The sequence below is a fragment of the Neopsephotus bourkii genome, unplaced genomic scaffold, assembly GCF_033783945.1.
Source record: "Neopsephotus bourkii isolate Nb327-2 ecotype Australia unplaced genomic scaffold, CSIRO-AGI_Nbou_v1 NB_936, whole genome shotgun sequence".
In the NCBI taxonomy this organism is placed as follows: domain Eukaryota; kingdom Metazoa; phylum Chordata; class Aves; order Psittaciformes; family Psittacidae; genus Neopsephotus; species Neopsephotus bourkii.
The window spans coordinates 3,941,251-3,998,066 of NW_026901430.1; the positions used below are offsets into that span (position 1 = coordinate 3,941,251).

Sequence of the window (56,816 nt, forward strand, 5' to 3'; positions counted from 1 at the left end):
GGCACGCGGCCGCACCGCGCCGTTTCCCGGCCCGCGGGGCGGGGGTGAGGGGGCAGCGGCAGCAGCGGGGCGGGCACGCGGGGCGGCGCGTGGGGCGGGCGCGCCGGTCACCTGACGCCGCCGCCGCCACCGCGGCCGCCGCCATTTTGTCTGGTAGTGTGAATGTGAAAGGGAAAGCCGGGGCGCAGCCCGCGGGACGAGCAGGGCCGGGCCGGCGGCGGGAGTAAGGAGCGCCGCTGCGTCGGGGAGGCAGTGCGGGCTCTGCGGGTAGGGCCCTCGTTAGCCGTCAGCGGCGGGTGAGAGGAGCCAGTGAGGCGGAGCCCGGCCAGGACTCCCCGGTCGCCGGCCTCACATCTGAGGGAGCTGCCGGTTCCCGTCCCCCGGGCGGCTGCGCTCGCCTCTCCTCTCCCCGGCTGCGGGGGAGCCGCTGTCCCGGCCTTGCTGCCCGCCGCGGCGGGTCCGCGCCAATGATGTCGGGGCAGTCGATCACGGACCGCATCACGGCGGCGCAGCACAGTGTCACCGGCTCGGCCGTGGCCAAAGCTGTCTGCAAGGCGACGACCCACGAGGTGATGGGCCCCAAGAAGAAGCACCTGGACTGTAAGTAGGACCCTGCGGTCGCCGCCTGCGGCCTGGGCCGGGGAGGCCTGGCCGGGCCCGCGGCTCGCCAGGCGGGAGCCGCTTGGAGCCCCGAGGCAGCCGGTGTGGCCCCTCCTGCTTGCAGCAGGGAGGAGGGAATGTGGCGTAAGGCCGGGTGAACCTGGCTGGTTTGCTCTTCAGAACTTGCTTTACACGTGGAGGGAGCGAGCTTTGTAATGCCAGGGAACGAAATTAGTGCAACCTTGTGAACTCTTCCCGGTGAGAGCTTCTTAGCCTGGGTGCTCTAGGTTTATTAATCCGGCACCGGGGCAAAAAGTGGGTTAAGTTGTGTGGGTTTACTGTTGTGAGCGAGAAGTTAAATTTTTAAGCACTCTTGTGTCGTTCTGTGCATGAGGCGGACTGCAGAATGCAATGTTTCCCTGAATACCGTAGCTTTATATCTTACGGCTCTTGAAACGAGGTAAAAAGTGAGGTAAAGGGGAGGGTAAAGGTGGGCCAATGCACCTTTCCAGAATGAGAGTACGTTGTCACTGTTCTATTTAAACTTAATGCGTTAAAACATCTTTCTGCGTACCAAAAGAGGCAGAAAGCTGGTAACTAGAACCCGTGATAACTAGAAAAGTATCGGTGGTGTTGCTTTGTTTCACGTTTTAGTAACAGGATAGCAATAGAAGTTACTGTTTAACCGCTCAAAAGTGCAGCCAGTGCTCCAAACCTTCCGCGTTGTGCGGTACTATTAGAAGTAAGTGCGTGTGTGTGTTTCCACTGGTGAGAGGAAAGAAGATACGAACCTTTATACTGGGTTCTTCAAAATCAGTGGAGCAGGCTGGTAGTTTTGCAGGACTTGCACAAATTGGTGGTGCTAAGGGGACTCTGCTGTTCCAGCCTTTGGAAGATGTATAATCAGTTGTATGGTTTGAGGGTAGTTTGGTGCTCTGACACTGTGACATTCTTCTGTTAAGACAGACTTGTTGTGTGAGAGTTTTTGTTGTGTATCAAATAGTTAAACACAAACAAATATGTGTCTCATTTGGTTTTGATCTGAATGAGTAAAATCTGGCTACAGCAGTGACTATTGCAGCTGCTGCGTTGAAATTAAAAGCCTTAAATCTGGGTAACTGTCAATTTATTTTTTTAAAGACGCCTTTTTGAAGTTACCTTACTTTATCTCGCCTTGTGTTCTGCCTGTGGTAGAGTAACTGCAGGAGGTAAGCCTTGAGTCCAGAAATGGTAACATAACAGGAAGCCAGAAAGTGGTGAGTTTGCTCAATAGTTTGAAAGCTTCTGAATCTTGAAAGATGTAGTGCATTGATTGAAAATATCCTTAAAATCATGACATCTACTGTAAATTACCCTCACAAAATAAGAACATTGAAACCTGGAAAAACTCTTGAGAAGGGCATAAATTGAGATTGCATTTTGACTATCAAATTCCTTTGGATATCTTTTGATACAAACCTGTCCTGAGCTGTCAGTCTCTGAAAGGTCCCCTTCTGTGTCAGAGGAGTTCTATGTTCTGATGTAATTGACTTCCTTAGACTTTGATCTAAGACAAACAAAAAGCTTGTTCTGATTTGGCATCTGAAATAGAGGAATACTTTGGTGGGGTAGGAGAGGAAAAAAAAGAGGTGAAATATGGTACTGCAAATATCTCTGCAAGGGGTTAAAAAGAAATCCCAGTGCACATTCTCCACTATTCACTGGGCATACCCAGGCACTGCTGTACAAACATCTGCAAGCCTTTGTGTGGCACTTCATCCGTACTACAACAAAACTTACTTGCATTAAACACAGGTAGGTAAAATACTAGTTTAAATAATGTAATCTCTGGGGGGAAAAAAGATCACACAGTGTATTTTCAAAGATACAGTGTGAGTAAATTATGAAGGAAAACATAGTGTGGATTTAATGCAATTCACTGCTAGTTGCACCTTGGTCGCTACGTGTGTGTGGCATTCAAAAAAGCTTCACCATCTGGTATGACTTGTAATTGCTGCTAAAGAAAAAGCTTCAAGAAGATGTTTTTGAGAGTTGCTGTGTTGTGTCAGGGATTGTGGAGGAGTATCAGTTTGTGCACTCTATCCAGATTAATTCTTAAACACACACACACCCCCTTGGCTGTTTCCTCAGCAAGAAACACTATATTACAATATGGGGTTTTACAGGAAGATGTTACACTTGCAGTGTTTAAACTAGTATTTAGGAGTCTTGGGTTTTGTCTGGCTACTAACTGCTGAGTAGTATAGTCTTATTTTTCTTGAAAAGAAAAAAAACAAACCAACCCCAAAACAACAAAAACAACGAACCCACACAAAAACCAAATCCAAACTCCAAACCTAAGCAATGTCAATGGGAATACTTGATGGGCTCTTTTTTTTTTTTTCTTTTAAAGTAGGTCACAGTGGCCTAAATAAGTGAGCAGATCTATTTCTGTAGTATTTTGTAATATTTTAGAGTAACATAAAGTATTATACAGAGGATGGTATTTTCTTAGTGACGCACCTGAAGGTCTTTGTCTCTTTTTCCCCAGTGTGGGTTTCCTCACTTCCCCTCTTTCTGAGTTTGGGTTGCAGTAGAGTGGGGCTAGATTATGCTTTTTGTGACATTACTCTTCCTGGCTAACTACTGAAAAGCCATAATAAAAAAGGGAACAAACTAGAGCTGTAGCCAAGTTGGTAACTGGCTGAGTAGACCTGTGTGTAGGCCAAAATTTGGAAAGATACAACCCCCTAAGTTAAGTGGATATAGTAATAAAGGAAAAAGCTACTTCTGTTTAACTTGCATATGGCTTTCTTAAGCACAGGGGAGGAGAAAGCAGTTAATGTTATTCGTCAAAGCTTAAGACTTTTACACGGGCTTTAGAAATCTTGTAAAAAGTGATAATTCAGGTGCTGTAGAATTGTACTATGCAACAGGAGAAAGTTGCATAGGTCTTCACCAAATCATTCTAAACTTTTGCCAATAATACCACATTATGACTGTCACACTTTGGGGTTGGTTTTCTATCTGCCTATTCTTACTTTCGTTACCTAGAGCTCATGAATTCTGATGCAGTATGGCTCTTGTACGGGATACTTAATTTATGATACAGTACCAAGAAATACCCCTAAACTCTTCCACAGGAAGTAAGGTGCCTTTCTTTAGTTTGAAACTCTTTTGTAATCTGTGAAGTAATTGAGGAAATTTAACTTGAAAAACAACAGCAACGTAGTTGTTTGCATCTATAAATGTGAATTTTACCTAACAATTGCTCTAAGCTTTAAAAAAACCCAACAAACTATGGGCTGTCATTTAGCCTTGTTCAGTGGGGGAGTGCGACAGAGTAGTTGAATTGCTTTGCTTCTGGTAAAGTAACTCTAAGTTCAGATTTAGCTATTATATAAATGAAACTTAAAGTTTGTTGGCAAATCTGCTCTGTAAGGGTTCATAAAAATATTTGTGTCTGGTGCTTTTTTAAGTCTTCCAGCAAGAACTGTTGCATTCCTTAGGCTATGCTGAGAAAGTTTGCTGAAGTGGATCGTCTGTTTTATGTTTCTGTAAACTTATAATTTATGGTGTAACTTTCAAAAACAAAATACAATTTTTTTTCCGAGACTGTTGGGGTTAAGGCAAGTGGTCTTAATTCTTCTATTTCTCTAGAGCAGTTTCAGTCCTGTGACAAAATGGAAGAAATACAGGCATATTAAACACCTGTAGTTGTCTTTAACTCATGTATTTGCAGCTCTCTTGAGACAGATATTCCTGACTCAAGAAAAGGATTACTTTCTTGTTACTTGAAAGTTGAAAAGTGTGTCTCTTTTTGTCAGTGCCTGGCTGAGAATTTTCCAAAAACCTGAGATATATATATAATTAAAATAGCTGGTTTGTGCATTCTGTTTTCCAAAGAGTTGTATGGTTTCATAGATGATTGCGCCAATATTTGATGAGCTGTGGAAGAGGAATACCTAGTATTCTTCTGGCAGTAAGATTTCCACATCTCTTCCAGGCTGCTTGAAGACCCCTGTGGTACTCTTCTGGTTTAAAGCAGTTTATTTTTCTTACACACACACACACACACACACACACACACACACACACACACACACACCCTTCCCGGTGATGTTAAAATGTTTCTGAATTCCATTCTAGAAATAGCACCACAGTTTCGCTTGCAGTTGAAATGATTCCTCTGGGTAATTGGCAAAATGCTTTGAGTTGTAAAGTGTTGATATAAGTAGTGTGATAAGAAAATGAGCATCACTTGCCCTACAAATTCCAGTTTTTGTTGCCAGCATCCCTATTAGTGTTGCTCATCAGTCTCAGGTGCATGTGTTCCTTTATATATCCACATGTATGGTGGTAATAGACTTCTCTTTGCCACCAGCTGTAACAGATCCATAGTTTGTGTGTAGGCTTGTTTGATGTAGATATTCCTGTTGCAGACTCAGAAGAGCATATTAGAGAAACAACACTTGCCTTTTCTGTTACGTATCTCAAGAGCTGGAATTCAAACACAATGCTAGTTTTATTTATACTAGATGTAAAATAAGGAAAAAATTGCCCTGAGTATCCTTATTAAAGAGTCTTTTTAAACTTAGGTTTTGCAATTCACTCTTAGGAAACACCAGTTTTGGCCTATAAAATACACTGAGGTTTATTTTATTTTTTTCATTCTTAGTTTACTATTTTAGAGATGCTTTGTTTAAGTATGTGTTCTTTGGTGTTGGCAACTGTGGCTTATGAGTTTGTGCATTCAAGGAGACTAAAGACCTGAATTGTGCTAAGTGCCCTCAATAAAAATTGTCTTCAGGGAAGCCAGTCTTCAGCACACGTCTAAAGTGCATGGCACTTGCAGCTCATTCAAGTCCTCTAACCTCAAACACAGCTTGAATTAAACTCTGAGTAGCCTTACTGTGTGAAATCTCATTTTGGTTGCCTTTTAAAATGGTCAGGCTCACATCTTACAGGAACAAGTAGAATGTGCTGAAAACCCTTACTAGCACTTTATTGGAATTACTAGAACTGCACTTCTAAATCACGTGGAGCTACATTTGTGGAATAAAACAGTACCGCATGAGTTCTCAAATGCACCTGAGGTCTATCAACTTCCACTCTGTTAATGTCACTTGACAGAAAACTTCTTTTAGTCTTGTGTACCAAAGCCAGTTGCTCCCTTCTAAAGGTAGACAGACATCTAGAAGGCGTTTTATGGTTGTAAACCTTTATGATGGCATGAAAAGCTAAAGCTTTAAGGAAAGAGAGAGGCATTTGATGTAGTTGCTAACAGTATAATTTCTGTCACATTGTGTCTGAGCAGTACTATGAGAACTTAACTTTTATATCAGTTGTAGGCATAGCTATATGCAAGGGATCTCCCAGGTGTTCAGCATCATCTTAGACTTTACAGGAACCTAGTAGACCTTAGCTTGAGGGAAAGTGACAAGATTGAAATCTCTGGAGAGTGCTGGCAGTGTAAGAATGAAGTTACCTTGGCTAATTTGACTTGAGACCAGAAAGCATTTGGTTTTAATGTGGATCTTCCCTCCCAGTAAGCACTCTTAATATTGAAAATCTTCATTGAAAAAATTGACTTGCTCAGTGGTTCTGTGTAGGAAAAAGGCTGTATGCAGAAATAGTATTTTCAATAGGCTGTCTCTGACCTTAGCAGATCAGTGGAATTTCTTTAATTGCTCCCTAGTAGTAATGTTATAGGCATTGTTACAGGTATTGTAATGTTGTAGGTATTGCTCTGTTTAGAGTTTGTTAGTTGTTCAGTTTTTATAAACTTAGTATAGGACTTGTAACATTTCTGTGCTGGTTACAGCCACTTCAGCTCCCGGAAAAATACCAAACAAGTTCTCATCCAGTAGATGAGGCTGTTGAATTGAAGTTCGGGTCTTCTCTGTGCATAAATTATGGACTGCTGCATTATATGGAGCAATGGTCGTCTGTGGACTGTTTGGATTTCTAGAAATGTTAAAGTACTTCTTAATTTGACACTGTGTGATGATACAGCTGTGAGTTGTGAGCAGCATGTATCAAATGGCATGGGTTTTGAGACTCTTCATGTTTGTAAATACTGAAATGTTTTAATAATACTCAACAATAAAGTTTTGATGAATAGCTTGAAACTTCTTTCCAGGGCTGCTCTTTCTTTCAGCATTTTGTGTGTTACTAATAAGGATGAAAGTTTTCAGCCCAGCTGTCATGTTTTGTACATGTTTTGAAACCTTTGGCATCAGAATGAAATTAGTAACTTATTAGAATTGGCATTATATAGCTTTCTACTTCAGCAAGATACTAGCTAAAACTCATTACTTTATTAAGATCACTCTGGTTAAGTTGTTCTAAACAGTGATCCTTACTCAAAGAATTTAATATTCTTAATAAACAGATCTGTAAGATACATTTGTAATCTATTTTGTGCAGTGAAACAGATAGAAATTCTAACTGCAGTCTTTCTGTGAAGTATTTTGTGCGACACTATCAATGTGTGATCTCTAAGTTCATGTTTAAATTGCTTGTGATAACTTAGTCTGTCCTGCACATGGAGCTAATAAGACAAGTTGGCCAACACCCCAGTATTCAGTTGTTGCCCAACTTCCCAAGCATCTACTCTTCTTCAAGTACTTAGACAGACAAACCGCATGAACAGCAATGCTGCTCTGCAGCCAACAGGCTGCTCGCAGACTTGGCTTAAAGAAGAGGCCACAAAGGAAGCTTTTCAAACTCAATGTTTGTTTTTCTGGCCTTGCCCAGTCCTTAAGGTGTACTTTGATCACACCTGAGCCAAATTTAGCTCAAGAGAGAATAAATGTCTAATGTGCATGTCTTGAGGGGTTTAGAATAGTCCTGGATTTGGTTCTTTGCTTTCTTCTCAGCAGGCCTTTTTTTTCCCAGGTATCTGCTGGAGCTTGTTCTGGTTTTGTACCAATACTCAGGCAGAGACTTGAAGTATTCTTAACTTCCCAGGTTAATGTTCTACTACTGAGTTTATAATCAGTCTTGGACACAAAGAGGTTTTTTATATAAAAGCCTGAGACCTGCAATGGTCCACCGCAAAATACTTGGTTTGCATCTGTAGAATCAAATTCTTGCTCTTAATTCTAATAGAAAAGAGGCTTATTGCAAGTTTGTAACATCTCACTTGCTATCGTGTGTCCGTACACAAGCTTAGATTGGAGCTGCAGGGTCCTTGCTGCCTGTTCATCTCATGAGGCACAGATGTCTCAGCTTCTCCTCGCTGCTCTCATTTTTCCTGGTGGTTGGTTGGTTGATTGGTTGTGGGAGGTTTATTGTTGGGTTTTTTTGTTTGCTTGGGTTTATTTTGTCTGTTTTTTTTCCAAGATTGAGTGGGTATCAGACAATAATTTGGGCATAGAGTTTCTACTGGAGCAAGTCATTGGTGATATGCTGAGACTCCCATAAAATTATTGAAATGTCTTTGAAGTTCATGCTTGGAGTCTTTCAATAAAATGCAGTGAATTTGAGTAGGGAGTGTAAAATAGCTCAATTATTTCTTATAATGCACCCAATAAGAATTCTGAGTATAAAAGCACAAAATAAGGATCCTCTTTGAGCATACAGCTTATTGTAATATTTTGATTTTTTTCCCTTTAATTTAGATCTAATACAGTGCACAAATGAAATGAATGTGAATATTCCACAGTTGGCAGATACACTCTTTGAGAGAACTGCAAACAGTAGCTGGGTTGTAGTGTTCAAAGCTCTAATTACAACACACCACCTCATGATGTATGGAAATGAGGTAAGACATGATTACTTCTCTTAAAACCTCCTTGGCAGTACGTTAAAATTTTTTCTCAATCTTTGAAACATTAGATGTGTACTTTGATTTTCAATGGTCTTTGTTTTTCCTCTGCTGATGGCTGGAAAGTACTTCTCCAGAGAAAAAAATATTCTTTCATTATTTCAATACTGAAATATATCAATATTTGCAATATACCTGCCAGTGTCTGGGCTGGGCTATGAGGGAATGATGAGTGACCTTTCTAGAATAAAGAGCTTTATGAGCTCTTTATGGTGAGCTTTACTTCATTAGGCTGGTGCTTATCAGTAAGAGCACAGCAGAAGAGTCTTGTTGGCACTCCATAAATGTGTAGACAACCTATTAATAGATAAGAATACTTACTAAAGGGGGGGGGGAGGAATATGTTGACTAGAATATTGGATATTGGAAATCATCATCTAATTGGATAAATCTTCATACACTCTTACTATAAACATTTCTCCTAAACAAGTTTCTGTTGCTTTTCTTTATTTCATCACTATTTATGAAAAGCTTCTCAAACAATACCGTGGCATTAAAACTGTAGCCTCTCTTAGGCAGTTATTTCTGTTAGAAACTCAACTTTCTCTTGGTCAGGTGACAGTTTAGTCCTGAACTTGTGTGTAGGCGTTCTTGTAATAAATAACTGTCAAATGGTAATAATGATGATTCTTAAGGTACTGCTTCCAGCCACTAAAATGCTCTGAAACCTTGGTTGCCTCCTCTCACTTCATTGAGATGACTTGTAAAACACAGTGTGCTCTTTGTTAATGCTTTCCCAAGTTATTTGTATGTTTAGATTATAGTTTCAACAGATAATAGGCTGAAATTAGAGGATAATACAAGGATAAGTAAAATTCACTTCTTGGAATTCACTACTTAGAATAAGTATGAAGCTAAACTGAATGCTGTAAGTCAGTTTGTATATTTCGTTCTCTTTTTCCAATACAGTTCAGATCTACACACTGAAGCTTGCAAGAAAACAAACGAACTGTAGTAAAAATTACAAGCTTAAGAGCTGTGGGCTAGCAGTCAGTGTCTATTTGCCTGTGCAGCATTTTGCAGTGGCAGAGAAATTTTCATGTCTGCTCCTCTGCTTTGAATGGATGCATTTGAAACTGGAAGAGTTACTTTATACCTGCTGAGATAATGTGGCTGGAACACTAGTTCTGTAATTTCAGGTGGAATGTGAGTGGACTTCTCTCTGCTCTCATACATTAGAGAAGGCTTTTTTCTTATACAGATGAAAAATTATCAGATGTTGGACTTCCATTTTAAGTAGAAGTACATATAGCAGAAAGTCAAAGTGTTGTCTGAGTAGTTACTGTCTTGCAGCTTCTTGTTCAACGTGACTGCCTGTTTCTTATGATGAAGTTTTGGCTGAAACAGGTTAAAATTCCTCTCAGCTGTGCATTGTGCAATGCAAGACATCCAGCATCTGGAGGGTGAGGCTTAGCCCTGGGCCTTTTTAAAATGAGATTCAGAACAGTAGCTAATTTTGAAATTGTATAGACACATTTTGAACATCACCATTCCATTCCTGACCATGTTACAACTGATTTTCTTCTACATCTCTGTGAATGCAGTACTAAGTCATACCAATCATAATCCTCTTCGATGGATTAAAACACATACAAAGAAGCAAGAAAGGCAAGAAATTGCTGTCACAGATCTGTGTTCAACAGTGGCAGAGAAGCTTTTAAAACTATCTTGTTACCTGAATGTGTTTGCCTCTTCCTCTGTGTTATTTATGGAGCTAACTACTACTTGTCAAAACTTTGTTGTTAGTCAGATCAGTGCATTACAATGTATATATATAACTATAACCCTAGTGCTGCTGCTGCTGCTTCCTACCACAGTTCCAGAAGCATATTGTTACTTTTAAACTTTGTAACTGAGTGTGTTTCCCACTTCCACAGCACCAGCAGAGCTCTGTGAACTGTGGGAGCTTGGATAATGCAAGTGGTATTTTTGGTTTGTTTTCCAGCTTGTCTATTCTAAAATACAAATTTAACCTAAGCAGCCTCTTCTGGGATTATTAGTCTTTTATTCATGGGAAGTGATGTCTTTTTATTTAATTTTGTATTTTTGAAATAGAGTTTTAGATTTCAGAGCCTTTGCTAATCAGTAGCTTCTACTTTTCCTTTAAATTTTTCCCTTTTAACTGATTTCTATTGTTGATAGAGGTTACTAGAAACAGCTATAAGCTAAGTGTAGCTTTCTTGTAATAGGCTTAAATGTTTTGACTCTCACAACAATAATATTTTCAACTTCTTCACCAACAGCGCTTTATCCAGTATCTTGCATCCCGAAACACTTTGTTCAATTTAAATAACTACCTGGACAAAAGTGCCATGCAGGGTAAGGACCTTTCACTGAAGGAAGTAACTGCTCATTTTTCGCTCTGTATTAGCTCACTCTAGGAGAATGGTGAGAAGGATGTGCTGTATAAACAGAACCCCTTCTGATCTCTTGAGAATTATTTGCCAATTGTAGAAAACATTTTGGGGTCTTTACGTGTTTTTTGAAGTGTTGCAGATAAGCTACCGAAGTTTTCAGCATTTTAGTAGGAAGGCACTTCTTAGACTAGTTTTAAGAATATCTCAATAGGAGCTGCTTGATTCTTGCCTAATATTTTATGCTTGGATCTTGCCTAATAGTTTAATGTGTTTAGGTGTTTATTTTCATAATCGCAGTGAATATTTTTCTAATGCTAGCAAGTTGGGAAGAAACTGTAACACCACATCTCAAGGTGAAAACCAGTGAATCTCAAGACTCGGGGAAGTGCCTTTGAGGAGATTTTTATGCGAATTGATGAAAAATGGGCTCATGAAAGAACAGTTTTTGAAAAGAGCTTAAAAAACCCTGTATCCCCTCAAAATGTCTAACTTACAAATGCTTAATTTTCAGGCTATGATATGTCTACCTTCATTAGGCGATATAGCAGATACTTGAATGAAAAAGCACTTTCATATAGACTTGTAGCAGTTGACTTCACCAAAATGAAAAGAGGGTAAGACTATTGCTGCTGCTTTTGTTTGGTCTTCCATACTGGGGGGGGGGGAGGAAATGGCAGTCATTCTTGAGTTTACTGTAGACTTGTGTCTCTTTTGGCCCTTTGAAGCAGTATACTGTTTTTGAAACAGCATAATACGTTGAGGTCTCTTAGTAACTTGTAAATACGTGTCTTCTACTGTGTAGGATAGATGGAGTGATGAGAACCATGAATGCTGAAAAGCTTCTGAAAACCCTTCCAATCATACAGAACCAGCTTGATGCACTCCTTGATTTTGATGTAAGTACTTTAAACCCAGTGTTAAGTAACACTCTCATTTTTAAGTGAGAGTTTCATTATTTTATTAAATACTAATTTACTTTCTCATTGCTTTCTACACAGGCAAATCCAAATGAACTAACAAATGGTGTTATAAATGCTGCCTTTATGCTCCTCTTTAAAGATTCCATTAGACTTTTTGCAGCATACAATGAGGGGATTATTAATCTTTTAGGTATGTGAGAATTTTTTTAGCTTTTGAACTTTTGTGTAAGATACTAAGAGAACTAAAGAATACAGACAGTTTCTGACTGCAGTTTCATAATAAATTGTCTCTGCTCCATTACCAGTGAATTAAGACTGTCCTAGTTTCAGTGGCAACTAGCGTAGGCTTAAACATATGCTTCTTCCCTAGAAGAATACATCATGAAACAGAAGCTGAGGAAAGGGTGAGACTAGAACAAAGATACCATATGTGCAGTGGGTAACCTTTGTGTTTGGGCTCTAAAAGTATTAGTGAGATACCTGGTATTTTGAGTGTTCAGTATAGTCACAGTATGACTGACTTCTGTTTTCTTGTAATTTATAGCTTGACTATTCACCTTTACGTGGTACCTGAATCTCATGAGCACAGTAGATGACATGTATGATTTCTTGTCCAAGAGCAATAAGCTCTTAGCAAGGCCTTATAACGATTACTTAAGGAAATTTTTGAATGGAAACATTTTAGTTTGTTCTGTTAATGCATTTACTCAATGAAATATTTGTAATTATATAGGGCAAAACCGTAAAAAGTGAAGGATGTGGTTGATCCTTCTTTTGGTAGGTCAGTTCAGTGTTTGAATCACTGTAAGGGTTCTGATGTCTTTTGGATATTGAGCCTATTTGCAAGCATCACAATATAATGATACAGGGTCTAAAAATACAGATATGTACCAGGAATATTTTCAATTGCTAAAATAATTTGCCTCATTGCCAGATAATAAGCTGACTTCTTGAAAAATCCCCCTAAGTACCTAATTTAACAGTTGCAGTGGTTCACATTTGTGCTTAAAAAAGCTTTGTGTTATATTCTAATTTTCCAAAATAGAAAAAGTGTTTTCTTTTGATTAACTTATTACAAAAGGTGTCAGGTTTTCATGTAAACTTTAAAGTCTGAGTAGCTTTGAGTTACTCCCGTCTGAAGCTTGTCTGAAACCTACTTTTATAATATTGTCTTGGCTTTTTGCTGGTGGGTGGTGTTATCTTACATGAGTTTTATTTGCATCCTCAGAAAGATATTTTGATATGAAGAAGAACCAGTGCAAAGAAGGCTTGGATATTTACAAAAAATTTCTAGCCAGAATGACCAAATTGTCAGAATTCCTCAAAGTAGCAGAGGTAAATAAATCTGTGCCAATGGATAGGGTGTTGTTTTGCTGTCTGTACTGGTACAGTAGTCTATAATCATAAAATGAGCTTCATCTACAGAGTAATACCTGCTGAACTTTGCTATGCAAGAAAGTATTTTACAGATTAGCTATTTTAGAGATAGTATGCACTCATTAACATGAAGTGAGTTTCTTGGGGATCCTTTTTATTAGCCAGACAACAGAGTAAATTTTCTGTAGTGTTGTTATAAATTGCACAAAGGGTCCAAAATGTATGAACTGAATGTTACAGTCTATTTACAGCGCTCTCCTTTACTGTAACTGCTAACAATGGAGATGTAATTCCAGTAAGCAATGCAGGTGTTTCTAATGCTGCCAGTAAGCTTTTTTGTGTTAAAGTTAGGCTGGACGAAAAGTTGGGTTTGCTTTGAGATGCAATTTAATGCACTTGTGATTGCTAAGTTTCAGTGAAATTCATACCACTTTATAAAATTATTAATATCCCTTTTTAGTATGTTAGCTTCTAGGTAACATTCGGACATCACTGGTTTTATTTTCATTGCCACTGCATGTAATAATGGACTTATTTCTTTTTTCTTTTTTTTTTTTCTCCTTGTAAACCCAGCAAGTTGGAATTGATAAGGGAGACATTCCAGATCTTACTCAGGTCAGTTTATGTATCTTATTGATTAACCCACCAGGTTCTTTTGCAAGTTCCTTCAGTTCATAGGAACACTGTATTTCTAACCTAGGACGACCCAACAGGACAGGGGTATTTGATGTTCTTTCTGTAGTGCAGAGTAATCTGATGAGTAGAATAAATGGCAGTCTGTCAGGAGATTCTGGCAGTAAACTGGAGTGCCTTAGAGGTTTAGAGTACGCAGGCTGTCTAAGTGGAGCCAGTGTGAAACAGTTAAAATCTAACACGTGAACTTTTGAACATTCGCATCTAATCCTGCACCACCTCACAAAATTAAATTTCATGTGTAAAAATATATTTACTGTGAAGATTCGCCTAAACTTTGCCAGTGTCTTTTTAATATGGAACTCAAATTGAAACCACAAGCTTCCATTGTCAGTGTTGTTGCCAACATTCCAGTTGGCAGTAACATTCCATCTGAAGTAATACATGTTTTAAATACAGATCTTTAATGCTTCCTCCCAGCAATTAATATTAAGACCTTTAAGAACTTCTAAGCCTTTGTTCTAGGAAAGAAATAAGACTGTCACCAGCAGTGTAGGAGCAGAGAATGAATGAAAACAGTAGTTTGATGTTTTCTGTTGGTGTTTGATCTTAGCATCTTAGTCTTTGACTATTACTGCAGTATTCAGTTGGTCTGTACTATGCTAATCAAATCATATTCAAGTCTGAAGTGGTAATTCACTGGGTTTGTGTGCACTTGTCCAGTTAATTGGGTCATTATAAGGCCCTTCAAAGCAATTTTTTTCTCTCTTTTTACTTGAAACTTCATTTTACTGCTTTTTATATCCGAAACTTTCAGTGAGCATAAACCCTTTATAGCTGCTGTTCTCACAACTTTTTCTTTCAGTTAATAGTTCAGCTGTTTTCTTGTAAGTGCACTTAGATGTGAAAGGCAACTCTGAAGTGTGATGGTGCATGTCAGCATCCTGTGTATTCCACAACTCCTGGGCCACTGTTAAGCAGTTCACTTCTGTAGTAAATTTCTTGGCATTTAATAAGAGTTGAATAATTGTACATCCATTTAGTGCCATGTTAAAAGAAGTTGCTGAAATTTCTTAATACCAGGCTTTCACAGAAATTTAATTTTCTGTGTGCTTACATTTCTGAAATATGTTCTGACAGGACCATGTCTTTGATTCAACTCTGGTCTACCATATTTAATCTATCTCCTAATACTTTGTTTATGCTTCTGGTGATTATTCTGTTCTGGGGTATGCATGTTTCAGAGTTTCTTTAAACGGCTTTTGACAACAATGGGTTTATCTCTTTAGAGGTTTATTATTACTGCTGCTGTATAACTGTTTTCCTTCCTTGATACTAATGTTGACACTACTGCCACTTTTGCCAGCTCTTATATAGAGAATGTTTCCCTTTATAGGTGCCCTGTTCCACAGTGATGTTGCTTACTTTTCGTTTATAGCTGTAATTATATTTCATGAACATATAACTGGGTTGTTTTCCTCTGTCTGGATGTTAGTCTCTCAGATGTCTTTGGGTGGGGGGAGGGAGGCTGAGTCATAAAATACAGCCTGTTTCAAGTCATAATATCTGGGTTAGCCCAGACATCGTCCCTGACATAAAACTACTAAGAATTTCATCTGATGTTGTTGGATGTCTGCAGCAATGAGAGTTACTGGTTGGTTGACTTTAGGTTTTATGGTTGAAGGGGTTGTTTAGAAGGTTTTAGAAACAGTAAGTATAGAATATGCTTTTCTATGCAAAGAAGTTTCATGTCTCTGTGCTACTCCTTTTAAAGAACCTTTAAAGAACAACTGATGTGCAGGATGGCACAATTACTGGTGTATGAGATTTTGTTTGGTTTTAATGGATATGGACACTAATCTGTGTACTAAACAATGATGTGTTGTCTAGAAGCAATGTTTTATAAGTACTTTAACTTTGGTTTTATAAATACTTTTACTAGGCACCAAGCAGTTTGCTTGAAGCACTGGAACAGCATTTGGCTTCTGTAGAGGGAAAGAAAACAAAAGAAGTCTCCGCTGCCATCAGGTGAGCAGCCAGTGAATTACAGTGGTTGCCCATACCTGGGATTTCATCTTCATGCTAAGAATTTTCAGGCTTCAGTCATTTGGTGTTTTTGAATTGTATCTTCTAAAAGTATAAGTGAGGCATCTAGTGAGTAATAGTCTGATAGCTTAGTCACATTTGAAATCTGGGTATGTCTGCCTGTATCTCTGACAGGGTATTATGCTGTAATAAACCACTGAGCTGAGACTTTGTAGATTATTCTTTTTAGCTTTTACTTGTTTCAAGTCCTTTGGCTTATAAGTCTTATAAGGTATTTGGGTTTTGAGGCTCTTTTTACCCAGGATAGGATGGCATGTATCTTCATTGTCCATTATCCACCTCTCAGACTGAAATTATCTTAAAACTTACTCATAGAAGTTTTTTGATCCCTTCTCAGAACAGCCAAATTAGGTGAGATGCTTTGTGTTGACAGAAATTTTGTTGGTTTTTTTTCTATCAAGTACAGTATCAATATGTGTGAACAGTACTTCTGATGGAAGAGTCAGAGAGATCTTTTAGCATAGACATTCTCCCACAGAAACATGGTAGATGTTAATAAACGTATCAGTGTAAGCTACATTCCTGAGTTGCTGTCGTATTCCTCAGGTCTTTTGTGTGGTTTTGCAAGTATCTGAGGATTTATTGTGCAATACTCTGCTAAAAACTGTACTCTGTAGGGAATAACTTTGCTTTATTCACTGTTATATGGACAGTATGTACAAACAAGCTTTCTGTGTCTCTGTCACTTGAATAGAGTAGAATTCCAATCTAATCTGTATGATCTTAAAGAAAAAAGACAGCTGGTGTGTTTTGCACTTTTCCAATTCCTACCTGCTGAGACTTGAGGAAGTAATCCTGTGTACTCACACTGCTTTTTCACCAAACTCCATTATTGGGGTGTCTGCTTTTCTTCCCTTACTCTGTTGCAGGAAAGACTGGAATGGAGGGGGAGTAACACACCACTAAGACACTTGATGATTGCGCTATCAGTGATGTATATCTGACTGCTTCTTAATAAAACTTTTTTAAAATCATTACTTTTTTTAGAGCTACTGCCCTATCCAGGGCTGTTTCCACACTTGCCTGTACAGGAATGCTGTTTAGGAAGATGGATGAGAAAGAAAAACAACAGGCATTGGAGGAGGAGCAAGCTAGACTGCAGGCGCTTAAGGTACTATATTTTTTACAAGTTTGTATTCTGAGATTTATTGGAGGGTTAACTGTATATATGTGGAAACCAAGTCTGGCTTAAAATTTGGGGGTGGGGGAGGTATGGTGAACCTCTCACCTCGAGAGACCAAGGCATGATTCTGTAGGATGTAGGTGTAATGGCTGCTAGAAGTACGTGGTGGCTCTTTTACCAGGAGTATGACTTGAATAGGAGGCAGCTAATACAGATCATTTATATGCTTCTTTACAGGAGATTGTTATTTATCTCAAAGATTCACAAAATGAGAGTACAACAATTCTGGGTTACATCTTAGCAGCTGAATATACAGCATTGCTATCGTAAGACTGATTATTGGTAGGAGGGAATTACTTTTCCCTATGATGTATGGAATATGGCCTAATGTGATTCTTCAGTCATGTTGCTCACAATGAGGGGATATGCTATAGTTCTGTTCACATTTAACTGCTCTTATTTATAATTCTATAGTTTACTTTGAAAAGCAGTTTGAAATCATACATGTTTAGGTATAATTCATGGACTTCGAATAATAACATATTTGAAGTGTGATAACATGTAACATTTGGATTGTATTCTCTCTTGGTTCCTTGATGTGCTTTTGCTTGCTCATTGGTACTTGTTGAGTCATCCTCTTGATAATATCTCTCTCCTAAGGCCTGAATCCTGGTCCTTCAGGTCCCTTTAATTCATTTATAGCACTGTTACCTGAGAACATAGTCACTATAAAATCTCAAACAAGGCAAAATGCTTCTCTTAGTGAAAGCTAAGTCTGTAATTCTGTTGTGTCCCAGGCATACACAAGTGGGGCAGTTGGAAATTTTTTGTGTGTTGCTTTAACATCTCTACACATGCCTAAACAATAAAGCAACTCTGCTCATGTCATCTGGAGGTCACATCTTAAAACTATTTAGAGTGTGAAAACAAAGTTTAATGGTAATGCAGAGTTGTTTTGTCTTTGGAATTATAGAGGTCTATTGAAGATTCTTTCCTGACAAAAATGCAAACAGTGTATCTCATTTTTCAGGAGCAGCGATTAAGAGAGATTTCTGTAGTATCAAATTCCATTTCCAGATCAGCATCCCCAAGCACCTTATCAGAAAAAAGTGTGAATACCACTGTAGCTGTTGACCTCTTTTCAGTACCAGCACCCACAACAAATAGGTGAGAGATACTTGACTTTCTGAAGCAAGCAGAAATTACTGCACTGGCCTGTAGCTCCACAGTCAGCTGCAAAGCAATTGCAGCTTCTCAAGTACTTCTCCAGAATAACCTTTTGCTGATGCTTTCCCAGTGTATTCCCAGAAATTTTGGTTACAGTCAATAATAAGTACTTAATTACTAGTTTTGTTTTGTATTGCTGTTATTGGTGGGCTGTTAGTAAATAAGAGAAAGTCAAATGGGTGTGAATGTTCATACAACACAGGAATATAGTGCCTACTACACATCTTAATGTTTCCCTCTCTCTTCTTATTCAGCATGCCCAACCTTTCTAGTGACCTTTTTGATCTTCAGCCTGCGTTTGTTCCAGCTGTGCAGAGTACTCCAGCTATACCCACATCACCAAGCAGTGCTTGGGGAGGTGAGCTGATACCATGATTTGACTAAGCTGTAGGTGAATTCTTGGAATACAAGAATAAAATAGATTCATATTTAGTTGAATGTACATCTTAAGCCTTAATTACTTTGCACCCAAACATTTCTGTCCTTGACAGAATATAAGTTATCTGAAAGCTCTGGTGAACTGTTATAGAAAAGTTATTTTTTTTTTAACACGTAGCAGTAGTGTCAATGTGCAGTAAATAAAATGAAGGAGATATTTAATAAAAGGGAACAGATAGAAGAACTGTAACTAAAAATTAAAGTGTAAAGACTCTGGGAAATACAAAATAACCAGATGTAGCTGAAAAGATGCTGGACTAGTATTTCCATTAATATACTTTTCATTTAAAAGATGTTGGTGACTTCAGAGTTCTTACAACATAGCTGTTCTTTCCAGCTTCTTGTGCACAAAATTCTCTGTACTCTCACCAATCCTTCCAAAGTATAATGAGGATAGATGTCGAAGAAATGTATTAAATGCTGAAATAAGGCAACGTTAACAGTATTGTAAGTGTTGGTATTTTAATAGGTAGAATTGATTACCTATATGTGCTATTTAAAAGGTAGATTCTTGAAGCCAGAAATGTAGTAGCTAGCTTTTTTGACTGATGAATGTTGTGTCATTCTCCCTCTCCCACAAAATGGCAATACGACAACTATTTTCCCTAAATAGAGCTGTTAGTTTTTTTGGGGTTTTTTTTATCTGAAACTAAGAATTTGAATCTTTAATGGGCAGATCACTAGGTAGAATATTTAGGATTTTACTTTGTCTAGAGATTCTCATATTCAGTCATTTCAGTCTGGTTTCCTTTTCCATTATTTGTACTCTGTATTCTTTCCTTCACTTCTGCATCTGAAAGGTCCTTTCTCGTCCTCAAATGGTTGTGTTGGTTCTCCACCTCATCTGGACATCTTTGACATGAAGCCAGTTGAAGAAGCTGTAAAATCTGCCACCCCTTTCATCAATTCTGCTTTTTCCTCCAAACAAACGGTGGAACTGTTTAGTGGTAAAAACCTAACCAAAAAAACTCATGTCATTTCTTTGCAACTGGAGATGATTATGCTAAAAAACTGGGCCCTGTAATCTTTTTGTGCTTTGGACCAATCTTCACTTTTATTAAAAAGTGAAAATGGTGCAGTAATTCCACACATAGCAAAAGATACGTTTCCTTAAAAATTAATTACTGTAGTTGAAACAACTCCTTATTGTGTTCAGCTTGCCCAGCATAGATACCCTAAGACTTGTAATGTTGCTGGAATTTTTGCTGCTTCCTTTCAAACTGCAATCTCTTTGCTGTTTTGTAATGGGGAATGCAGGAGCCACTTGAGCTTTTCAAATTTGTTCAATAATAAAAAAAAAAAAAAATCCTCATTTATTACTAAAAACTCTAAAACGAAGACTTAATTATTGATTCTCTTCTTTCTTTTTCTCTTTCAAACTGATCTGATTTTCTTCTCTCTTTTTACAAAGATGACTTTAGTGGTCAAACACCTACATATGCTTCTGTGTATCATCCTCTGACTGTTGATGGTAATTTGATATTTTTTAACTTTCTAGTTTGACTGTGATGAGTGGCATTACTCCATGGCTGTATTTGAATACTCTAACCATTTTTTTTTTCCAGGTTTTCCTCTTCATTCAGCTCCTCCAACAATTAACGTGGACTTCGATGCTGTTTTTGGAGGAAAATCTACAGCACCAGAGTACAGGACTACAAATGGTAACAACCAGCTTATGACTAATTTATACCCTCCAGGCAACACTTGCTTAACAGTTTAGCATAATTGCTATTGCAGTTTAAATTTAGAATCACAGAATGGTTTAGGTTGGAAGGGACCTTAAAGCTCATCCAGTTTCAACCCTCTGCCTTGGGCAGGGACACCTTCCACTAGAGCAGGTTTCTCCAAGCACTGTCCAACCCGGCCTTGAACACTGCCAGGGATGGGGCAGCCACAGCTTTCCTGGGCAACCTGTACCAGCGCTTTCCTAATCTAAATCTCCCCTCTGTCAGGTTAAGCCATTCCCCCTTGTTCTGTCCCTACAGGCCTTTGTTCAAAACCCATCCCCAGCTTTCTTGTCTGCCCCTTTACGCACTAGAACCTGCTCTGAAGTCTTCTCAGAGCCTTCTCCCTGCTGAACAAGGCCAGCTCTCTCAGCCTCTCTTCATAGGAGAGGTGCTACAACCCTCTGAGCATCTTCATGGCCTCCTCTGGACTGGCTCCAACTTTAAGAACATAGTACATTTGCAAGCTGATTATAGAGCTGATAGATAATTATAATTGAGCTGATTGTCAAGTTAAAATTAGCTTTGCATAATCTCATATACTGTAATAATAACTGTTTCTTCTTTTCTTTTGGGGAATGAACTTTGAATGTGGCCCTCTGGATATCTCTTAACTGGTAAGTTTATGTTAGTCTGTTTTTAGTGCCTATGACTTCAGTGTTTTCTTTTGATGCATGATAATGAGTTTCCTCTAACTTCATTGAAATGCATTATACTTTATGTACAATGTATTTAAAAATGTATTTCTAAAAATGTGCTGCTTGAAGAATAGCTGAATTATGATCTTTCTCTTGATTGTTGGTATTTTACTATGCATTCAAAGTCCTTATGAACATACAGCAAAGGAACTCTTGTGTACATTCAGGATACTAGCAGTATCATGAAATTTCTGATTTATTTTTACAAGATCATTTTAGAAACTGTCTTTAACAACCTCACCTCTTCAGTCTGAGGACGTTCATCTTAATTTAAAAATACCATCAGTTACTGCTGAAGAAAATTAAAGACTCTACTGATTAGTGGCTACAGTATAGGATTGTACAAAAAAACCCAGAGATTAATTTATGCTTCAGTCCAAGTGTTAAACACTTCCAGCATGTTGAACCTCCACTTGTAAATAGTCAAACTACTTTGTGTTCTATAAAGAAAATACCTCCCTTATGGATGGAATGGATGTATGGCTTATGGATGCCTTATGGATGTATTTTATGACATGCAATGGAACTTTTGTTAACAGTTGCTTCTTTTGTTCTTCCTTTAGGTTTTACCCTTCTAGATGATGTATTGCAACCCACAGGACCACCACAGAGTCAAAGAGCCCCTTTAGCCAGCCAGCAAAATGGAAAAATTTTGGCAAACGACCTTGATTCTTCACTTGCTAATCTAGTGGGAAGTAAGTATGAAGCTTTTAAATCTAACTTTCCCATTTGTTACTGAAAACAAAACAAGCTTCCCCCCACCCACAAAAAAAACAAACCCAAAACTTAAGGATTTTGTCTGTTTCTCTTCTCCCTTCCCTCTCCCCTTAGATCTTGGCTTTGGAGGAACTCCACCCAAAAAGTAAGTGCATACATGTACTTATAATGTTCTCACATGAGTATTTGATAGTCTCTGGCAATTTATCATCACTAACATGGCAAGAGTCTCAACTCTTGAAAGTAGTCTGGTACCAAACCCAGCAATGAAAGAGTGAGTTTGTGGTGAGTTATCCCAACATGGTCAACCTTAACTTGGAAGTAGTTCAATGAATTTAGTTTTGCAGTTACTGTATTTTTATTTAAGTATTTTATGAAGCACCATAGAAGATCTTGCAGTTACATAAAACTTATGTAAAACATAATTATAATTATGTAAAACATAATTACGTAAAACACAATTATGCTGAACGGTGCAGTAATGATAGTTTACTTTTAACATAAAACAGAACCCTCAGACATCATACTTGAACCATGAATAGTTACTGAAATCCTCAGTGTTTCCTCTACCTGTAGATTTCAGCTGTGTACCTGTATTGAGGCATGTTTTGTTTTTCCATTATGTTGTTACTCTAGTTGTTGACTTTGAGAACTAATAGCAGTTTCATTGTAGATCGGATATGCAGTGGACCCAGCCTACAGAGAAAAAACTTACTGGTGGAACAAACTGGCAAGCAAAAACAAACACATTGACCACATGGAGCCCTACTCCCTTACCCTCTATTCCACATATGGTAACTTCTCTATTATTGAAATCACACTTTGTTCTAGCAAATGCTACTTCCCTACTTGTATTAACTTCAAAAGTATAGCAAAAGCTGTCTGGGACAAGAGTGGGGGCAGTGGGGAATGCTTGTAGGATTGCTTCTTAAACTGAATAAGGTAGAGATTTTAGTATATTTTATTTCCACTCAATGCAGAACTTGTCTGTTAAAGACCTAAATAATCAGCCTTTCACTTGAGATGTATCTCAGTTCATAAGTTCTTTTGGAATTGAAACAAATGACCTCAAACCAGAAAATTTCTCACGTGCATGTTTGGGATGCTCCCATCCTCTCTCCCCTCCCTGCCACACACACATGCACCTTAAAGAGATCTAAAAATGCATTTCAAGGGCAAAACTGCTGTTCCTTCCATTTTTTCATTCCTTTTTCAGTTTTATCACATGAAACACTGCTGCTGCAATCCTTAATTATCAGGTCAAGCAGCACTTCGGCCTTTGGTAGTGCTCAGCAGCAACTTCCTATTTTTAACACAGTACAAAATGCTAAATGGAAGCTTATAGTTATTTAAATGAAGAATTTTTATTCCTTGGGGAGGTATTTGTAGCAACTGACTTTCCCTATTCTTTTAAAATAATTTTTTTGAAGTATTCATACGAATACAAACCCCTTCTGAAATACAGCTGCCTTAGAGGGACAGCCAGGGCAATTACTACATGAGTTTTGGACTGCTCTTTGTCTGACTTTATTTTCCAATAATAGTAGCTTTGCTTGTAGTGCTTATTTTCCTCATCTTACATGAGTATGCTCATTCAGGATTATCAGAGTTGAATAGAATCTTAAATCCAGTATTGGTCTCAAACAGAAATCAGAATTCAGATGAGAGGATGTCTCCCTTGTATAGCACTTACGTGAAACTTGTGAGACCATGAAACCTTTTTATCCCCACTTGGAGCTCTCAAACCTGGTAGAACACTGATGTGTTTTTATTTTTGGAGGCTAGAGGACACCTGAGCATACATGGATCACTGTGGGTTTGGGTTTTGTGTTTTTATTTCATGTGTTCAAGTTTAATAGCTCAGCTATGAGCATCTTTCCAATACTGGGACACTGATTCTAACTGCCCTAGCTTGGTCTGTGGTATTCAGAGCACTGACCCTTCAGTTCATGTATAGTCTCCTTACTCTTTCGTAGAGAAGCATTTGAACTAGCACTCCATTTTTAATACAGCGAGCACTGCTTAACACTGCATGGCAATATGAAGTGCATGCATCACTATGTCTGTGAACATAGCCTGTTCCAAGCTATTACCAGCTTAAGATGCTCTTTATTTTTCTTTTTTTCATATTGTGATATGTTACAGACATCAGAAACCAGTATGTCAGCAACATTGACCTGACTATTTGTTTCTCAAGCTGAATGGTCACTGGCTTCCTTATTCTTCTGCCCTTCTCTTGCATAAAGGGAGGCAGAAGGAGTACTCCATGCCCTCCAAAAGCTTCTCACACAATGTCTGTGCAAGCAATATACTCAAATGTGGCTGGATCTAGTAAACATTCTAGTCTTACTAGTGATAGTTTTCTAGGCAGAGAGCCTGTCCAAGTTAACAGGCTTAGTTACTAATGTTACTGTCCTTGCACATTTTTCCTCCTGCTTTGTTTTAATAAATGAGTTGAGCACAGTTAGAGACAGTTCTGGTACTGGCCTTGAATCCACCCCATGGTTAGAATTTCCAGTTCAAATACCTCTTAAATAATTTTCTGTCCTTACTCCTTTTGCTGTGCCAGAATGGAGTACACTATCCTGGATATGTAAGTCAATTTCTTGTAAATACATTGGTTATTTTAAGTATTGAAAAATAGATGTTTTTCACAGTTCTGTATCTACTACCAGTATGCATGAGCTTATCTAACATGAAGATTTTCTTGATTGAAGGTACCTGCTCCTATCACGTACCCACTGACCACACCTCAAGTGCCTGTATACGGAATGGTAAGAAATGGGATTGTCTTTGTATTCCTGAAAAACAGAGTTGTCTCCTCCAGTGGGTTTCATGGCTGGCATTATTATGGTGAAATCATTCTGTAACTTATGTGTATTGTTTCAAAAGATCAATAGTGTGTGAAATCTGATGGCTTTGTCATGCTGTGCTTTGGAAAAGGTTGCTCCAAATGCTGTACAGCGTGGTTTTTAAAAGCTCTGACTTTACCACATGTGTGTGTTTATATGCTTGTTTTCTACTACTCACAAAGCAAAAAGATCTACTAGAATTAGTTTGAATTTTATATATCTGGTTTTTGGTGGTTTTGCTTTTTTTCTAACAGGTACCTCCTCAGGTTGGAGCTGCTCCTTTGATGGCACCCCAGACAATGATGTATACACAGCCTGGTCTAAGGCCAACAAACCCTTTTGCACCTGTTTCTGAAACTCAGGTGAAGTGCTTTCCTTAATCTAGAGATCACATTGAAACTTTAGTCTTGGTAAAACCAAGCAAATGCTTCATGAAGGGCTACTAATGTATTTCTGCATTTGAAAGTGAGGGGCTCCTCCATCAAGGGCAACAGCTTTTGCTGGTGAGGAAACCAATTCAGACAGTGAGAGCATGTAAATGCAGGAAGAAAGTAAAAATCAGATTTAGTGGCTAGCTCCTCACTGTGTCAGTATTAAGAAAATGGGAGTGGTGAAGATACCTAGAATTTAGATTTCCTGCGATGTCAACTGGATGCTTGGTTTAATCATGCTGACTAGAGAGCTTCCTGAAGGAAAGGAAGTGAAAAAGGCATGGACAAGATGATGCCAGCTGAAGAAACTGTGTACTCCAAATATGTTCATCTTCATGTTCTTTGGGGATTTTTTTAAAGTCAAAAACCTGTAGTCCTACCTTGCAAGTAAGAAGGCATTTGAATAGATTCATAATTAAACCACTGGGAAACCATGTGAGATGTGACTAATATGTAATCTCTACTTCACAGATACAGTTTATGTAGAGCCACCAAAGCAGCAAGATGTGAGAACAACCAAATACTGGTAAAAAAACAAAAAAGACAAGACTGAATTTTGATCTTTCCATGATGTATTCCTGAACAGGGCAACTGTTTCTTCCCTGTATAATACCATATTAGTTTGAATTGCAATGCTTTCAAGGTTCTTGTTTATAACAGTCACTGCAGTGTGAATGTTTGTTCACTGATCTTTTTTCTTCCTTCAAACTGCTCAGCAGAAAACTGTATTTTACTGAGGTTGACTCAGAAGGTTCAAGCTGGATTATCATCTTCAGAGCTGAGATGAGGGGTATCATGATTGCTCTGCAACCTTACTCATCAGTGGATTACCATAGGAATTTAACAGAGGATATCAAAGCTATTTATTTTCTCCATACAAATTCTGTGGCTGTTGTAACCAAGACACAACACAAATGAAGTTGAGCAATAAAATTTTTATGTGCTCTAATGAATACTCTGATAGAGTAATGCTTGCATTATCATAAGGCCAATATTGTGTGAAATCAGACAGCTTTTTCACATTAGGATAGCTTATAGTAATTTGCGAACTTTATAATGTGAGTTTGAAATGCTGTGAATCAACAAGATATATACATATTACATTATATATATATTAAAAATAATAGATTGCTCCATTGGTATGTGATGGGCTGAAAGCCTGTGATGGAGCAAGGGGAAACAAGTGTGTTACAGAACGGCACGTGCAGCCTCTGACCAGTGACAGTAGCTGCACCTCCATCGAGTATCTTCTCTGCAGATAGTGTCTTTCATAGCTCAAGAAGAGTAGCTTTGGAAGCCAGTGAATGCCAGGTCCCCAGGAGCAGCAAGTGGGAGTGCAGAAGAGGCAAGAGATCCAACTTTTTCTACAAAGCCCATTTGGTCAAAAGAAGCAAACCTTGCAATAGTGCTGCCACTTGTGAACTGGCACCTCTGTGGAGATTACCTGGCTGTAGGGAATAGCTTGTGCTGCTTTTCTGAAATAAGAACCTAGTTGTAAATCGTATAAAAGTAATTATTTTTAAACATGTAAATATGTGCAGACTTTTAGATAATCTTTTCTTTAATGCTGCAGTAATCTTTTTCTTCTGTAGTAATTTCAAGGTTAAAATGCTATGTTAAGAAATCCAGACTCTCTTTGAGAGGAAAATCTTTTAAATCACGTAATTTATGACGTACGCTGTTCATGACGCGTACAGACTTGTGGCATGTCTTTTGTATTTACCAATCTTCCTCCAGAACTGCAGTTGGCTGTGGAAATGCCTTATCTTTTATTTCTGATGTCTGATAAAAAGTGATACCTTTAAAACAACTGAAAAAAAAATCGTTAATCAAGTAAATGGAGTTGGGAGCAACTTTTCTTCCAGAAGTTTTGTGGCAGAGTTGAGTGAAAAGCTCTCCTGTAAAATGACTTCTACTCATGATTAATATTAAAGCTGAGTTTTCAAATAATAGTTTTCTATTGTTGCAATAGATAGACCTCCAAAGCAGCATGTCTTTTAGCTCTGGGGAGTCTATAATTGCAGAACTATCTCTGACTCTCACTATGATAGGCCTGAGGATTTTGTCAAACTGTCTTGCAGAGAACTTTTAAAATACCACATTTTCCTCATATTCCCGCTTCCTAAATGCTTAATTCTGTCTAAAGAGTGCAAAAATAGTATTTTTAACCCTATGGAAATGTTTTTGCCACGTGAAACAACTCAAAAGTGACAAAACAAAAAACCATCCCCCAGCCCTTGCAGTCTGTAACCACTGACTTCCTGGGACATGTAACCCTGCAGAGATTTAAACCAAGGAGTTCCTGAATGTGCTTTGATTTTGGGTTTATTTTAAGAATTTGGACCAGTGTGTAGCAATCTGATGTTCAAGTTTGAATTACAAAGGGCTTCAAGCTTTAATCCACCTCTATTGGGTTGAACAGTTGTACAGTTTTAAGCCAATGAGTTCTTCAGTGCCTATAGTTACCCTCCACGTGATGAGGGAAGAGATGCCATTTAGAGTGGGTCGTTGTGTTGTGTTTGTTTAAGAAATAGTGAATTCCATTGATTTATTCAGCATTGAAAGGTCTCGAGTTCAAATTAGAGCAGTACATGCAGTAATCAATGCCTGGGCATTACTGGCAGAGCTGAGAGTGCTACCAACAGGCAGTTCCTAGCACTGTGAACTGTTGGTTCTCTCTCATACTGGGCTGTGTAAGTAGTAATCCATGATTTTAATGAAATATGCAGATAAATTCCTGGCAAACAGAACTTTATTGCAGAGCTTTCTGACCATCTGGAATGTACACGGCTCAGATTTAGTCCTAGGTGTAGTTTGCACCACTTCTGATTTGCTCTGGATTTTTTTAATGGTTCTTTGGTATGCTTTCTTGTAGCAAAGCTGTCTGATACCAATTTATTTAGTATTATAAAAGGAGAAACAGCCACCAAGTACATCCTAGAAACTTTGTGAGCTACCTTCTTTTTAGTCTCATTTAGAATGTTTGATACATTAAACCATGGAGTTCAGGTTTATCCTCATGAAGACAATACTGAGACGCTTCTCTCTGCACAGAGGTGCACAGGACTGCTTTTACCAACCTCTTCCTCGTGCACGTATTGGAACACATGAAATGGCAGAGTGCTGTGTTTTAAAATCATGTAATCCATCCATTAGAAGTAAAACCCAAGGACTTGGGATGCTGTTGAGGCTTTCATGGCTCAGATCTTGTTCTCCAAAAAAAAGCAAAACACTTTGAAGACAGAGGTTGTTCCACAGCAGTTGTGAATAGTGATGAGTAAAACACTGAAGAGAGATGTACATAAATGTGACTTTCCCTTTTGTTTCCTTCCAACTGGTTTGATCAGAATCCTGTTCTGAATGCTTCAGAGGGCAGATAGTTGACTTAAGATGTTGCTCCGGGATTGTCTGAATAAGGAGGACGACTTGTGAAGTATGCTGTGCTTTGCATTATTGTACTTCAGAGGGTCATTCAAGCCTGACTGTTGGGACTTGCTGCTGCTACAGGGAAGCTGTTGCGTGGGATATACCATAACTTCTGGGGGAATCTGGAGAGGTTGATTGTGTGTCGGACTGGAACGTGTACCTCTTTTTAAGTAACTGGGGTTTTTTAATGTTCTCTAGGAATAGTTTGACTTTGCCTCCAAGAAGTTATTGAATTTTTTAAACATTGGACTCCTGTACTAGAGCAACCTCAGCTCTGTGCACACGGCGGTGGAACGCTCATAGGTGACAATAACACATGGACTTTGGTTTAAGGAGAAAACCACACAGAAACCAACAGAAAACCTTCGTACTCCGAGACTGAATACAGGGTGTATCCACATCTGGGGTTTTGATGTGTGGCGGGGGGGGGGGGGTTACAATTAGAGTAGTACGCACTGTGGATCGGTGCTTAATTTGTACATAAAAAGCAAAACTTCGTTTGGGGTAGTTTGTATCGTAAGGAAAACATCTAAAGGCACTGTGTATCAGTCATTTATTTCCATTTAAAAGATTATATTTTTGAGCAATGGAAACTGTACATGTTATCATTTATACATTACTGATAGCTAGGAGTATAGAAAACCTGTTGCTATTACTCTGAAGATGTATCTTGTCATTGATCTATATACATTACCGCATCGCTACATTATGCAGATCCTCATAACCATTTATTTAAAGAGATTGTAGTAACTGGTACAGTTACAACAGGACTTGTAACGTGGGCTCTTTCGGTGTATCTCAAGCGTGTATCCTTGTGATTAAGTTGAATCCTTCACCAAATGTTTGGCTGGAAATTCTGTCTTGGAGCAATGACAAAATAGGTGCTGGAACAGATTTCCCCCACCCCAACCCACACTTTACATTATTTATTTAATAGGTCTCGTTTTGTATGTTATGTTTTTCCCCATAACAGGTTTGTGCCTTTTATTGGATATTTATTTAAAAGGAGCTACTATAATTTAGGTTGTTTGGGCTTTTTTCCAATGCATTCTTGTACAGCCGTTTCCTTACATGGGTTCCTTCATTTTATAAGAATACAGAATGTGTGGGAAACGCACTCGCCACAAACTGGAAACCATTTGGGGGGGTGGGTTATGTTCTCTGAATTCACTTTTTTAACGCAGACGCCGAAGCACAAGCCTGGCTGTGTGGGTGTTTTAACTGTGGGGCTCTCAATTTGTTAATACACGAACTGTTCGTTTTCTAAAGACCGCTCAGATCCCCTTATTTGATGAAACAAGTTTTGGAAAAAAAATAAACTTTGGCACATGCAGAGCGGGTGTGTGCGAGTGGTGCCTCGGGGGTGCGAGCGGGGCTTAGGGTGTGCGGGCGGTGCCTCGGGTGCGGGCGGGACTTCGGGTGCTCCGGGTTACGGCGCCCTGCGGCTGAGGTGTTGCCGCGCTGCCTTTGCGTTACTGGGGTGTGAGGGGTGTCGGGCTCTGGGGCAGTTTAACGTGACCGGTGTTCCTTCGGGAGGCCGTGGTGCGTTTTACCGGCGCGGGGTGAAGCCGTTTGTGACCACCCCAACGTCACCCGTTCTGTACAGGCGGGGTCGCAGAGCTGCATTCCTGCATTAGAAACGAGTCATTCCAGGCGCTGCTTTCCTGTCCCTTCACCTGCAGCAGCGCTTTGTCTCCAGGCAGGACTGGAGCTGTTTAACGGGCGGCTCCCGCAGTGTCACACCGGCCCAGAGCTGCCCCATAGAGGGGACGCGGCTCCTCCACCGCTGCGGGAGGGCTCGACGGGCAGTGGGACAGCAGCGCCCCGGGTACCGCTGCCCGCGGGCTGCCCTAACCCCATCCCACCGACAGGCGGCGCCTTGGGACGGCCGCCGCTCCGCCTACCGCGCGCTCTGGCGTCATGACGTCACACAACCTGACAGCCAATGGGATCGCGCTCGGCTCTGACGTGTGACGTAGGCCTGGCGTCCCAGGGACAGTCGCGCACGCACTGTGGGTTCCCAAGATGGCGGCGGCCACCAGTAACGAGACGGGGTGCGGCGAGGCGGCGGCGGGCGGGAAGCGCGGCCCCCTCGGCATCCCTGAGGCGGTCTTCGTGGTGAGCGGCGGCTCCGCCGGCCGGGCCGCTCCGAGCGCCGGCGGGGGTGGGAGGAGGAGGGAGAGCCGCGCTCCGGCAGCCGGGCCCTTTCCTTGTGAGGCGGCACCTGCGGCCTGGCTGGCGGGCGGGCGGTGTCCGGGGAAGCGCGGGCGGCGGGGCTGCTCCTCACCGTGCTCCGCTGTGCTGCCGAGCGGCCCCGCCGCGGCTGGGGGATTGCGGCACCTTCCCCTCCTCGCCGCTCCGCTCCCCACAGCGCCCCGGGCTCGTCCCGCGGGCCCGGCCCTGCCCGCGGCCGTTCTGCGGTCTCGGCAGGGGAAGAGTCCCGTTCCGGAGCGCTTCTCTTCCCCAGGCCGGGCAGGGCCCCGAGGGCTGGGGGTGCTTTAGTCCTGAGGGGCTCCGGGTGGGGAGTGGCGTTATTTGTGTTCCCTCTTCACGGCAGACTCCAGTCCTGGTTTTAAGCAGTATCATGTCAGCTCACTATCGAGCTCACGTGCCAGCGGAGAGCGTGTTATGAATGAACCCTCCCATCACACACACTGAGCCGCGGTTTCTCGCAGCGGCTCCTCCCGCACAGAGCTCATTCTGTTTCATCTCCAGCAATGCCGCACGGCACTGCCAGCCCCTTTACCTGCGTCTTCCCCTCATAATCTAGTTCTTGACTGGGGCTGAATCAGTCTCTGGCAGTGACTGCGGTGCCAGGCTGGTTTCCTGCAAGCCAGCAAATGTGTGTTTTTGGAGAACAGGCTGAACCCGTTTATCTGACTTTAAAAGGCGATTTCCCAAGCGTTTAATAAATCTGTTGACTGGTTGGAAGGAAGAGCTCATCGACGGCACAGTGACATGGTGTGAAAGGTATCTGTTCACTCTCTGTTGTGGGCTGGCTCTGATTGCTCTCCCTTGATTGCTGCTTTATCTGACTTGATCAATAAGTATCGATCACGCTGGCTGTACCTGGGTTGCCTTTGTGTCATCTTGGAACGCCTGACATCTGCCCTGAACACTTCAGTCATTGTGCTGCTTTGTGCTGAGATTTATTAGTGAGATAAACCTGCATGTCTCAGATCTGTGCTGACATCTTCACCAGAGCTGTTTGAACTGGTCAGCTGTGACTGTTCTTGCAGAGGTGAATGAATTTGACTTGCATTTTGGTATTTCTAGGTGTAGTACCCATGTTCCTCTGTATCTTCCCAGGGAGTAGGTCCTGAACAAATAGGTACAGTGCCCTGGAATTCAGTGCTTCCAGATCCTGCTTTTTCTTTAAGGTTCTTTAACAGTTCTTGGGGTCTGGCAAATCTTACTGGGGTGTGTTACTGTTGCTGCCTGTGCCCAGCTTCCTTCCACGCTTATGAGAGACTAGTATAAATGCAGGTGAAAGGGAATGGCCATGGCTGCAGCTGCACTGCGAGACCTCAGTCCTTGTGACAGAGGAGAACTTGTGGTTTGTGCTGGCCCTCAGTGGAGGTGGCCACTGGTAGGGGACAGTAGATAACCACAGACCTTTGAGGGGGGCTGTCACATCCCTTGTTTTCATGCTGGCAGCTGTGGGTGCAGCTCCTGTTTGGTTCCACATTGTTCCCTTTTGATGCTTGTGTCTGAAGTATCTCATGTTCCGTACGATGTGTCTTGGGATTGTTCTGTGCTTCTGTTCACTTCTTCTTAACCTTGCATCGGGATCTGAAACCCACTGAAGTTTCCTAATTCTCAGTTTTGAGAGGTGCTGATATCAAATACTGATGTGTCTGCAGAAGACATCCTCAGTCATGATCTTAGAGTGCTTGGGTGTAAATGTTAAGAGAGACTTTCTTTTATTCAGAGGAAGCATACACTAAGAAGTTGTTAATGGTATTCTGCTCTACAAAGTGAAAATACCAGGGTCTTGAGAGTGGTTTCATTACAGGCTTCTTCTTCAGACAGTAGGTTTCTGTTTTGTTGTATGCTGCCATGATAAAAACTTGCTGATCACTTGCTTGATGTTTCCTCCCACCATGTGCTACAAGGGCAGTCTTACTGCAGATCTTGTCCTCAGAGATGTTTCCTTTGTCTCAATTCAGTAGAGGCTCTTCAAATAGTATTATGGTATATACCTTTTCATAGTGGATTCTTGTGCCTCTCTAGACTTCAAGTGACATGAAGCACTAAGTCAGGGTTTCACTGGAGCTGTAAAGTCACTCCAAACAGAACTTTTCCAGCTCTGTTTTCTTTTGAGCTGTTGTCCAGGTGTTTCCAAATACAGTATCTTCCTTGGCATGTGTGTGAGTGGGAGGACAGGGAATTCAAATCTGAGCACGTCTCTCTCCTTATGCTGTCTGCATGTGCCTGCAGGTGCTGATGTGCAGAAGCAGAGCAAGTGCCTGCAGCTCTTTATTTGGGTCATCACTTAAAAGATAGACCTAAGGCTGCATGGGAAGGTGCCATCCTGCTGTATTAGCAAAGACTCTGTTACCTCTGTGGTACACAACAGTGGTGTTTACCTAAAAAGACAGAGATGAGTCCTGGCAGGGCCTTGTACAACCTGTAGGGTAATTCTGCAGTTGAGATGCTGCATGACACACTGTGAAGCAGGGATCCTAATACCACTGATGCCCAGCTCTGCTGTTCTGTTCAAGCTCAAAGAAGTGACCATGTCTCAGCCTTGCAGTGGGGTAAGATGGGTCGAAAGTCCAACCAGTGGGGCTTGGACGTTGCAGTTGGAAAACCTGGGTGGTAGATGTGAGCCTGCCTTGGGCTGGGCGTTGTGTACTGGTAGGAGACCATGAGCATGCAGGTTTGTTTGAGGAGGACTTGGGTTCTGTCCTGTGTCTACAAACAGGTGTTAGCTGGGGCAGAGGAGGTGCCAGGCAGTGTGTGGGGTGAGTTGCTGCCCACTTGCCTTTTCCTTCTGTCTTGGGTGACTTACATGAGCAGAAGAGCTTCCATAAGAGGGGGTTTCATTTCAGAGCATCCTCAGTCCTCCCTTGTACAACGCTTGCCTGAATCTAATCCTTAGGGGTTTCTTTGTTTAAAGCTTCTCTACAGGCTCCATGAGGAAGCAGGAATGCCTCTTCTGCTATTGTCAGTGAGGTAGCTTAAGGCTTTCCTTGGGCAGTTAGTCTGAAACTTGGTCTGTTGGGCTCTGTTGCACCACTTACAACATGCTGCCTGCTGGAGTCTCTTGTGGAGTGCAGATTTCTGCTGCAGATTTCCTTCACGATCAGGAAGGTGGGTGAGTTCTCACCAGGTTCAGTCATTTCATAATATGTTTCTTTAGCCAAGAGAACTTAGGAGTCATAATGAAGGGAACCAGGTAGGTGTCTGATAGTGCTTTAGTAATGTGTTATAGGCTTTTTCTGGTGTGACACTACTGGAATGCAAACAGCTAGTTAAAGGGAGTGAAGAGGCCTATGGCAGGCTTCTGTCAGATTTCACAGAGGTATGAAGATAAAGAAGGGCAGAATCGCAGCAGTGGGTGAGTGTGGTCATCTTGAATTATATGTGGGTAAATGTGAAGGTCAGAAGTGCGTGGAGATCCCCACGTGCCTTTCAGGAGGCTGAGAACGTTGCCCACAGGCAGATGAAGCTTCCTGCAGTCTGAAGGAGGCACTTGCAGAGGTCAGCATCCCTGCCTGCTCAGGCCTGTCCTCCCTGGCTGCTTGTCCAGCTGATGGTAGGATTGGCTGGAATTGTTCTCTAGAGGATTCCATGGCTTCCTGCCGGCTATAGGAGCTCTTGAAGATGAGCTGCTCACTACCATAAAGCCTGCCTGAGCAGATACCACAGTTTTCCTCTTCTTTGTGTCTCTACTACAGTGTGCTTGATCAGGCCATGGCTCTTTTCCTTCATCAGTCTTACCCTGAACAGTTTGTAATCTGATCAGCCACAGACAAGCGTTATCCCTGCTGTAGGGAGAGCAAAGCAGGGGTTAGCAGGGGTCTGAGGATACCTATCCCTCTCAGGTGTCATTTGGCATCGGCTGGGACTGGAACCACCACTGACAAGGTACTCGCAAATCTGGCTATGAAATAATCCTTGCAGCTCTCCTGTAGTTCCCTGCCATAAAAAAGAGGGGAGGGGGAATTGAAAAGATGACTAAGGAGGGAAAGTAAATGATTTTGCACCTCGCTCCAGAGATCAAGAAGTTTATTTGCCTCTAAAACCCCCTCTAGACTTCGCTGCAGAAAGATGAGAGCATGACTGTATCTAGGAGTGCTGTAAAACTGTTCTAACATTGAGGGTTTCTTTTTCCCCTTAAAGGAAGATGTAGATTCTTTTATGAAGCAGCCTGGAAATGAGACAGCAGATGTAGTTCTTAAGAAGCTGGATGAGCAGTATCAGAAGTACAAATTTTTGGAACTTAATCTTGCCCAAAAGAAAAGGAGGTAAGTCCTCATCTTTGCACAACTGGGAAATGTGTGGCACAGTTTTATTGTTTTAAATAAGTCTATTTTAAAATATCCCAAGAGGTAACATTTTTATGTTAGGGGAGCTGATATTTATAGTACCTTGTGGAAAGCTCAGCTTTCCCTTTCCTCTTCTTGAGCGTGACATGCAAAAGAACTTCCAGTATTGCTGACTTGGTTCTTAAGCCTTTAAGGCCAAACAGTACTGCTGCAGCCTCTTAAATGTGGTCACCTGGGGTAAAGAAGAATGCAGTTGTGTCAAATGATGACTGGATCAAGCCTGTAACTTTTGGGTCAGTGACCTCAACTCTCCTCCATAGCTTCAGTCTTGATCTGAAGCCAGGCAAGAAGCAGATTTCTAAAGTCAAAGCTTGATGCAGTATATTTGTGTAGATTAAAGTGCCTTCATGGGCAAATACCGCTCCTGACTTCTACCTGGAAGCCTGCCTTTGGCAGCCACTGCTGTCAGAGCCCATTGTGCTGCTGCAAGGGCTGTCGAGGAGGGGTCTTGTATCTGTGTTTCTGCTGAGGTTTCCCTCTTTGGGAAGATCAGAAATAAGCAAAACTAGAGTATTCTAGCAAAGAGGTTTCTGTTACTGTCAATGCAGGTGTTCCAGTTTGAAAGCAGTATGCATTGCTCTGCTTCAGATAACCAGTGAACCTCAGAGTGCTGGGGGGCCGGTGGGGCTGGAGCTGAGGTGCCTTTACGTGCCGTAGCTTTCAAATCTACATTTGGAAGCCTGGAAGGCTGTTAAAGTTTGGAAATGGAGGTTGGATTGTGTAATAAAACTGCTCGCTTGTTTAGGAAACTTTGTGTCTCTGTAAAATAATACGTGACTGTTGTTAATTCACAGGCTAAAAAATCAGATTCCTGAAATTAAACAGACATTAGAAATTTTAAAACACATGCAGAAGAAAAAGGTAAACTTATTTTGAATATCTATGAGTATGAGAAAAGCTAACTACTTTTCCACCCTGACAGAACACATTGCGAGAAATGTTTTGGAGAGCACACTTAATATGCCTTTATAAATAACAGAATTGTTTTTAAAGGTATGTAGTACTTTTTGGAAGCTAGTTCAAAACCTGCTTGTAATGCAAACTGTTAACAGTGTATAGACTGCAGCTAAGCTTTGACTTCATCTATTATTTATAGAGATTTCTGTATTGCTTTTAAATACATCTTTTTCAAATGCTTTATTCTTGGAGCTCTAACTTTAATGTTGAAGTACAATTGCACAGAGCTCCACCAAAGTTAATACTGAGCAATGGCAAAAAAGCAGAAAAGTGTGCTCTTTACTGTAACTTTTATGTCTTTGACATAAGTTTCCAGTGAAAAATCGCAATTTTAAGTTTTATCATTTGTCTTAAGGATTCCACAAATCCAATGGAAACCAGATTTTTATTGGCAGATAATCTCTACTGCAAAGCTTCAGTTCCTCCGACAGATAAAGTTTGTTTGTGGTTGGGGGTAAGTAAAATGGAACTTTCTCTGAAACTGTTTAAATAACTTACAAAAGGCTTACAGAAGACAGTGTTTGTTGCTGTCTCACCTGTACTTCTAGTGGCTATGGGCATAATTCTGTTCACGTGTGCACAGTGGAGCTGCCCCTGTCAGAAGGGCAAATCTCACAAAGACATTTCAGCACATTAGCCAAGGTTTCATGTTGGATTTGTTTGATGCTGAGCAGCAAATACTTCAGAGAATTGTGATTTTGCTGGTTTGCTCTTTCCAGAAAGCATATTGGTGAATGTTTTCCTTACCTCTTCTGTCGCTTTGTGGTTCAAATTAACCATCCAGCATTGCTTGGGGTGGGAATGTGTCCAGCAAAATAACTTCAGTTTGGCAACCAGCTTCCCACCTTATGCATTATTGGTATTTAGCATCTTGCTTTCCCTTTTCAAGCATGTGTTTAGGGAATGATGGGGTTTCTGTTACTCACAGGTACCTGCCAGCATTTAGCGTGCTAGAGACTGGTGGGATCAGAGCTCAAAACACAGATTTCTGAGTACTTAAGTGATATAGCAGGTTGGGGTATTTTGTACTCAGAGGCTTCCTATATGTGGAGATAACCTGCTAATGTTTATTTTGATACTTGTAAATCCAGGATGTTCCTAAATCCCTGTGTTGGCTGCCAAACCACTTGGTTACAACAGGCACATTGTTGACCTGTGCACCATCGGGGCTGATGGGGCAGTTACTCCCAGCCTCTCACACTTCTCTGTCGTAAAGAGGGATTTGCCTGACACCTCTTGCTTTTAGGAGACTGTCTTCAGAATTCACAAACATTGACTGCCAGGGAGCATCCCAGGTTTATTTTGTAACAGAGTATCAGAGGAGGTTCACCCTGTTGATGGTTCGTATGGAAAAGCTGTAATGAAATGCCACAAGCAGTATTGTATTTAGGTGTTCTTGGCCTTCTGCCTTTATCTCCTTGTTGCTTACAGTCTGCATGTTGGGCTCTGTGCATTACTGTTTTTTGGGAAACTCTTCTGGTTATTTCGGGAGAAGAATGGCTGATTCCCTCTTGCAGCTCCATGCAGCATCTCTGGGATCATGTCTGCTTAGTAGCACATGGCTGCTCAATGCACAGTTCTCAGATGGGACAAAGCTTCATTGGTGCATCTTGATACTGCTCTTTTATCTCTTCATGTGGCAGCATCTCATTGACACAAAGATTCATAGGTCAGAAACCTCCATGGTAAAGGACTCTTATATGAGCTGTATCTTGAAATACCTGTAATACTTCTTGTTAGTGACCAGTGCCCGGAGGCTGTTTGTTTGTCAATGTTCCACACAGATCCCAAGGTTAATCTTGAATGCAACAAAAACGGTTTCTGAGAGTCATGTGGCTCTTCAAAGGTGATTCTAAGAAATGTGAAATCTCTCTCTTTTCAAATATGGTGGAGATGCTAATACCTGAAAGGCTGAATGCAGTCCACAGGGAGAGAAGTCCCTTGTTGCTTAGCTATAGGACAGGAACCTTTTTGAAGTCACTAGAGTGATTTATTACAGTTAATGCAGTGGCAGAGGCCTTGCATCGATTCTGGCATTGCTTGTCCCAAATCTTGTTGCCTTGACCTGTCAGGACAGCCTTCTGTTAATGTGCTAAGTCATAAACAACAGCTTGAAATAAGCCTGCTATGGCTTTTTCCTTACAATGCAAGGGTAACAGCTTTTACCAATCTCTCTTGTTTTAGGCCAATGTGATGCTTGAATATGATATTGATGAAGCTCAGGCTCTGTTAGAAAAGAATTTGTCAACAGCCACAAGAAACCTTGACCTTCTAGAGGAAGACCTGGATTTTCTTAGAGACCAGTTCACCACTACAGAAGTCAGTATCCTTTTCTTTGTTGGGGGGGGGAAGAGGTGCATGTGAGAGCTAACACTGGAAAGTACCAGTTTCCTGATGTTGTTGTCTGAGACTGGCTGCCCTTACGATTCTGTAGCACTCCAGGAGCTGCACCTTTTGTAGCAGCAAAAGGGAACATTTTGTTTTCAGTGCTGAGGCTACAGATGCAGCAAGGCTTGTGTTTGTGGTTGCAAGCCCTGCTGCAGCAAGCTTGGTGCTGCTTAGGCATTGCTTAACTTGGGGTTTATGTCTTTGTACACTTACGAGGGCAGCCATCAGCTGAAGCATTAGATGTAGTGAACAAAGGCACAACTGCTTGTTTTTTCAAGTTGATACTTTGGCTGTCTTAGTGCTGCAGGAAGTTACTGGTGCCTGAAATACGCAAAGAGCTGATACGGGCAGGGCGACTGACATCAGGAGAGAGTGGCTGTGAGTAAAACTAAAGGTGTGTTTCTCTGGAGTATCTCTTTGGAGGTTTTAAAGTGAATGGTATAAATGCTGCAGTTAGTTATTAGTATATTCCTGTGCGTTAAGGCTTTGTACCAAGCCAGCTCTTTCATTAAATGGTTTTTATATTGACAGTTACAAGTCAGTGGAGCGTGGCCGGGTTTCTAACCTGCTTTCCCCCTTTTCTGTCTTTCTTTCTCCTTTCTGAATGCACGAGCTCTTTCCTTAATTCCACACTCTCAGATATGGCTAGAGTTTATAATTGGGATGTAAAGAGAAGAAACAAGCAAGACCCTTCCAAAAACAAAGCATAGTTTTGCCAATTTTAAATGTGGTTTCAATTTCCAAGTATTTTTTATTTAAACACCCCCGAAGTTCATTCTCAAGGGACTGAGTTACTTTAAGCATTTCAGTAAAGGGTAAAATGTATAAAAACTAATGGTGACCACCATTTTATTTATTTGTAAACTCAAAAATTGGTTTCATGCATGCTTCAGGAAATGAATTATTTGAAAAGGCACCACAGAGTCCAGCAAAGGACAGAGGATTTTGATCAGACCAGTCTGTCGTAACTAAATTTCTACCCGAGAGCTTGTCTGAGAAGTTGAGGGGCATGTGTGAAACGAGTCTGGCACTGGAGCAAGGGTTTACTTTTTAATCTCTATGTACAGATGATGGAGTTAGAAGTGACTTGGGCTGGGAGATGCGCAGCTCTGATGTGCTAAGAAACAGAAAACAGAGTGAAGTCTTGCATTTTGTTTCAGTCAGTTAATGGGCAGCATCACTCGGTGAGCATTCCCAGATACCTATCCACAGTGGATAAATGTGGTTTTATTACCAGTGGGTTAGTTAACTGCCTATAACTGAACTCTCAGCACTTTGCACACAAGACTTTGTGACCTCTCTGCAGAGAGGAGTGGTGAATGAGCAGCACAGGTTGCGTCAGGGCTGCAGGCGATCTCTCCCCTTCGTTCTCGTACCCGTGTGCACGCTGCCGACTTCTACAAACGCCTTGAACAAGGACCCAAAGCACTGGTAGCCTGTAAACAACCCCCACTTCTGATCCCTTAGACAAGATGGGTCACCCCTCTCAGCCTCCCAGTGGTGAAACCTGTATCGGGTGAGGGTGTGTTCCTGAGGCCCGACTGCTGGTGTCAACAGTTGGAGTCCTTATTGGGGTTTTCCGGCTCCTTGCGAGATTGTTGCCTTTTACCTCTGCAGTTTCTTTCTGAACTGAAATGCTCAGTGGTGATGTCAGTGGCTAAATATTCACATTCTGTGACTGAGAATACAGGTTTCGCTGCAAAATAAATGCAAATGTCAACTGTTCGGTCTTCATGTAAGAGACAATATACTTGTAAATTTTTTGTACTTTTATTTCATGATATTAAAATAGTAAAACTAAGCAGTTGTGGCAAACAGCTGGTTTTGTGCATCTTTCTTTGTGAGGAATCACGGATCTCAGGTGTGATTTTGTTTCCATGGGGGGGGTGTGTGTGTGTGTGTGAGAGAGAGAGAGAAAATGCAGTGGAAGCAGCAGAGAGGAGAAGTGGAGCTGCTGAACAGCGGCTCAGATGAAACAGGGAGTGTGAGTCAGCACATCTGAATTAGCGACCCCACAGCTCTGGCTGTGAAAGAGCAAGAGCTGCAGGGATGGGCAGAACCCAGAGACATCCTTACCCCCAGCCACAGGGAGCACCTGGGCTTGGCACATCCCTACCTGTCGTGCAGGGAGATGCTGTTTGTTCCTGTGGCACAGAAACGCCTGGATCAAGTGTACGTGGGGCTGCTCAGCCCACGGGCTGCTGCGCTGCCCTGTGTAAGAGCGTCAGCACTGAGGGGAAGGGCAGCTGCAAACACGTCCTGCTTTCTCCTGCAATTTTCTCTTCAGTCTGGATTAATGAGCTCCCAGCAGGCCAAAGCATGCTCCCGCTGGCTGATCCTCGGGCAGCCAGCGCCTGCCTGTGCTGGGCACAATGAGATGATGAGTTAAGTGTTTCTGCAGGAGCAAATACTGTGTGCAGCTGACAGTGCCCTAATGGTGACAGCGCTGAGGCTGCTTGGTTCAAAAAGTATCAGGCTTGGGATTGGGGTAGGAGATGGCTCTGGCCATAGTGGTTTGGGTGTTTGTTTGAGATGAAGTAAGTAAAACCCCAAACCTCATAGACAAGAAGTCATTCTTCCCTTGCCCAGCATCACTCTGCCCTTTGCTGTCGAGTCTTTGTTACTCCGAGGGAGAGCAGGTCAGTGTGCGGCAGCTGCGGTGGCGCTGCTGCTGCCCGGGGCTGAGGTTGGGTTTGGCTACTACTGAAGGGTGCAAGGGGTTGGTCTGGGGTTGGCTTTCTGGCTGCTGTTGCCAAGGGTACTTGTTTATTGTTGAGCCAGTCCATACTAGCTTTTCCCTCACACTGCGCTATAGAAGTGCAGGACGTAGACAGCTTACAGGTAAAGGACAGAGGAGAGGGAGGAAAAAAAAAACCCCACCAAAGTTTCTTTACAAGTTTTGAATTTCACATTATCACGTAGTAATCATTTTGCTAAATACAAGCATGTTTTCACTCACATACAGACAGCTAAATACAGCAGTATGTTCACATTTCATTACAGTGCATAACAGAAAGCGGAAAGTGTATCGTACGCTTTATTCCAGAGGGTCTGAGCAGTTGCAGTCTAGCATGCAGGTTGGTTTTAATGGGTGGTGCAGACCACAGAAAGTAGCTTTCTCTTAGGTTTATTTTTTCTCTTTTTGTCCTAGAGTAAAAGAGCTCCTGCCCTTTGTCCTGTGAAAGGTGGCACCTGATTTCTCTAAGCCCCTCTTGCACTAGAGGTCAAAGCATTAAAACCACTTGTTAGAAAAGAATTCGTAGCATATCCTATAAGTTCTTCATCTTAGAAAAAACATTCCAAATTTTGTACAGATGAATCTACATTTCCTATGTTTGAATAAGCTGTCTAGAAAATGCAAGGAATTAGAAAAAAGATGTAGATAATGATTTCTCTATCATTTAATATAACCATTTATTACCTCTAAGTAGTTAAGACCGCGTACATTTTCTTCTGCACTGTTCCTCTTTAGAATCATGATCCTTGTGTTTTTAAAATGAAGACTTACTCTGGAGGCCTGCATGCACTGACTGATGTGGGCTTTCTGGAATTTGTCTCTGGGAGCAGTAAAGGGGAATGTCCAAAACCTATTAAATAAAACAGTGGTTGTCTCATGAAAAGTGATCTTTCTCATACTGGCCAGGTTTCTGCACAGCAAATTTCAGAGTTTTACTATTGCTAAAGCACCATTTGATCCAGCTTCTCACTGCCGTTAGCGCAGCACCCTCAGTGAGGTGGCCCAGGACACGATCGGTGAATGGCTGGACCCCGAAACACCAAATTGGTTTCTTGGTGGACTTCCCATTCTGAGAAAGAAGAACTGCCCCTTTCGAACTTGTCTGCCCTTGCCATTGTGAAAACAGGACTCACAGCCCCATCCCAGCAAACCTTGTGCTCTCCGCTGGCATCAGCCCATGGGAGGCCAGGGCAGCCAAGCTCCTGCGGCGTGCTCTGCAGCAAGCGGCTCCAGCTTTGCTTACCTAGAAAGACGGTTTGTACAGGGATTTCTTGGTGTGGTTTAATCTTCAGGGCACTCAATCTGACCACAGCTGAATCTGCCTTTAGCACAAGGTTTCTGATGCGTTTGTAGCCTATTCAAGAGCAACCAGGGGTTAGAAGCAAGACGCTTACTCTAAGGTGCTGGTCCAGTGCCACCCCTCCCTTCCTCCGACTTCCTACCAGTGCCCCCCTGTAGGTGCCACACTGCTGCTCCCCTGCAGAGCCCAGGGACTGAAACTGTTCCTAGAACACTGAGAATAAAAACATTACTCATGTTCAGTGGTTTGGTTGTTGGGTTTGGGGGGGTTTTGTACAGCTTTGCTATGGAAACCACAGGGGTTTTAATTCCTACAGACCTGCCCATGTGCTGCAAACTGAGACCAGGTTCAAAGGGAGAAATAGGCAGAACATAACAGTGATCAAGGCAGCCCACACCTTTATAGACAAGGTAGCTTAAAAAACTGTAAATAAGTATTTTATTCTTTCCTATTTTTAGAGGCCTAAAATCAAGCACTAGATGCTTCCTGTGGTTTTACCTGATCACTCTCTCCTGCCCATTAGCAGATCCGTGTATAAAGCTTGCAAACACAAGTGGAAAAAAGTCACTATAGGTTTGTTTGCTTTTAATAGGCTGAACTTCCCTCCTTTGCTGTGGGAGCACAGTTACCCTGCTGCACTTCAAAAGCTTAAGTTAAAACTTAGCGGAAGCAAAGCTTCTAAGTGGTGAAAGGCATTCCCAGGAAACATCTCCCTACATGTAGCAGTTGTAACATGGCTGCCACCCCATAATGACCAACCTGAGATGGATCCTCTTTTGCCAAATTAAAACATGGAGGAAAACAAATGTTCCTCGAGCTCATCTTGTGGCTTTCCTTTCCACCTGCTCAGACACTCCTGGGGTGCGCTCCTCCTTCCCAGCGCTAGTTTCTTGTCTTCCACAGATGCCAAGAAAGAAAACGACACTTTAACAGCAGAAAATACTGATGGAAGCTGTTGCCTTCTATGCTATTTAACCTCTTTAAAAACAAATCTCACCTTTTAGGATGGCTGACGCACCTGAGTTAAGCTTTTCAAGTTTTTTTGATGTTTGTTTGCCCCGTCTCCCCCTTTTCCATTCCTCCTTGTGACCTGGCTGGTAAGACACCCCAAGAGTCAGCACACTGATGTTTGTTAGCAAGAGAGAAATGTTGGTGTATCCCACCTGGCTGCAACACCCCACCCTCAAGCTGCAACATGTGAGGACATGGTTCCCTCTATGCTCCTGACCACCTAATCCTATTGGAAAGCCCTGAACTCCGGGTACATTCAAGGTACTCACCTAGGCAGTAAACGTGTAAAAATGCACTGAATAATTACTACTGGAGCAGGAGTTGCTACTTAAGAGTCCCAGTTCAGCACAGCAAGAAAAGCACTACTGGGGAGGGGAATAATTTAAATGTTAATTACCAGTCAGATAACTACTGTTTTCCTCCTTAAATCCCACAGAATATCGTTTGCTATCAAACTAGGTTCAAGAACGTAAGAAAATTCAGAAGTGTGCACACCGTGTCAGTAAGCTTCTCCTGTGGAGCCTGGCTTATGAGGAAACAGTATGTGTGCTGCCTTTTCACCTTCCTGGTAATAAACAGCTGACACAAAGGAAGATGTCCTCTTTCTTTCTCTCTGTCTGCCTGTTTCTCATACTATTAAAGTATCCATACTGTGGCTTCAATACCCAACATGGAGCTACGGATTTACTTAAAAGAGAACAAGTACAGTACCCTGGCACGTGCTAGCCCATCCAGCTCTCTGCATACTCTCTCCTGTCTTGTGCAGCCCCTCATTTCTGCTTCCTGTCTCCTTACAACAGCTACATGCACCCTCACTCACTCTCCTGTAGGTTTGTAGCCCCCAGTTCTGAAAGGTTATTTGGAACAGAACATGTCTTTCTGGGGTCTGTTCTGGTGTCCAAAACACTGTGGGAGGCTGTTCACAACGGGAGTGTTGCTCTCCCTTCTCTCACACCGAGTTCACTTAGTAAAGTACATTTGGTTAGTAGAGTTCATCACCACTTGCCTCACTAGAAGAGCTCAGCACAAGCATCGCCTATCTGATTTCACCACTTCTTCTGAAGAGTGCACTACGTTTGGGACAAACCCGCTCTTTACCCCTTCCCATCCCTCCTGGATTGAAATGTCCCCCCTTTTAACAAGCTCGTATATATCTCGAGTCAGGTCAGTGAAGGCCTTCTCCACGTTAATGGCATCCCGAGCCGAGGTCTCAATGTACTTCATACCATATGCAGCAGCCAGTTTCTCAGCCTCGTGCCTGGTGACTTGCCGCTGTGTGTCAAGGTCACACTTGTGACCTACCAAAACAAAGACGATCTGGTATGGCTGGACGTGCACCTTGGTCTCCTCTAGCCACTCGTGGACGTTCTGGAAGGACCTGCGGTTTGTAATATCAAAGAGGAGGAGTCCACCAACTGAGTTCCTGTAGTAAGCTCTGGTGATGGACCTGGAAACAAATGAACCACAACAAAAGTGTAAGTTACAGCTGCCTGGGAAGAAGGGCAGAGATTGTTCAGGTGAGGTTTTGTTTGTCTGTGTGTGACTTCTGATTATTTCTTTTTTCTTAAGCCAAATGTAGCCCTTCTGAAGGGCTGGTCTCTGTTTAATAAAGCAGCATTACCACCACTCTGTGTGCGCTGCAGAATACAGGGCAGAGGAGCCATTCAGTGTCTTACCACTTTTAGCTTGTCCTCTGTAGAGCCTGCCATTCAAATCTTGGCCTAAAGATTTCATCCTTGGGTACCTGCCCTGCTGATTCATCACAGCTGTGTTCCAATCCCCAGTACCATGCTTGGTCTCTATTTTCTATCATATGTCCTTTGTTGTTAGTCCTAAGAGTCCATCCCCCGCCATATAAGTCCTCTGCATACCCTGATTAACCCATCAGTTTAGAAGCACTGTTACAAATTACACCTGAAACCAACCAGACACATAAAACTGACATCTGAAAACTCTGACAGACATGAAAAAGAAGAGGGCTACGTATCTGGAAGGCAGCCCATGGGGTTGTAGCTCTCTTCTGTACATCCAGGGCCTTAGCAGGTGGACATCCACCAGCCCCTGCACCTTCTCCACTATGCCACTGGTCAAAATGATGTTACAGCTAATGCACCAAGAGGAGCCAGTCCGACCTCTGAGTAACAGCAAAATGATACCAAAGCTTCCTTGGAGAATCCCCATTACCACTGGTCTTGTTCTGCCAAATACCGACAACATTAAATGGTATCCAGAGACCACAGGCTGAGAAATGGAGTGCAGAGAATCATCACAGAATGGGTTGGGTTGGAAGGGAGCTTAAAGCTCATCCAGTTCCAACCCCCCGCCACGGGCATGGACACCTTCCACTACAGCAGCTTGCTCCAAGCCCTGTCCAACCTGGCCTTGAGCACTGCCAGGGATGGGGCAGCCACAGCTTCTCTGGGTACCCTGTGCCAGCACCTCAGCACCCTCACAAGGAAGAGCTTCTTCTGTAACTCTTCTGGGAAAGCACAGGCTTCAGGGCAACCAGAAGCAGCAACTGGAACAGTGTGAGGTGTCCCTGCCCATGGCAGGGGGGTTGGAACTGGATGATCTTAAGGTCCTTTCCAACCCTAACTGTTCTGTGATTCTATGAATCAGCCAGCACGGGGCCATGGAGTGAGGCTGAGCAGAGCTATAGCTCCATCACTACTACACATGGACACACCAAGAAGCTGTAAAGCTGCGGTGTTTCTGCAAAGTCATGGATTCATTCTAAATCCAAAAGCAATGATCAATTTCAGTCCCTGGATAAACTCACAGTTGTGCCTGAACTTTCCTTGCTGAGGAAATATGAGTACTGCTGCATTTTTACCTTGGGATGAGTCCTGCCTGGATATGCAAGACTATCGTTAGGGGTTATCTGGTCCTGTAAGGTGTGTACCTGGCAAAACTGCCCCAAGAACAGGTGACCTGGAGTATTCAAGGATTGCTTTATCAACAACCATGCAATGATGGGTGAAAATCCACAGCCAAAAACTGAAGAAAGCCAGAAGAGGAGGGGAAAAAGTCATTTGGCTGCATTTGGATGATTTCTCCTCTCCCAATTATCTGGCTGAAGGACAACAGTAGATGTGCACATTTGGCACTGAGGGAATTAGTTCTGCCTTTTGCTATCTAGCCAGCTGCAAGCAGATACTGGAGCTTTGAATTCACCCCCACACTGTCACAAGCATTTCTGCTTCTCCCTTGTGTTCCCTGCCACCAGCCCTGGCTCCTGCTGCCAACGCCAACAGTGCCCCAGGTACTTCTGAAAGACATGGCAGGATCTCAGCTGAATGCTGCTCTGACATAAAACTAGGTGAAGGTCTCAGCTCCTTTCCTTAAAGCCTCCTCTACAGACTGTTATCCTATCAACCCGCAGGAAGCAGACTACTCGCCTTCACGCTGCATGTCACCCTCCAGTTCCCTTCCAACACTGCTACCTTGCCTCCTCCAGCCATGCTCATGCAGAGCAGTACAGGGACTTGCACCTATTTTGGCCAAGTTTTAACATAAAGCTATTGCTTCCATCTGGGAGGTCTCCTCTGCTCTGTACCCACGGTGGGAATTCCTGCACCCAGGTCCATGCCTGGTTGAGTCCTTCCCTCTCAGCCGAGGGAAACAGCTCTGCTGTAGGGGGGTTACACAGTTCAGGGAGTGAGGGCTGCACATGCTTTTGCTTTTGGTGACCTTACACAACATCTTGCTTCAGGCAAGGAAATCACAGTATCTGAGCAACCAGAGATGGGCAGAACCTGATATATTCAGGAAGAATGGAACTCTGCTCCTCTACATCCCCAAAGCCACCACCTCAGCACTGCCATGCAGCATGTTCTGGGGCCTGATCAGGCAAAACAGAATGCATGGCACATGCCTAACTGTAATTTAAGCCTTGGCTGCATGGAAATTGCTTCTAATTTATGGAGAGTGAAAGAGCTCACAATGGGGGTCAGGAAGAGCAGAAAAGCTGCACAGCTGCAGGCCAGAGAACACCAACAAGGTATCTTCAAGATAACTACAGTGGTTTCCTCCTTGTGCAGTAGCTGTTGAACTATGCAAAGCAGAGTGCAAATGCTCAAGTCTGAGAACTCTGAGAGGTACTCCTTCCTACAGATTTCCTGCTTAAGAGCTTCCCTGGGCTCTGACAAAGAAGTTTAAGGGTTCTGAAGAGCACCTGCACCATCGTGCTTCTTGTCTACACCCACAAGCCTGAGAGGCTTCAGTAACATCTACATCTTTCTTTTTGCCAAGAAAAATGGCTTTTAAGAGCCCAAGAGCAGCCTTTATGGGGCACAACTTGTCACAGGGCTAATGGTGATTTGAAAGGGATAAACACAAACCAGACGTTTTGCCTGATTTTTTCCATACTTCCGAGTGCACCATAAAGACACCAGAGTTTGCTCACTTCCCTCTAGCTTTTCACAGCGGGAATTTAGGCCTGTGCTTTGGAAAGGGGATTTCAAAGCTGCATGGTGTGGGGGGTTTTATGTCACTCACTCATCCTGTCCCTTCCACCCTTCCTGCCTGTGCATGCACAGCAGCAGTGCAGCCTGCCCTTGCACAGAAGGTCACCTGCTCATCATGCTTACAACCCCAGCGCTGGGCAGGGTCAATCACCAGCACACAGGGCAAGCAGCCTCCAGGGCCCCCAACTCCCCAGTGTGTAAAAGAAAGGAAACTGGAGCTATCCACCACCTTTTGTTCTTCACAGCAAAGACAGGAGCAGGGGACAGCACCCAAGCATGTCTTCTACGGGCCCCAGCCAGGGATCCAAAGCTGGAAGCTGATGCAACTGCAAGCTAAAGCACCTCCTCTCTCAGCAGAATAGAGCACCAGCTCCTCGCCCCCAAGGGCTGCAAGGTAGCAGAAAACGTGTCAGCGGATAAGGACCAACTACTGCACAGCCTGGGCCAGGCGCCAGCACCACGGATGTGAAGGAAGGTGGGGAGAAGGGTGGGGAGGCTTCATCTATTGAATGAAACCACAGCATTCCTCAGGCCAGGCATTACTGCACAGAAGCAGAGCTGTGAAGCTGCGCAGAGATGTGCAGCAAGGAAAGTGTTCCCCGACGGAGCAGGGTGAAAGCGCAGATGAGGGTTAAAGATGCATGTAAAATACAAGCAAACGGGAGGTAGGGAGCTGAAGGTGCACTCACATCCCTTCCAAACAGCACTGTCAGAGCAGTGTGTGTCCCACGACACCACCAGCCCCCTGTTTAGCTGGGGCCAAGCCTGCTCCAACCATCACTGCTGCTTTTACCACACAGCTCCACATGGAACTCTTGGCATGGCCCCACTTGCCACCTTTATTTTCTTTCAAGTCTTCCTTACCATCACTTAACGTCTCACAGGTTTGTGCCCATGCAGCGGTCAGCGCTGCACTCTCCAGAAAGCACCCGTCACCTCTGCACAGCCACAACTAAGGGTTTGTCCCAGCCTTTCTCTGTCCTACACAGCTAAGCTCTGCTGTCGCTGCAGAGGATCAAACCACACATCCCACTGCGTTTCGCGAGCCTAAGCGCGTTCAGCTGTGAAACATCCTGGTTACTGCTCCTGCACCAACAGGGAGCAGGCGCTTTCCCTGCCGAGCTGCATCCTCTGATGCACAACTCCTCGCTCAAGGCTGCCGCGCAGGGCTGGTAAACATCCCCAAAACATCCCACAGCCGTCCCCAGCCCAAACCCCAGCCTTTCCTCTGGGCTCCGTCCCCCTCGCCAGCGGCATCGCTCGTCTGCAGCTGCACCCTACACCCCGCTAACATCCTGCACAGCCAGCACATCCTGCACACCGGGGCCGCGGCCATGTGCGGTGACACAAGTCCAGGGGCACAAACGCTTCCCCAGCGCGATCTGGGGGCAGAGCTACCAAAACGAAAACAAATCGAAGGGGAACAGATAAAAGCTGAGGGGTAGCGACAGGCGCGTTTGAACCAGCTTTGTCCCAGCGCCAAACGCCTCCTCCGGCGGTGCGGCCCCGCGGGAGCCGGCCCCAGCCCGCATCCCCGCACGCTGCCCCCGCCGCCGGTCTCACCGGAACCGCTCCTGCCCGGCCGTGTCCCAGATCTGCAGCTTGATCCGCTTGCCCGGCTCGATCTCCACCAGCCTGGAGAAGAAATCCACGCCCACCGTGGGGTCCGAGATCTGGGCGAAGCGCCCCTCGGTGAAGCGGCGGATGAGGCAGGACTTGCCCACGGTGGAGTCGCCGATGACGATCAGGCGGAACTGGTACAGCCAGATGGCCTCCATGCTGCCGCCGCCCGCCTCAGCGCCCGCCCGCCGCCGCCGCACCGCCCATGCCCGGCCCGCGGGCCCGGGGGCAGCCGCCGCTGCGTTCGCCCGCAGGGGGCGCGCCGGCCGGCGGGGACGCGCTGCTAGGCCGGGACCGCGGCGCACCGGGGGGCAGGCGGCGAACCGGGCCTGAACCTGGGCCGGGATCGGGACCGCTCCTCCGGAGCTCGGGCAGGCGGCCCCGCTCTCCACGCCGCAGCCGCAGCGCTCAGGCGGGTCCCATGGCGGCTGGCGCAGGCCCGTGCCCGGCACCCCGCTGGCCCCGTCACCGCCGGCGCATCCCGCCGAGCCGCACTGAGGTGCCGCACGGACCGCGGGGCACGCCGGGCTCCGGCCCCCGCCTCAGCCCCGCAAAACCGCGGCCAGGCGCTGGGGCCCGCTCCCGCGCTGCCGCGGAGCCCGCTCTCCCCGCAGCTCCCCGGCGGGCGTTCAGTGCGGCTGCAGCGCTCCCGCCCCCCGCCGGTGCTGGTGCCGGTGCCGGTGCTGGAGCCGGTACCGGGTGTCGGGACGGAGGCGCGGCCGAGTGCGGGGCGCGCCGTGGTGCAATGGCGGCCGCGCTCTACCGCACTGCCGGGAGGAGCCGCCACCCCCGAAACGCGGCCGCTGCGGGAGCCGGGCGGGGGCGGGGCGGGGCGTGACCGTGCGGGGTAGCCCCGGGCTGAGGGGAGCTGTGCCAAGCGGACCCCGAAGCTAAGGAGCACAGGGCAGCACTAACCGTCCTTGGGTGAGGGCTGGAGCGGGGTGTGCAACACCTTCCTGTGCGTTACACCCCAGTCTCGTTTCTAGCTCCACACCGTTGTATCGGGAGCTTCGTTCCCATTGAAAGCTAAGGCAGAGCCCCAAGCGCTCCTGGCACTTTGAGGGAGCTTCAGCAATGCACCCCTGGGCACCGGTCACCTGTATCATTGAAACCTTCTCTGGAAGGGGACAATGGTAGTGGTAAGATACCTTACTAGCAGACTCATGAAACCCAGCAGAGCCACATGCATGTATAAACAGTTATGTGTGTATGTATGTATCTATATGAGGTGTATTGTCTCAAAAATGAATAGGTACAGACATTAACTACACAGCAAGTTAAATACCACAAACCCTAACAAACCCATTTTCCCCCACTCTGCTCGAGCGGGTTCCTGGCTCCACAGGGTGAAGCACAGCGTTCAGGAGCCCCAGCAGCAGCATACCTCGCACAGTGTATACACAGATGCCTTGGATTGTAAGTCCCAGTTCTGATCAGTCTGTCCCAAACAGGTAGCGTGGCTCCATGGGCTACAGCTGAGCTCAAGCACCTGCTGCTTCAGCACTTGCCAGTGCAGTTTTGGTCTCTGGAAGGGAAGATGAGCATGTATATTATTAAAAACAGCAACTAAAATGTCTGTATTGAGTCAAACATTAAAAAAGGATTACTGACACTTCTTTTTATAAATTTATGAAAGTATTGATGTGCTTTTTAATTAAAGATAGTTTCATTAATAGCTCATCCTGCATGACCACTATTGAAACCAACAAAATCACAGTGGCTACTATACTCATTAGATCCTCAAAAAAAAGAGACATTATTATAGGTATGAGATAGTTAGCCAGCTTGTAAATTGGACTAGAATATTAAAGAGTCCTGAGGAATAAATGGCAAGCAATTGTTTCAATACCCTTTGAAATACATATATTAAGAAATAACAGCCCCAAAAGATGCTCTTCTAATGTACATCAGGACAGGAAAGAAAACCAATGAAGCAGTTTGCACAACAGAGAAGGTGCAACAGAGAAATATTAAACCTATAAATCCCAGTTAGCAGTACATTAACCAGTGAGTCATTGCCAGCAGTGCTTTGTGGGGATCTGTTGCACTTTACCATACGACTTCTTGGTGCTCAATGCCCATTAGTCAAGCCCACAACAAACTGTGGTTTCTCTTAACTGTTTCTCTCCTCCCCACACACATGCACACATCTTCCCATTCTTCCACCACCAGATGCCACTGATGGTCGATTTGCAGGTCAGGCGTCAGTGGCATCTCCAGGACATTCCATGGCAGTGGTGTGAGCTACGCCAGGGAACACCTGAAGCTCCCCGACTTGCAGGGCTGTGAGGAGCCAGGGAGAGCACCAAGGGGTGCACTGGTGCCCAGCAAACGCTGTTTTAGCCCGAGGAATTCCCATACCATGAGGGACTTGTTTCCCCCAGCAAATAAACTCGCAGGATCCCATGGTGCTGATGTTACTTTCATGCATATGGATGAACACATGCTGCATGACCAGGCAGCCACGTTATTAATTAGCAGCAACCGAGAAGGCTGGAGAAAATGAGATCCTGGGAGAGCCCTTGTTCTGGTACCATTGTCAAAAATGGAAAATCTGGTGTCTGAAAGAGAGATACAGAGAGTTAACCTAGATCTGATGTAAGGCAGGTTTGTTGGTTGGGGACAGGATGGCGGCAGGTGCTGGTGAGAAGCAGTAGGAGCATGGGTGCACTTGCAGCAGCCCCCAGACTGGAGGCAGCCTGTCACTGCTCCTTCCTAAGGGTGATTCCAGAGGAGCTGCTTTCTCCTCCCAGCTGCTAGTTCAGTTTGAGTTTAGTTTTTCTCCTCACAGCTGCTAGTGCTGCAGGATTGCTGCCTGAAAGCCACCTCAGCACAGGCTTGGGCATGGCTGAACCCATGCTGACACACAGAGGCCAAGCTCTGGCATCTGCAGCAGCAGCCATGGGATTCGAACCCAGCTGCAGGTGCTGTCACAAGAGGTCAAAGGGAGCTCCCATGCCCTGCACTGTGTACAGCCAAACAAGGGGTAAAGCCCTTCCCAAAGGCCACCTATGCACACCTGAGTGCAGCTCCTGCACAAGGTGAAAAACATCCACACGTCAGCCACTGGAGTGGGTACTTCTAATTTAGTACATCTACTTTAATGCAAGGAAGCTGGGACAAAAGGGCGTGAGGGCTGGAAAACTACTGCCTTGCTACCCTGCTCTGCCTGTAGTCTCTCTCCCAGAGCAATTACGTGAACTTCTTTTAAGTATCAGGTGATGAAGCCCTAAACAGATACTCAGAAGGGGCTTGTGTGAGGCCAGTTCCAACCCACTTCACACTGGTGGGTGGCGAGTTCCATGGGTGCTCTAAACAGCAGTGACCACAACCATGCAACTCCATGCTAAGAGCCCAGTGCCAGCCTCAGCATCCCTGTGGTTCCAAGGCAGGCAGGTCCTCTTGAGCAGAAGCTCTCTGCCATGATGCCCATGCTCACTGTGGCTAGGCCACAAGCAGAGAATGTGCTAAGCCATGGTCAGGGATGGCTGTGAGACACCCCCTGGACAACAGCATTGCATTTCACAGGGTACTTCCCTCACAGTAGCTGAGTTGGAGTTTAGTTTTGATCCAGAACCAGCCCCATAACTGGCAGCTGGAGGCCAGAGCCATCTCCAAGCCAGTAGCAGCACTATGAGGAGGAGAGCACATCAGCACTGCATGCCCCATGCAATTTTAATGCCCTTTCAGTTTCCAAGGATACAAAAAACAATCAATCCGACACAAGCCCTGGCTGCAGGGCTGGCTGCACAGGAGCTGCCCGAGGCAGCTCGAGCCTGCTCCCAGACCTGGGAAGGTGCAGTGACGGCAGCACATGGGTGAACCAGAGCACCCCAACCCATGGGCTGACATCCCCAGCCCTCACAGGTTTTGTATTCCAGCCCCACTTGCAATGGAGCTGCTCACCACTGCATCTTAGATGAACTGCATCTAAGCCGAGCCCTGCCAGCGTATGCCACCAGCCAGGCCAAAGACCAGCTACTCAGTGAAAATGGTTACAGGCCACACACAAGGGTGATGGGCATGCTGAGAACAGGGCTGGCTAACCACACACAGCAAGCAATTTATTAGCTAGTTTTGATAAAACACCCGTTAAATTAGGCCTGTCCAGGATATGTGACATGGAGACAGACGATTACACTGTTGACAGAGACGTGATTACACTCAGGACTAGCTGATGTGTGCCCAGGACAGAGGGAAGGTACTGGGTGAATTAGCGTTTATTGTTTATATGATGCCCACAGTTAGTCAGGGTGGTGCAGACAAGCGTAAAGCCAAGGCACCGCACGGTGCTCAGGAACTGACAGCCCAGCTGACAGCAGGCATTGGAAGCGTAATTTAGGACTCTGTGATGGGGTGACAGCCATACAGCCTCCAACAGCAGTAGCAGGAGGGAAGCACAGGCGGGGCTGAATGCCAGAACACACATGGTGAAGCTTCTGTCCCACCTTAGCTTTTGGCTGGGCTAAAGTGTCTTTTGTAGTGGTGGACTTCTGTGGCAGACTGGCAGCCTCTGTCCCCAGGAAACTTGCCTGACCTCCCTCAGCAAACACCAACCTGTCAGCAAAATGCTTCTAGTGCATGATGGAGTACTGCACACCAAGCACACTGGTTGAGGTTCCAATCAACAGTAGTAGAGCAGGCACAAGCTTGATAAATGTAGTCATGGCTGAGTGATGCTGGCTGTCCCATTACTGGTCCACCATTAATACATTACCTGTCTCTCCTACACTATGTGTCCATGCTCTTCCTGCAGCCAACAGAAAGAGGCAAGAACATCTTAAGAGCTATTTCTCCCACTCAGCTTGATGGGATGAACTGTTCTCCACCACTACTGCTTTCTCCCTCAGCTGTAGAGGAACAAAGGGCCTAGCACAGAGCAGCTGTCCCAGAAAGCTTGAATTGCTCTATCCCCTCAGAAGGAGGCTCTGCCTCCTCCCAAGGAGCTTAACAGAGACACAGCTGCAAAGCCAGCCAGGATCTGTGCCAATGGGAGAATGTGGGAGAGACACCAAGGCAGGGAAACTTCAGAAATAACCAGCAAAGCCTCTTGAGTCAACGACAGTGCTCCAGGACACTGTTAGCATTTGCTTTGCAACCTGAATGGACACGGCATATTAAACTCGCCTATAGTGTGATCCACATGGGTGGATGTGCACGGAGGATGAGCTTGTCCCTGCATCCGTGCAGTGGCAGAGCCACCCTCTGGTGCCACACAGCCCTCCCATGACATAGCCTCCAGCCCCAAGAGCCTGCACAGGCACATCAGCTGGGTTTTTGAAGAGACATGAATCACTTGCAAAATGTTTCCCTGTGACAATAAATTAAACATCAAGTCATTACTATGGGGTGGCTTACTCCAGACGCAGCTCCCCGTGTCTTATTTCAGATTACAATCACATTAAAATGGTCATGCATTGGGTGATCAAAAAAGGGGGGCTCCCATCAAGAGATCATTATATCTGCCTGAGTCTGCCTGAATCCAAGAACAGCTCCTCCACTGGGAATATTATGTCCTTGTAGCTGTTCAAGTCTTCTCAGGAAGTGAACAGGATCTGCTTAGAGCAAATAGAAGCCATTACAATCAGGATAAATTAGTAATGGTGAGTGGGAGAGGAGGAGAGCAGGAGAGGTTATGTGATTTTTCTTGCCACAGAGTGGGTGTCTGAGCTACTTACATTGCAGAGAAGAGCTCCCTAGCTTCCCCTCTGAGTCCAGAGCTCAGACTGCTTGCTTACAGCTCAAGAGCTACTTTGGATCGTTAATGACTAGCAGGATGGCATTATGGGTTCTTAGATGCATGAAATCTGATTTCTGTTCCTGCTGGTGGAGTCTCAAGTTTAGCAGCAGCACTGGCAGGTCTGTAAAGTGAGAAAAGGCAAAATATACTTGGAATTTGCTCTGGTCAACACCACTAAACACAAGCCTTTTTAACAGAAGCTCTAATGGTTGTTGAGGATTAATTGTAGGGGTCTTCAAGGTGCTGCAGGGGGTTGCACTGTGGCTCTGTGGTGTTGTATATTTTCCATTTTTTAAAATGCAAGATGCCAAGTAATTCACTAAACACTGACTGCACTCCTGGTATGAAAGCCAGAAAAACTGACCAGCAGAAATGCCTTCATATTGCAGACTCCTTCCTTTCCTCCTAAAACAATCTATTAAAGCAGGGCTAGTTTGAGTCTACAACACAGGCTGGACTGCCACAGCCCAGGACATATCCAGCCATAGTATGATTTTAAAGCATATTAAAAATCAGATATCTGCCTGCTTAAAGTGAGCACTGATTTCAGGTCACTTGGAGGGAAATGATGGTACCACCACCAGACCGTCTCTAGCATGAATGCTAACTGGAGCCCTCCAGCAGGAACCTGGTGTGACCAGAAAACCTGACAGCTCAGACCCTGCTCCTTTGTTTCTCCACTCCTGCCAGAATGCTGCTGCTTGCTGACATCGTCACCCAACTTCATTCAGATTTTATTATCTGACATGAGGCATCAGCTGAGTAAATGGGAAATTGATGCAAAACCAAAATGAGCTTGGTCTAGGGCTGCTGAACTCCTGTGAGGCCCCTGGAGGAGACATTTCCAGCTCTCCACCATGCCCATCCCTCTCTCAGAAGAGATCTCATACAAGCCATTAACAGCCATTCCTCCCTGGGCCTCCTGAAGGCTAATGCTCAGTTTCTGCACTGCTGTGAGCTGACCAAACACCTTCCAACCAACCTGCTCAGAAGGGTAGGAAAAGCTGGCAAACACCCCAAAAGTGGGAACAGTCACCCAGGAGTTGCCCAGTCTTACTCAAGCCTCATTGCTACAAATCAACCATCTCCTGCTCACGACCGGCCAGGAGGCAGCACTGCAGTACCAAAACACACTCAAGCATCCTCCTGTGGCCCCACAAACTTCACCTTGACCTTCACTGGGAGAGATGCTCCTTGTAGCAGAGGAGTCTTCCAAAAAGCACTTCTTTCTCCTAGAAAAAAGTGGTTGTTCCTGCCTGACCCTATGGGAAGGGGCTTGTGTTTCAAGAGCCTTCCACAGGTCAGTAGGATCTTGCACAGCAGCGATGCTGAGAGCAGCGTGGCTCCACCAACACATACCTTACAGCCTCTTTGCAAACATGCTTTTGTTTGAGCTTCCCAGTGTCCTCCAACAACCTTTGTGACAGCACTCAGAGGGATGTCGCCTCCCAGGCATCCGTTCTAACAGGAGACAACCGGACACCTGAGGGGTGGGAAGTAACCAGGTGGGAAAGAAAATGGATTAAGCCACGACAGATATTAAAGTACAAACAGCCAACTAAAACAAGCAGTCTAACCTGTTGCTGAATATGTTCCCTTTTAGT

The 56,816-nt window shown here is 43.8% G+C and overlaps 2 protein-coding genes across 12 annotated transcripts; one reads left to right on the forward strand and one right to left on the reverse strand.

Moving 5' to 3' along the window:
• Positions 1-290: 290 nt before the first annotated feature.
• Positions 291-40,153, forward strand: VBP1 (VHL binding protein 1). Of its 7 annotated transcripts, XM_061358126.1 has the most exons (25): positions 291-600; positions 8,205-8,347; positions 10,654-10,729; positions 11,279-11,381; positions 11,570-11,663; positions 11,766-11,877; positions 12,916-13,022; positions 13,638-13,679; positions 15,640-15,725; positions 16,791-16,914; positions 17,957-18,093; positions 18,408-18,511; positions 19,392-19,538; positions 20,003-20,062; positions 20,157-20,252; positions 21,592-21,708; positions 21,845-21,875; positions 22,404-22,524; positions 24,448-24,504; positions 24,837-24,944; positions 34,788-34,912; positions 35,788-35,854; positions 36,306-36,404; positions 38,135-38,273; positions 38,978-40,153. In XM_061358126.1, exons 1-25 carry the CDS (start codon positions 468-470, stop codon positions 39,046-39,048), a joined length of 2,499 nt encoding a protein of 832 aa, XP_061214110.1. In that variant the 5' UTR covers positions 291-467; the 3' UTR covers positions 39,049-40,153. The 7 variants fall into 7 exon arrangements, 6 of the variants coding, with proteins under 6 accessions (XP_061214110.1, XP_061214105.1, XP_061214106.1 ...); XM_061358121.1 differs by lacking the exons at positions 34,788-34,912; positions 35,788-35,854; positions 36,306-36,404; positions 38,135-38,273; positions 38,978-40,153 and adding an exon at positions 25,485-27,534; XM_061358122.1 differs by lacking the exons at positions 20,003-20,062; positions 34,788-34,912; positions 35,788-35,854; ... (1 more) ...; positions 38,135-38,273; positions 38,978-40,153 and adding an exon at positions 25,485-27,534.
• A 1,070-nt stretch (positions 40,154-41,223) lies between these two features.
• Positions 41,224-49,710, reverse strand: RAB39B (RAB39B, member RAS oncogene family). 5 transcript variants are annotated; one of them, XR_009726236.1, is made up of 4 exons: positions 49,416-49,707; positions 44,613-44,833; positions 41,760-42,318; positions 41,224-41,555 (listed from the first exon to the last, which is right to left on the reverse strand). XR_009726236.1 is itself a non-coding variant. In XM_061358132.1 (3 exons), exons 1-3 carry the CDS (start codon positions 49,628-49,630, stop codon positions 42,065-42,067), a joined length of 690 nt encoding a protein of 229 aa, XP_061214116.1. In that variant the 5' UTR covers positions 49,631-49,707; the 3' UTR covers positions 41,224-42,064. The 5 variants fall into 5 exon arrangements, 2 of the variants coding, with proteins under 2 accessions (XP_061214116.1, XP_061214117.1); XM_061358132.1 differs by having other exon boundaries at positions 41,224-42,318; XR_009726238.1 differs by lacking the exon at positions 41,224-41,555 and having other exon boundaries at positions 42,185-42,318; positions 43,135-44,833; positions 49,416-49,710.
• Positions 49,711-56,816: the final 7,106 nt, after the last annotated feature.

Coding starts and splice junctions, on each gene's coding strand:
- VBP1 (XM_061358126.1), top strand. CDS start 468: ATGATGTCGGGGCAGTCGATCACGGACCGCATCACGGCGGCGCAGCAC. Junction 601..8,204: donor CAAGAAGAAGCACCTGGACT/GTAAGTAGGACC, acceptor CCTTTAATTTAG/ATCTAATACAGTGCACAAAT. Junction 19,539..20,002: donor AACGGTGGAACTGTTTAGTG/GTAAAAACCTAA, acceptor CTTTTTACAAAG/ATGACTTTAGTGGTCAAACA.
- RAB39B (XM_061358132.1), bottom strand. CDS start 49,630: ATGGAGGCCATCTGGCTGTACCAGTTCCGCCTGATCGTCATCGGCGAC. Junction 44,834..49,415: donor GCCGGGCAGGAGCGGTTCCG/GTGAGACCGGCG, acceptor ATTTGTTTCCAG/GTCCATCACCAGAGCTTACT. Junction 42,319..44,612: donor GAAACTGGCTGCTGCATATG/GTATGAAGTACA, acceptor CCGTCTTTCTAG/GTAAGCAAAGCTGGAGCCGC.